We start from the raw sequence: 72089 nt of genomic DNA on the forward strand, positions 1-72089 counted from the left end.
ACCCGCTCTCTTTTCTGCACTACTTGTGATCATGAAGGATTTCTGCAGAAAAGGAGTCGCAGAAAGGGTCAATTTAGAATTGTGCTGAGAAACACCGATTTATGGTCCCCATGTATCTAAGAGAATTTTAATTCAGCAGTGACTGACTCGATGAACTAGAACTAAGGTGGTCTCTGTGACCAAGAATTATTCATTTCAGTTATATTTCCATTTGGCTTTCTTAAGGGATTGACACCCCTCTGTGTTATTAAATTCATTCATGCTAACCTAAGAGATAATGGAGCTGAACTTCACAGATAGGCGCCTGGAAAGTCTTTTGACTATTTATTTATTTAGGTACCAGGGATTGAACCAGGGGCACTCAACCACTAAGCCACATCCCCAGCCCTATTTTGTATTTTCTTTAGAGACAGGGTCTCATTGAGTTGCTTAGTGCCTTGCTTTTGCCGAGGCTGGCTTTGAACTTGTGATCTTCCTGCCTCAGCCTCCTGAGTCATTGGGATTACAGGTGTGCACCACTCCATGTCCGGCTCTTTTGGCTTTTTGTTATTGCAGGATGGTCAAGTGCCATGACATCGTTTCCAGTAGTAACTGAACTTATAGGTCATCCAGCTGCCACCCCAAAGTCCTCGTCTGTCAGGGAGTCAGCTGTGAAGTCTGGTTGAGCCTTCAGGGGTGTGTCTGTCATCACACAGCTTCTGCTGAAGGCTTGGGTAACTGGCAGATGGGCCAAGAGAATGGGCAGAGCCTACTTGGTGGTGGCAGGATATGCTCCCAGGATAGGAGGCTGCCCAGCCCACATCCATGCCTAGTTCTAAAGCAGGAGACTGGAAGCAAGCTTTCCTTTATGCCAGAACTTCCCCCTCTCTCCCTTGCCAGAGTGTTTTCCAAAGCCCATGGCTACCTCACTCATTCTCAAACCTGTAAATGTAAATGACAGGGAGATGCTAGAGCCCAGGGGACAGTGCCTTAGATGTTGTCACCTTCTGTTACTCAGGTACAGGGCCTGGATTTCCTTCAATGCTCCAAGTTTGTGGCACATTCAGAAATTCTGTGTAGCCTGTTGGGCTGAGCTGGCTTCCTGCTGTGTGGGCAGGATATTTCCACTGCCCGAGGTAGCCAATGACCCCTCGTTATGGCTTGAGATGCCCTTTTGTACATTACCATGCAGGGAAACAATTGTCCTCGGACAGGCTTTTCATACACAGTAGTGTTTTATGAAGCTCTTGCCAGAGAAATAATAGCGGGGCTTAAGGAGCGCCCCTCTATGATGCTCACAGAGGGGCAGTCAGTAACCGTGAGTTGAGTAGTTGGATGGATGGAACAGCTTCAAGACCACTTACCCACTTTTAAAGTTGTTGGTAGAGTGCCTGCCTAGAATGTATGAGGCCCTGGGTTTGAGCCTTAGCACTCAAACAAAACAAAACAAACAACAAAACAAAACAAAACCAAAAACAAACCAAAAAAAAAAAAAAAAAGCAAAACCCCAACTTTATAGGGTTGTAAGTCTGACTTAAATAGAAGATACACTGAAATTGTAGGGCAAAACAGATATATACCTCTTTGTTGTAGCATTACAGTGGATGATGGTTTAGAAGGTTGGATGGGTCAGGCAGAGTACTGGTAGTTGGGTGGAAACTGGAAAAGTTGGCAGGTTCAACAGTTGCTATGTGCCAGACTCTGAACTAGACATTTCATATACACTATTTCACTTTATGTGCACAATAGCCTTTTATAGGAAATACTGTCTTACTTTAATGATGAAGAAGTTGAGGCTCAGAGAGGGGAAGTTACCTGCTTGAGATCACACAGTTAGTATATGATAGAGCTAAAGTTACAAGTTACATTAAACCTTCCCTCTTCCTATCACCCCACAACTGGCCAGACATTGGGCTCAAGAGGACACCAGGATGAGCCAGTTCCTCTGAGATGCCTGATTCTGAAGTCTTCAAGAAAAGAATGAATTCATAATACCTTATCTTTGTATAGCACTCAAACATTTACAGAACGATTTTCCATTCACTACTTTATTTGCCTCCCACCATGACTTATTGAGTCATTAGGAAAATATCACCAAGGAAAAACTGAAGTGAAGAGATACAGAGCATTTCATCTAGCACTCATGGCATCTAATTGTTAATATGGAGCTCTTTGCATTTTTTCAGAGAAAATAACAATTTTATTAAGAATCATGCAGAAAGTTCAATACAGCATTGTGTTAAAACAAAATGCTAGTCTGGAAGTTCCCAGATTAAGAGCTCTATATAATTTACCTTTATGAGCTTTATATTTTGCACAGTGTGGGGCTTATCAAAAGCGATCACGTTATACAGAAAGGATGGATATCTGCTGGTAATCATGATTCATTCATGTATGAAGCAAAGGACCCAACATTTATTCATCCACAGTATCTCAGAATATCTCCCTTATTAGTCACCAAAACAGTATTTGAAAAATATTTGAGTGAGCTGGGTGTGGTAGTGCATGCCTGTAATCCCAGGAACTTTCAGGGCTGAGGCAAAAGGATTGATTGTAAGTTCAAGGCCAGCCTTAGCAACTTAGTGAGACTCTCAGCAACTTTAGGGAACCCTGTCTGAAATGAAAAGAAAGGACTAGGATAGAGCTCAAAGTGTCCTTGGGTTCAATCCTCAGTCCAAAAAAAAAAAAAATAGTGATATAATTCTCTTCATAGCACAATTCACAATAGCTAAACTGTGGAACCAACCTAGATGCCCTTTAGTAGATGAATCAATAAAAAAAATGTGGCATATATACACAGTGAAATTTTACTCAGCAATAAGAGAGAATAAAATCATGGCATTTGCAAGTAGATGGATGGAGTTAGAGAAGATAACGCTAAGTGAAGTTAGCCAATCCCAAAAAACCAAATGCTGAATGTTTTCTCTGATATAAGGAGGCTGATTCATAGTGGGGTAGGGAGGCGGAGCATGGGAGGAATAGACGAACTCTAGATAGGGCAGAGGGGTGGGAGAGGAAGGGAGGAGCAAGGGGTTAGTAAGGACGGTGGAATGTAATGGACATCATCCAAAGTACATGTATGAAGACATTAATTGGTGTGAGCATACTTTATATACAAGCAGAGATATGAAAAATTGTGCTGTGTATGTGTAAGAAGAATTGTAATGCAAAAAAAAAAAAAAGAGAGAGAAAGAAAGAAAAAAGATTCTACTGCAAAAAAAAAAAAAAAAAAAGAAAAAGAAAAAAAAAAAAGAAAACCTTAGAATCTCAACATGGTAGGTAGTTTTAGCAGATGGTCTTCCAGGCAATGTATATTAATTATCAGCAGTTGATGTAGAAGACTTCAGTCTTTTACTCCAGCACCTGCCATGGCTGTCCTGGGTTTCCAACGTACACATTCAGAGACCACTAGGTGAAATCATTGCATGGACCAGAGCACTGTTCATTTCCTCACCTAGCACATCAAGGTACCATGTGAGAAGGGATGAGGAAAAGAACAGGTGAGGGAAGAATGGGAGTGTCTTCCTTCTCGATGTCAGAGTCACATGCATCAGGGATGGAAAGAGTTAGTTAGAACTCAGAGCTCAGTGACAAATAGGATGTTTCTTGGCCAGAATTCTTAGATGCAGGCAGTAGAATCTACTCTATCTAGTTCAATCACTGAGAGATTTTTTAAGGAGTGCATATAGCTCAAAGAATTATTGAGCAGGATGGTAAGCAGGTTTTAGTCTCGACAGAAATTCCAGGAACATCTCCTAAAACAACACTGCAGAGCTGAGCTGCCAAGGGAGCTGCTTTCTCTACATAATGAGACAGTGGTTAGTCCAGAACCACTTCGCTTTGATTTATAGGGAGTTTCCAGATCAAGAAGCCAATCAGAAAGCCATTCCTGTAGCTGTAGAGCCTAGAACTACACCTATCTACCCTGGTCCATATCAGAAAAAGTAATGCCTTGCACTCTGCTTTTTCTTCCCAGATAACTCAATTCACAGTTGGATACAAATACAAGTTCAACTGAATAGTAGGTCCTAAATCATATACAGAATCTTCCCTATTAGTCTGAGAAGTTTGGCATACACATCCCAGAGAGGGTTGGGTGAGAAATGAGCAAGATAATTCTTAGGAGTGCAACAAACCACCACTTTTATGTTCAACATCCATGCACACCTTTTCTTAGATTTAAATTTCCTTTTTAATAATATTGATTGATTGATTGATTGATTGATTGTGGTGCTGAGGATAGAACCCAATGCCTCACATGTACTAGGCAAGCTCTCTACCACTGAGCCACAACTCCAACCTTAGACTTAAATTTCTAAACACAATAGCAACAACCAATGTTTCTACCTATATTCATCAGGGTTCTCCAGACAAACAGAACTGATAGTATATATTTATTGGAAAGATTAACTCATGGGATCATGAAGGCTGATATATCCTAAGATTTGCAGTTAGCAAGCTGAAGACCTAGGAGAACTGATGGTTTGGTTTCAGCCCAATAACAACAGTCTCGAGACTCATAAAGTTTATACTTCAGTTCCAGTCTGAAGGCAGGATAAAACCCAGTGTCTCAGCTCATAAGAAGTCAGGAAGTGCCTCTTACTCACAGGAGGGTCAATCTTTTTGTTCTGTTCAGGACTTCAACTGAAGGAAGACATTAATGTGAATGGAACCCATTCACATTAGAGAATGTTTTAGATAGCGTCAAATCAAAGGTTAATCTTATCTAGAAACATCCTCTCAGACACATTTAGAATAATGTTTAACCAAATATCTGGGCATCCCAAGGCCCATTCAGGTTGGTACACCAACTAACCACTGTGCTGCCTAACCAAAGCTATTAGCTTGGAAGTTATAAAATTGCTGATATTGTACCTTTTGACCTAATAATATCAAGTTTGTATGATTTAATAGTTCCTATGGCTAAAGTACTGTGTCAAGTATCTACCCACACTTACCCCCTCCAGAAGTCTTACTGGTGAGAGCATCCATCTCTCAGTAATAGTTATTCCTCCTCTAGTTCATTAACAATCCAACTTTATTATCCTCTGAACTATTAAATAAATTAGGAAGAGAACATCAACTACAATAGTAAAACAAAGAGCAAGAAGGATAAAAAAAATTGTATACATATGATAGCACAGTTATAGATAAAGGCAGAGGAGAGAGAGGAAAACATGGGAAACTCTTACAACCTTCATTTCTGTAAAGACTCAACCAAGGTTACATTTAGTATTTACAGTTTCTTCCCTCTATAATAAATTCCTTTGCCCTAAACCACAACTTCATTTGCTCAAGATTCTTCTCTTAGTGGGTTCCCTGAATAGTTGTTCCTGAGGATTGTAGTCCTGGATCTTCTTGCCTCTGCAAGAAGATTATATTAGACTTTACTAGTTATTGTCATAGATAAGCTCATTTTAAGAGGTGCCCCTCAGGCATCTATTTCTTTCTGCCCTCATTGTATAATAATCTTTTTTTACCTTGATCATCAAGACCAATTGCCCAGGTACAAGACAACTCCTTTTTTTTGGCCCATTGTTACAATGGCACGAAGAACCCAAAGCCACCTCAACTTCTAGTTCAATGCAATCATTATTATTACATCCCCTGGAGAATCAATACTTTTTTTTTTTTTTTTTTTTTGTACCAGGGATTGAATTCAGGGGCTCTCAACCACTGCCACATCCCCAGCCCTATTTTGTATTTTATTTAGAGACAGGGTCTCACTGAGTTGCTCAGCACCTGGCTTTTGCTGAGGCTGGCTTTGAACTCATGATCCTCCTGTCTCAGCTTCCCAAGCTGCTGGGATTACAGGTATGTGCCACCGTGCCCGGCTAGAATCAATCCTTTTAAAGCTTCAGAATTTAAAGTTTCAGGAACGGGATACAAATACTTAGCAAATGGGCAATCATATATGAGATGGAGCAAGAGTTTACTGCTTGGTTCCTGTGGTTTAGTATTCTGACTGGCTATGGGAGAACTGTCACCACTAATTTGCTGTTGACTCAGATCATATGCTACAACCCAGGTAGATATTTTCTCCTGGCTCGTGCTGTCATTGGATTTTAGTGGTCATTTCTCCGTTCCATGAAGCCATCTGTTTCTGGATGAAGGACATTTGGTAAGATCAGTGAATCCTGTGAGCCTGAGCACTTGACCTTACTTCTTTTCCTGTATACCAAGTTCCTTTGAAAGGAGCAATATAGTGTGGGGTACAGTGATGGAGAAGAAGGCATTCAGTAAACCCAGAAAGGGTTCTGCCAGTGGAAGAATGACAGGCAGGGAAAACAATTTCATATCTTGTGCTTTTAGCTTCTGTCACAGCGAGAACAAATTCTGCTCTACTACTGCTATGGATTGAATGTGGTATGAGTCTGTTCCCCCAAGTTTCGTGTGCTGGGAGCTTGGTTCCCAGTGTGATAACGTGGAGGTGATGGAATATTTAAGAGGTGTGGCCTAGTGGAAAGTGAATAGGTCATTGGAGATACCACCCTCAGCAAGGATCACAGTTTTTTGTGGGATTCCTTGTTACTTCCCTCAAGAGGGCCCCTTCTCTGTCACGTTGTGAAGCAGCTAGGGGACAGTGTTGTTTGGACCCTCAAGCTACTATAATCATGAACCAAATAATCTTCTCTAATTTAGAAAGTACTCAGCTTCAGGTCTTTTGTCCTAGCAGCAGAAAATGAACTAATACAATAACCCAATAAACAAACTCCTCGCCTGGAGTTCAATTTTATAATCTGTTTCTCTACTCATAAATATGGAGAATAGAAGTTGCAGTTACCAAATAGAATAGAGAGCTGTTACAAAAATTTTAAGACAACTATGCATACAGATGCACTGTCTCAGCTGGCCTTAAACTACGGACCAACAATTCTGTCCCCAGTCACCCCTTCCTCTCATCCATTTCTGCTTTTTCAAACTATGACCACTTTTTTTCCCCAAACTTAGTACTAAGTCCTTTCTCATTCACTCTTAGAAGATGATGAGCTTTCCTCCTTCTTTAGGGAAGAAACCGAAGTCCTTAAGCCACATTCCCATATGTCAAATAATTTCTTTTAGAATCAGAGAACTAATTTAAGGCTAAAATCTTCACCTGAATTCTAACTCTCATCTCTTTCATATTCTTGCTTCATCAACTATCCTCTTTGGAATGCTCAACCTTGTGGTATCCATATGCTTCATGTTCTAGATTGTTCATAGGTACAGGTTTAACCCATCTGAAAGTAATTGCCACAATTAAAAAATTAAGGAAATCCCTTCATCCTACATTGCCCTGTAGCTACTACCTGACTCCTTTTCTTCAGTTAAAGCTTTTCAAAAGAGAAGTCTGTAATCAGCATCTCACTTTTCTTCTATTCCTCAACCTGTATAATTTGGTTCTTTATTATCTGAAACTGTTTAGGGTATGATTTTTGGACCCGCTATGCACTGGCCAAACTCAATAGCCCATTTCATCTTTGTCATATTTGCCATCTTTATGGTGGCCAACAGTGTTTATGACTGTCTTCTCTCTCTTTCCATTACTTTTTTTCAAGGATCACCAGTTTTGGACTTCTTTTCTTTTTGTACTCTGTGCAATGTCCTTCTACTCTAGAGTTGTGCCTTCTGCTCTCTTGTTTTAACTACCCTAACAAGTTGATGACTCTCAAATCTTATGCCTTTGGTATTGTCTTCATCATGGATTTCAGATCCACTTATCCAGTTGCACGTGAGACATTGCTGGATTAACACAAACACCCTCACATCAGGTTTTGAAGTGAAATCATCTCCCTCGCCTACCAGTGACCATTGATGTCATCAGGGGAAGCCAAGTTTCAGTGTACAGTGATGTGGTGGAATGTTTGTAGGGGAAAAGGCAATGTGAGGGAGGTGTCGCAATGATCTAGAGAACGTGGTCTGGTGGAAACAGACGAGAAGACACAAGCTCAAAGACACAGTCTAGAAGAAGCAGAGTGGAGGACACAGTCTGGAAGACAGCCTAGAGGGCACTGATTCAAGGACACAGTCTAGAAGGCACAGATTCAATGTATGGCCCAGAAGCCAGAAGAATTGCCACAGGAATTGTAAGACAAGAAGAATTGTAAGACAAGAAGCGCTTGAAGAGGAGACAGAGGTCTAGGCTGTAACTGAAGATATGAATCTAGGGAAAGGAGAAGAGTTAGAGGCTTCACACCTAGAGTGGTCATCATTGGCTTGATGAACTAAAGGACCACTTCCCTATAGGTCATCTGGCAGGACAAGGTGAGGAACATTAGGGGTAGGTGCTGTCCAGTATTAGGAAAGTAAAATTTGAAAATTACGTAAATGTATAACATTTATCTCCCCAGTATCCTAAATTGGGATCAATGGTAGAAATACCAAAGCCTCAGGATATGAAACTCTTTTCACAGAAACTCTATGAGAGATGTCAGGCCAGTAGAAATTGCTACTGGTACTCATCAGATAATGCAATTGTTTTTTGTATGGGAGCCTTCAATCACCAATGAGTATGTGGCTGTTTGAAGGCTGGGATCATGGCACTTGCATTTATTGCAACTGCTTCAGCACCCAATAGTGTGATGGATACATTGAGGGTCCTCAACAGAGAATATCTGAGTAGAACTGACCAAATGGTTATGCCTATTGTATACATAATTCCTGTTATCATCTCTTTCTTCTTTTTATTGAACCAATTACATTTTGTCATCTGAATTGGGAAATGACTGGGTTGGGGACCTGGTAAAGAAGGGGAGAAAAGAAGAGACAATATCCTATTAAATACTTTAGAATTCTTCTCTTCCTACTTTCCTTCCTTCCCTCCATGAAACCAGTTAAAAAGGATTCCTTTAAGATAGATAGATTTTACTGGAAAATGCATAAAAATAGAAAAGCATGTATAACGATTCTGTGTTGTGTTTGCAGTGTTAGATCACAGAGCAGATAAAGGTGTCAGTGAAGTTCTCAGCACCTGCACTTGGTGTCAGGTTATCACCCCATGATCCCCATCAATGGACTTCACTGCGCTTGTGGAGAAGCTATAATATTCTGAATCGCCCCTTGAGTGATGCATCCGTCTCCCTGGAGCACCCATGGCATTTGGCTCTACGTGAAGAGTGTGGAATTTCATTTTTCTCTGTCCTTTTTACTAGGTTGGCTTCTCTTTATCACTGGTGTGTCCTGTCCTGCCCAAAGCAATCAGCATAATTCTGTCAAAGGTGAGATCGGTTTCTGATTTTCATCTCTAAATTGTGTAAGGAGAGTTGGCATTAACAAGCCTTAAGTCTCTCCTGTGGATATGTGTTAAATGCACTGTAAGGTGAGAAGAGCTATAATCTGATAAATTGCAGGGCAGTGGACTTGAACCACGGAGCTGGTGTGAGGGTGGTGGTGATGATGGCGTAAAATGAATTAGAAATTAGTTGCACTGTGAAGTGTTCTCTTTCTCTTCCCTGTATTCCATTTTCTTCTTCCAGTGTTTTTCCCTGATTGACCTGTCTACACCTGGGTTCCCTTCTTGACTGTCTAGGCTTCTGGAGAACCATGGTTTGGGGGCTGATTCCCTGAATAAACTGCTAGCAGGCACAGGGCTGTTGCCCCAGAACATCTGGACGTTGGGAGTCATGACCCTCCATGGTTCCTGGGATAGGGCAGCTTTAAATTGAACCCCATCCCAGGAGACCCAAATGACACATCCAAAGCCTCAAAGACTAAAGAGACAAAGCCCTTCTGGTGCAATTTCCTGCTCTGACCAGAGGTTAAGAAAAAATTTGGTGGGGGAAAGGAAAGATCTTTCAGAATCCTAAAGTCACACTTTGTAATTCTGACCTTGTTTATTTGGGCTTTTTGTCTGTGAAATCTCTTCAGTTAAGGTCAAGAAGGCTTTCTTTTCTTCTTCTTCTTCTTCTTCTTCTTCTTCTTTTTTTTCCTTAGACTTAATATTTTCCAGACACTAGGCAAGAAACTAGAAATATAAAGATGAGTAATATCAAAGTCTCAGCCTTTTCAGTGAAAGACAGATTTGTAACGAAAGAATGACGATATATTGTTAACGCACACTTGGAGGCTTCATGCTAAAACATGAATAAAATAAATGAATCTCATTTGAAATGGTCAGAAGATGTGAAGCTCCAAAAACTACCCAGGGGTCCTGGAGCAATGCTGTGTAATAATGCTGACCATATGAACATCAGTGCAGGTTCCCAAAAGAAGAACCTGAAGAGGAAGCATCAAGTAATAGTTTTAAAAAAATCTCATAGGGCTATGAGGACAGAGGGACATTGGCTACCTTGGCTTGGAGTGTCTTGGTCACAGAGGCAGTGACCTTTATGAGATGAATAGGGTTTTCTTAAACTGGGAGGGGAAGCTGTCATTCAAACAATGGGAGCAACAAAGCATAAAGTATCTGTGCTCAGGAGTTTGCACGCGTGTACCTGTGTGCACACACACTTATTCTAAAAAGCAGAAAATGGTCCCTAGGTGAGCTGAATATGAGACCCAGGCACATGATTCCTGTCATCAAAAAAGGACAGCATTTCAAGGGATGCCTGAGGCTATGGAGGCAGAATACCATCTGTCCACTGTGAGGAGTGCTTTGAGAGTTGGGGAGCACAGTGAGGGGTGTGGGTACACCTGATATACAGAAGTTCTCTTTGAGCAGGGCATTGAAGGATAAGCAAGCTTTCAAAAGTCAGAGGATAAAGGACATTATTCTTTCTTCTGTTCTCACCAGGGGCACTTTGTCTCAGTGGAGTCATTCTGTGCCTCTGTACTCAACAGTAATATGAATATCCTACCATAAATAAGAGCGTATTTTAAGGAAATATGAGAGAATGTGCCTCCTGAGCCCCCTCCTTCAAACTTTCAGAGGCCTCTTCAGGTCTCTTACATAGCTGGGCTCCTACTAGTTTCCTGGGATGTTCAAATTCACCAAATCACCTTGAAAATGGCCAGAGGATGTCAGGCTTGATGGCACACGCCTATAGTCCCAGCAGCTCAGGAGGTTGAGGCAGGAGGATCACAAGTTCAAAGCCAGCCTCAGCAATGATGAGGTGCTAAGCAACTCAGTGAGACCCTGTCTCTAAATAAAATACAAAATAAGGCTGGGGATGTGGCTCAGTGGTTGAGTGCCCCTGAGTTCAATCCCTGGTACCCCCCTCACCCCCCATCAAAAAAAAAAAAAAGAAAAAGAAAAAGAAAATAGCCAGAGGACACAAAGCTTCAAATAATAAGCAAGGTCTCCAGAATAAGATTGCTGAGTAATGCTGTCTATATAAATATCAAATGCAGTTCCCAAGTGATGAACTCTAGGAAGCATAAAGTAGTAGAATAAGACGACTCAGGCAGTAAGCCCTAGAGTTTATGAACTGCCATCAGACCAATGGTATTGGAATCAAGTACTTATTGTGTGTCATGAACTACAACAAGGACAGCAATCTCCAGAAACTTATGAGGAGGTTTGAAAGAAAAGATGTAAATACACAAAAAAGGAAATATCAGTGTAAGCCTAAACAGAGATCTCTCAAGACATAACTGATTGAGGATCAAGTTAGTGGTAGAATCTCTTTGGAAATGGAAGGGGGCAGTTTACATTAGAGGATTTTTCTGGCACCTGTTTTTAGATCCATCATTCCATGCTTCTGCCAATAAGTATTTTGAGATCAGAATTTTATCATCTAAATAGATTTTTCTTCTCTTCCTCTGGTTACTTTAAGATCAGAAAATAATTACAAAGAAAAACACTTGTGTGGAATTAAAGATCAGGTATCTAGAATAGTAACTGCATGATTACCTGCAACCTCTGTGCAGGGCACATTATGATGTGCCTAGAACTAACTGCTATATATCTGGAGCTCCTTGACTTATAAACAGGTTAGGTTCTTAAGGTTGTTCTTAAATCTGGTTGTTTGCAAGTTCAGAATGTCTCTGAAAAAGCACCACTGGGCTTTTTCTTACCTCTGTTAATTTTCTTTCTAATTTCTATGTTGGAATCCATAGTATACCTGTCTTTTGTTACTGGTACCTTCAACACTTTTCATTTTTTAAATTATGTCGGCTGTTATGAAGCTAAAAATAAGATGTCTTCCACCCTCCATTGACAGAGGTCAAGTGGGCTTTGGTCTTGGGTAGCACTTGGCTTTCCCTATATACAAGGCTCAAGGAGGACCCTTGAAACTCACAGTCACTTATAGACGTTAGGATTAATCCCTGTGCTCAGGAATTAAGAACTGAGTTGGCTTCCTAAGCCAACTATGTCCCCATTCTTTGGGGTTCCACATGGGTCCTGAAGTACCCACCCCTCTCTACCTTTTAATCCTTACAGCTTTGTCACCAGTATGTGGCCAAGGTCCAGCAGGACTATTTGTACCATGCCTTCTAGTTAGTTACCACAGGAAGTCCAGTCTCATAGATCACTTCTGATTTCCTGAATCTGGCTTTGAACTTGTGATCCTCCATCCTCTTGCCTCAGCCTCTAGAGCTGCTGGGATTACAAGTGTGTGCTACCATGCCCAGTATAAATCCCAATATTCTTATTTTTTAATTTTTAGTTGCAGATGGAGAAAATACATTTATTTATTTATTTATAGGTGGTGCTGAGAATTGAACCCAGTGCCTCACATGTGCTAGGCAAGCAGTCTACCACTAAGCCACAACCCCAGCCCCATAAATCCCAATATTCTTGGTGTCTTCTTTTTACCTAAGTCTCCCCTGAGAATGGTTCCTCCTCTGCAGTCTCTCAAGGGCTGGCCCTCTTTCTCCCATAGCCTTTGCACCACTGGGCCTGCGTGGCAGAGAGCTGGGTGTTGTGATTCCCATTGCCTTTTAAGACCTTTTCCCAACTCTCCTCCCTAAACTTTGCCAAATTGGAATCTCATATTAGATTATTGCACATTATTTCACTCTACGCCCTTCATTGTTGCTGTCATGCCTTAAGTGGTCATTTCCTCTTTATTTTTCTGGAGATTTTTTAGCTCGTGGTTTGCTGTTGCTCTCTAATTTTTCCCTTAATATCTGGGGATTCTGATAGATGATCTTTCCAATGCTGTGGGTTCTTCATTGCTTAACTTCCACTCTTCCAATGTTTTTGTCCGCTATTCTACTCTGCCACTCACTCTGATGACATTTCCAGATCATCCATCACCAATAACTGCAATTCCTCTTTATTTCAAGCTTATGCATGTTAGTCTCAGTCCACCACCTCTTATCTGCCCAATTCCATCTCTATAGGAGCCTGACTCCAAGAGTTCAGAACCCGCTGGAATTGCCCATTCACCTCATCCTGCCTCTGTTCTCTGTCTCCCCTTTGGTGTCCCCTTTCCCTCCTTACCCGACTCACACCCCATGGCTGATCATCATAATCACTACTCTGCATAGGTGCCCAGATCTCCTGGTCTCTCTGACACAGTCCCGGTTTGACAAAGTCCAAGTTTGACAAAATCACAGCCGTGGTTAGACCCACTGTCCACCTGCCCACATCCGCACCTGTGCAGCCAGACCTGGCTGGAGAAAAGCACAGCCTATTCACAGGGTTCACGTTCAAGTCATGACTATAATCCTCGGCTACACCTTTAATGCTGTCACTGAAATAGTATGTAGCACATTCCCAGTCACCCTCCCACAATCCTAAGTAATTAGTCTATAATTTCTCTTTTCTCGTCGTCAAACTCTCCTATCTCATCTCTCCCTCAGCGGATGGCCTTGCTTCGTACTTCCTGAGAAAGCCTAAGCAGTCAGAAGAGAATCTCTGCAGACTGCACCGTCCCATCTGCTGCCTTCCCACGTCTGCACCTGCATCCCCCGCCTTCCCAGCCACAGATGGACTCTGTGCTCCCTTCTGAAGTCACGCTCGCAGTTTGTTGACTAGATCTTATCCCTGCTTTGCTTTCTGAAGGCTGTGGCTCCAGGTCTTTCCACCTCACCCTTGGACACCACTACTTTTCCCTTATAAAAAGACAACACTACTTTTCCCTTATAAAAAGAGCCACCTTCCTCAGCAGCTGTGGCTCTCTTTTTGCTGCTCTTGCAAGAGAATTCATTGAAAGAGCTGGTCATACTTACACATCCATATTCTGCCCTCCCATTCTCTCTCTAAATGCCTTTCCTACCCATTACTCATCACAAAGGGCTTCTGTTATGGCTGCATCATGGCAGCTGGGAACAGCCAATGTTCCTCCTCATCTTAGTTGACTTGTCAACAGCATCAGACACAGTGGGTCACTCCCTCTCCTAGGGAACAGCCTCAGTGGACTCCAGACACACATGCTGTCACCTTTCCTCCTATATCATGGATGCTCCTTCTTTGTCTCTTGACAGGCTACTCCCTGTCTTCTCGACAGTGGCTCACCTCCTTTTGCTCCACTATTTTCCATCCATGTTCTTTCCCTTCACCATCTCACTGACTACCAAAGCTTAAATATCATCTGTGTACTGAAGTCTCCCAAACTTATAACTCCATCCCGGACTTTGCTCCAGCACTCAAAAAACACAACAAAACCCCCAAACCAACAGCCTTCTTGACATCTCCACTTGGAATTTTGTCAAGTGTGTTCTAAGGTGGCGTCCTTGACCCTTCTCTCCAAGCTGGTACTCATCCCAGGCTCACCACTTTCAGCTGGCAGCAACCCCGTCTTTCCACTTGCTCCGGCCAAAAGCCTTCAAATATTTACTGCAATACCTTCCCATGAGGCCTACCTTGAAACAATAATATTTTAAAATTGCCTGTTATTATACTCCAGCTCACTCCAGCCTCCTTCCTTGTTCTACTTTGTTCCATAAGCCTTACCTCCTTTTATCATATTATATCATTGTGCTTCATATCATGTCAATTGATCATTATCTGTCTCCCTGTTTTCACCCTGATAGATTGCCACCACTAGAAGGGCAGGGGTTTCATTTGGGTTGCTCATTGATTTATCCTATGCGTCTAGAATAGGGTCTGCCACATAGTGTGTGCTTAATGTGTCATTGCTGAATGAGTGAAATAAACAAGTTAAGTTACAGTGGCCAAACCCAGATCATTTTACATGGCCAGCAATGTCATCTCCTGGTAGTACACAGAGAGAGATGAAGTCACTGAGTATGGTGCTTTGTACATGAGTATGAATGGGATGCTTGTAAGTAGGGGAGCTTCTGTGATTCCTTTAGGTGCGGTAGGATGAACTCAAACTTGAGTTCAGTAGCAGAGGAGAGCTTAGTTCTCTTACTTTGTTTTCACCGAAAGTAACAAATGAGCTTTTGTTATTGAGCCTTATAATGTTCTCAGGCATTTATGAGATTACTACCGCATACTGAGTAGAGTGCTGAGCATTGTACTATGGGGTTATTGCTCTGCTGGTAGCCTGGGGCAAGGGCTGATGGTGACTCCCTTCCTCCCTGTCCTTTTCCACCAGAGAATGCATAGATGTTACAATGGTGTCTGAGAAGTAACTTCAGATATGGCTGACTCGGGTTGTGGGCTGGTGAAGAAGTGACAGAATGGAGCTGGTTGGCTCCTTCCCACACAGCTGTTTATGTTCTTTTCCAGGCTACAGATCTGAGCTGGCAACGGAACTTGTTTGGGTGTCCTGAATGCATGCACCTTGGAGAACTTCAGGAAAAATGATTTACCTTGTTTTCTTGGGGCTCTTTCAGCCATCCCTGTTTGTTTGACTGCATTGACTGATGGAAGTGAGTCAAAATGGTGATCTAGCTAGATGGACCCACAGAATTCTGTAGGTTACAGTGGTCAGTCTTGGGGGGGGCAGGGAAAAATATTTTGGGAAAATGGGGATTGGATGGAAAAAAAAAGGAAGGGAATTGTTTATGGAACTAAATGAAAATTCCTGGTATAAATAACTGTGGATAGGAAGTAGGGTGTTGGGCACCCAGAGCTAGGGGGCCTGTAGGGAAAGGGCAGCCTGGAGAGAAAGAGGTGGTGGCTTCACCTGTGGGGGCTTACACTCAGCACAGCAGCCAAGGCAGAGTAGGGAAGTGGGTGAGGGACTTGGCCTACACACTGATTGCTCTCTTGACTCCCACACCCACGGACCAAAGTTTCTCAAATTGTAGCCTTCAGACTATCTGCAAAACAATCACTTGGAGAACTTGTTAAAAATGTTGTCTTGAACCTTAAACCCCAATGCAGTATGGAGTAAGACTTAGACACTCCCATTTATGCACACACCCCAGATGGTTCTTTCCTGTGGTCCAGTTTGCAGACCATGGTTGAGGCTTTGGACTACCTGTCCCTAGGGAAAGTGACTTTTCCAGATTGCCACAGAATTGTTCCAGGGGATGACTCCAGATGTCCTAAGCAGCTCTGACTCTCCTGGGGCCCATACATTTAGCCCCACTGGAGGCCCCCAAACTACTTAAATTCAGGGCATTAGAAATGAAATACTTCACCCAGTTTTCCAAATTCAACTTATCTGACACCCCCAACCCCTTTTTCATTCTATTCTTTTCTTCTCTCTCTCTCTCTCTCTCTCTCTCTCTTTCTTTTGCAACTGGATTTAAAAACTCTGAACATTTTACCTCCTCCTCTCCATCAGTCTTTTCTCCACCTAACCGGTTCCCATGTGAGTAGATTGTTCCTTCATAGTGTCTCCAGTTTTCATGGAATTCCCTCCAATTTCCTGTATCTGGGCTTAGGGCCTCCTTTCCTCAGGCTGACCGGGTTTTCCTGTGACTGTGGGATGCAGGACTTTCCATGCTAACACTAGAAAGGTCCTGGGCAAGCTCGGATGAGTCGGACACCCTGCGCCTGGACCACTACAGCGAGTTCTCCTGGCTCCCCCAGCTTATGGTCTTTCCTCTCCACAGGCCATTCCCTTACCATCTCCACTTGAATTTTATAATTTTGAATAAGTCATCATTTATTCTCCTAAAACCTTCAGCCTTCAAGGACTTAATTTGCTTTCTAATTAGTTTAAATTAATTCCCGAAGCATTCAAGTCCCTAGTAATCTGACCCCAAAATGCCTGTCAGAGTCGGCTTGGGCTAACATCACCAAACACCACTGACTGGGGAGTTGAGACATTTATTCCTTTCTATTTTTCTTGAGGGCTGGAAGTTCAAAGTCAACAGTTTCAGTTCCTGGTGAGGGCTGCTTCCTGGCTAGTAGCTGGCTACCTGCTCACTTCATGCCCACATGATAGCAAGCAAGAGCTCGGGTCGCACCTCCTCTTCTTATAAGGACACCAATTCCATTATTCTTGAGGCCCCATCCTCAAGACCACGTCTATTCTTAGTTATCTCTCAAAGGTCCTGCAGCCAGTACCATCACATTAGGGTTTCAGCCTATTAATTTTGGGGGGGCTCCAAACATTCAGTCCATGCCCCTACCTCACTGGACTCATCTTCCAGAACTCTGCCACACAGATTTTGTCCAGCACTTCCCATAGAGCATTCTCATTTCTAGACCACTGTCTGTGTTGTTGCTTGGTTCCTACTACCTTCTTGGCCCTATCTGAACATTTTGAAATCTTACTCATTGCTCGGATTTGAACGTGTTCCTCAAAAGATCATCTATTCGAGACTTAGTGCCCAGATTCACGTTCATAGTATTTGTAGTAGACTCTTTGGAAAGTAATGAGGGTTTGCTGAGGTCATGGGGGTGAATCCCCCATGATAGCACTAGTGGTCTTGCAATAAGAGGAAGAGGGATATAAACTAGCTGGCTTCTCTATGTCACCATAGGATACCATCCACCATGTTTTAATGCAAAAAGAAGGTCCCACCAGGGGCTGAGCAGAGGCAGGTGCTGTACTCTTGGATTTCCCAGCCTTAAGAATTATGAACTAAAAAAGCTTCTATTTTTGAAATTCTTGAATCAATTATTTTGTCATTACAACAGAAGATGGACTGAGACATGTGACTTACACATTTATGGTACATCTAAGTCTAGTTCAAATGGTCCCACCTTTTAGACACCACCCTCCTGATCACCCACCCCAAATCAAGGTCCAGCCTCTCAAATCTTAACAATGTCTCCCTTAGGCCACTGTCACACACTGTCTTGGTGTGTGTACTTACTTGCTACCTATCTTCTCCCCCTATTCAACACTAAGTCCTCAAAACAGAGGGATCTTCCTTATTTATTATTATCACTATTATTATTTTTCCTTCAAATCTTGTCTGATAGATGATTAGAAAACACTCAGGTTGAAAGAAGAGATGGATACCTTTCCATTATGTTTTGTTAGACTACAAACGTTGGCTAATGAAGAGGGAAACATCAGAGTCACATATCACTATGGGGCTGGACCTGCTATCGGGAGCATTAGCTTGATACACGATGATTATCAAGTATACGCGTGCCATTTTGAGTTCCCCAAACAAAGACTAATGATTACTAAAACTAAGTGCATATGTGCTCTTTCCAGGCACTGTTCTAAATACCTCCTGGGTGCTAACTCCTTTATCCTCATAGTAACGCCATGAGATAGTCCAGCACAGTCAGCTTTACCATTTTCTAACGAGTATCCTTGGACCTGTTTACCTTAGTTTTCTAATTTGTAAACGAAGGATAAAACTAGTACCTAATCCTGTGGCAATATTCGCAAGGGTTGTTGTAATTATTAAATCCATGGCATTATCTATTACTTTATATGTCACTAAGGAAGAAAAATTCCTGCCAATTAAACGTCAAATACCATAGGTTGTTACATGTGACCTGATTTTACAGATGTTAAAAAATGCAAAATAACCTGTGTTTTAGAATTAGTGGAATGTGGTAAGTTGTAATAATGAATGATAATACTGTTATGGTCTGAATTGTGTTTCCCCTGCCAAATTCATATGTTGGGAGTTCTAACCTCTTGTACCTTTGAATATAACTGTATTTGGATGTAGGGTCCAAAGAGGTCATTCAGGTAAAATGAGTTCACATAGGTGGGCCATAATCCAATATAACTGGCATCCTTATAAGATGAGGAGATTTAGACATAGACATTCACAGAGGGAAGACCATGGGAAAATACAAGAAGGAGGAGGCCATCTGCAAAGCTGAGGAGAGCGGCCTCAGGAGAGACCAACTCTATTTAAATCTTGATCTCAAACTTCTTTCAGAACTGTGAGGAAATAAATTCTTGTTTAAGACAACCAGTTTGAGGTTCTTTGTTATGACAGTACTAGCCTACTAATATAGCTATCTTAATAAAATTTTCTAAGTTCTCAGGGCAAGGCACTGAGCTATGGAATAATTTTATTTTAGAAGGACACCTACCAGCTCAGCCTCAGCAGGTTAGACCTTCAGACAGGTTGGACCTTCTCTTCCACTGGGGACCCTGAGCAGTGTGTGGAAGTCCACTGTTGCTTTGGGGCTTGAGAGTTAAACGTGAGCTATTGCCATTAGCCCTTGACCCCTGTCCCCACTTTTTTTTTAAAAAAAACAGTTTCATTTATAAGGGCATGAGGGGAGAGTGTCGGGAGTTTCTGAGTGACAATACACTGTCAGAAGACTCTGACGACAACACAATGCCAAGCTTAGCCCAGACCATCTTTAGCAAAAACGACAGTGGGTCCTTGACATGAAAAGGGTTTGTAACAGCAGAATGTCTAGATTAATGAAACCTGAACATGGGATGGGCAGCCCCTCCTGTCTGTGTTTTCTAGAGTGGTTTGACATTTGTGCATAGTATGAAGAAAGATCCCTAGGACTGAAATGTGTCTGCTGAGAGGCTTCGGCCCCTGTTTGCTAATCTCCTGTATGGTGAAACACTGGCACCCAGACAAGCCCTTATTCACATCGGAACAAAGCACTGGTTATGTGTGTCGAAATTCCTTGGAGAAAAGTCTTGCAGGCTGCTGGGGAGTGCATGAATGCTGGAAATACTTGACCAAGTGTTGCTCAATGTCCTGGGAAGAGAGTCTGCTAGTTTCTGGAGGCTTACTCCAGAGAAGAGCTGCTGTACTCGAGGGCACGTGGGGCTGGTGAGGACAGAAGGAGTGTGGGCAGAGGGGTGGGTGGAGATGGGTTGGATGTTTTCTCTGTGAGTGTCCTGGCCAAGCTGGAGCTGGCTCCACACTACCCACTCTGTTAGTCCATTGAGAGCGTCTAAAGTCAGGCTTCTCACCAGGGCTGCCATCTCCTTTTCCTGAAACTAGATTTTTTGGTTTTCTGAGAGCTTCTAGGTAAGCTTTTGTTTCCTCAGCTCTGACCTCGAGAAGTCAGAAGGTGGAGCAAGGGAGGAAAGGTTCCTTTTCTCTGATTTCTTAGAGGCATTTGCATCAGCAACAAAGGAAATGACTTTGTTGAGATCCACCTGCAGGTCCTGATGTGGCCCATGGGTTAACTTTTTGCTCTACCAGGGTTAAAGGGTGGCCCCTGGAAAGACATTTCCCCATCCGAACCCTCAGAGTCAATGGATATAATCTTATTTGAAAAAGGGTCTTTCAGAGGTGATCAGATTAAAGATATTGAGATGAGATTATCCTGGATCGTTTCTCTGGAGACCTAGATACAATGTCAATCCTTCTTACAAAGAGAAGAGGAGAAAGACAACAGAAAAAAAGGTGATGTGAAGGAAGAAGCAGAGACCAAAGCTACATGACCATAGTTCAAGGAATACATCAAACCTCCAGAAACTAGAAGAGCAAGGAGGGACTTTCCATTAGAGCCTTCAGAGGAAGCATTGCCCTGTGACACTGTGACTTCTGGCTTCTAGAACTGTGAAAGAATAAAGTTCTTTTGCTTGAAGCCACCAAATTGATGGCCATTTGCTGAGGGAGTTCTGGGAAATTAGCACACTTAAGAGAAAAGACCAATGGACTTGGAATCAGAACTGAGTCTTAAATTGTTGGATTTTATTTTCTTGGATGGAGTCACACTAGTCTCCATCTGGCTTGAATCACTCCCTACTTACCTGCCTCCCATGAGCTTCTTAGTTGGAGTCCTCTGGGGGAGATCATCTCTAAAGTCTCCTCCATTTTTGACATCTTAGCATCCTGGAAAGGGGATGGAGAGGGCATGTTGTTAGTCTGGCTGATTTCCTATGGAGAATGAAGGAAATTTCTTCCCTAGATGTCCTCTTTCGAATTGTGCATTCCAGTGATTTAATAAAAAAAAAAAATTAAAAGGATTGTGTCCTGGCTGCATTTCTGTCATTCTTTCTAGTTGGTGTGAGGGTGTGACACTGAAAGATGAGTGTTGGATGATGGTGGGTAAGAAGGCCCTTTCCTGCAACGTAGAATAAAGAGTGTGCAGTGGGAATGTTAGATCACCTGGTCACTATTACCTGTGTGTGAGGCAGAGGTGGTTGTTTGGAATGTTCTCAAGTTCTACACCACATTAAAAATGATCAAACAAACAAACCCTGAAGCCAGGCTCCCTCCAAGGATGTGTGCTTCTTAAGGATACCCCCAGCATTAGCCATCCTAGCAGAGAATTCTGTTAGATGTATTGGTATTGTGTCCATCCAAGGGGATTTATTTCTTGAGAAAAAGAAAAGACCCCGTTTAACTGCATGTTATGTTAATAAGACTCCAAGATGTACTTCCATCCTCCAATGCACAAGCAGTCTGCTTTCACTCCCCAGTGCTGGGTAAATGTGATGAAATTACACTGTGTGACGTTTTCAATCAGTTTGCCATTCCCTCTGACAAATATCAGTGAGAGGGAATGGTGATGTAGATGCTTTTTAGGTAGAGTAGTTAGCTTTCTGTTACTGTAACAAAATACCTGGGACAATCAGCTTATAAAGAAAAAACCAGATTTCTTTTGGCTCACAGATTTGGAGGTGATCAATGGCCTCTGCTGTTTTATGCCTCTGGGAAGGCAGCACATTATGTGGGAGCATGTGACAAAAGTTTTTTTTTCCCTTCAAGGGCTCCCTCCTACCTAAAGACCTCCCAGAGACCCTACCTCCCCACATGCCAAGCTGAAGACTGACTAAGGCTTTAGCGCAAGGGCCTTTGGGGATCTAGATCTTAAATGTATGTAAATGTCCTCTTTGGCTTAGTGACTGGAGTGAGGAGAGCAGATTCCAACTAGGACAAGCCAAACTCTGAGAAGCAAAGTTTGTCTTTGGTGGCCTCCTCCGGCTTCCCTTACCCCAGAAACCTAATTCCCATCTGGTTTCACTTCTGTTGTGACACTCAGAATTCACACTTTCATCTTCTTCTTATCTATTTTCTCTATCAAAGCACAGCTACCTTTTGCCTCAACCCCTTACAGTTTGGCTCTGTTGCTGGACAAAGGTTTTAACAACTATTTTAGCATGCCACTCTTTTCAGGTAAGCATTTGCGTTTTAGTGCCTTCTCTAGGATGCCCGGAGGAGCAAATCTAACGGTGAGAACTTCAGACCTGTGGTGGAGCAGGGCAGTGGAGAAGTGCTTCTTAGATTCCTTCCAATCACAGGACATGTGAGACTCTTCTGCACCACTGGACCCCACACACTTTGGACCTATGTGGAAAAAAACCCCAAATTTACTGAGACCAACTGAGGTTTTTCAGGCTCACCTCCAAAGCCAGCACTAGGAGACAAATATTTATGGAGTTCTCTCCAAGGAGACTTCCCTGGAAGGGCAGCTAGGATAACAAGTGGGCATTGAGGGATACTGAAACATGAAGGGGCCCCTTCTGGGGATGGCTTGGCCACTGGCCTTGAGTGGAATGCATGACCCTGGTCTCTTCCCTTGACTCTTCTGAGTTGCTTTTGTCACTTATAAAATACGGTGGTAAATCTGGTGATTTGGGGGTGAGTGTCTGGGACAATAGTAAAAATCCAGCTCTGTGGCCTCCCATCAGATGTCACTAATCAGCTTTTCCATGAAGGGACCAGGTATCTCTGTCTTCAGTCAGCACTGCTAGGATCTAAGGATCAGGTCAGTGTGGGAAACAGGCGGAGATGATCTCAGGGTGTCCTCAGCCTGGCTCTCCTGGGAGAGTCTCAGAAGAGCCCCAGGGTGACAATTCCCAGCAGGGGCCTGGGAACCCGAATTCAAATCCTGGCACTGACCTTGCCTGTGTCTCCGTTTCCTCATCTTTAGAAGGATGGAATAGGTGATTCAAAGAACCCAAATAAGTGAAGATTGTAGAACCAGGTCTGGCACAAGTGAGGGCTCCAAAAATATGGCCGTTGTGTGAAAACTGCAAAGGTTGAGAGGGCAAGAGGCATGTGACAGCCTCAGGACTCAGCTCTGCTCGGAGCCTTCCTGTGCTCTCAGCAGCCAGGCTCAGCCACATCCTGCTCCTCCTTCACCGTCCTTGGCTTGCTTAGCACAAATCATTGGTTTGATTTTATTATCTGTCTAGATCCTCACTAGGTTCCAAATGCCCCGAGGGCAAGACAGGGGCACCTTCACCTTTCCCCCTCGGTGCAGAGCGCAGAGCTTGCCCATGGGCAGAATCTGGGCCATCATGGCTGGGGGAGGCCATCTCCTGGGCCCTCAGCTCTCTCTTCCTCCCCGGTCACTCTGTCTGTCTCCTCTCTGTCCCTCTCTGCCTCTCTGGATTGGAAGGCTGCAGTGTTCTACAGGGACTTCAAGCTGGCCTACAACGAGGAACCACTTCTTCCTCTCCCCTCTCTTTGGGGGAAGATGCCCACGGTGAGAACACAGGATCAGAGCATGGGCAGCACCCTTCTTAGGCAAGCAGGAGTCTTGGAAGCAAAGGTGAGGTGGGAGGACCTGGCTCCAGGGTAGCAGCTTCCCTGCCAGAGGGCACATGTCACTGAGCAGTAGCAAAAATGGCAGCCTTGTCCCAGAAGAAGGCCCATTTCCCACATGACGAGCACTGGGCACCTTAGAACTTCTGGGCAGGCGGCCTGGAGGTTGACCAAACCGCCCATGGGGGTAGAGACCAGGCTATGGGAGGTGAGAATCTGCCAGGATGGGCCCTGTCCATCTTCTTAGGGACAAAGTTCATGCTGAGATGCAGAAGCAGCATCCTGGTTCCTGTCCTGGAACTTTAGATTTAGAACTTCTCTGTGCACCACCCGTGAAGATAATGGCCATACAAGACAAGCAAGCAGAAACTGTAGCACCTCTGTGACCTCCCCCCGACAGTCCTGGCGTGTTCTTCCTGTCACATCCACAAGCCCATCCAGGTTCAGAGGGAGGAAACGGGCCCCCTCTCTTGAAGGAGAACTGCCAAAGTCAGCTCTTGAGCCTGGACGGGTAGGAGATGCTGCTGCAGCCATCTTTGAAAACCTCCATCCCCTCCATTCTCCGAGGAAGAGAGCACTAGCCCTCTGGCCCCGAGGCAAGCTCAGAACCTCCCTGGCTCTCCTAAAGATGTTGCTGCTGGTAGAAATGGGAGCAGGATTCAGGGAAAGACACCACTTCCCCAGGGTCTCTGTCCCTTTCTCCATTAGTTCTTTTAAGTAAAGATGCCCAGAGATGGGAAAGGAGACGTTTGGCATTCACAGAAGACCCGGGTCAGAACAGTGCCATTTCAGAGGGAAACCCATCTCAGACTCTCTGGGCACTTTGTGACTGGGCTGACTCACAAGTGGGCCTTGTACAGGGCACACTGGTGATGGAGTAAAGAGCAAGCACAGCCTGGTGGTGATGTCTGGGAGCCAGACCTCTAGTGTGACTTGCAAAGGCACATTCTGTTTTGACCTTGTGGTTAAAAAAAAAAAAAAATAGAGCAGATTTGAGATGAGTGAAATAAAGAAATGAGTATGTATTGAGCTCCATTTATATGCCACATTTATGTATTGTCATTTGTGTGCTGGTTATTTAAGTCACGAGACTTCTGAGAGGTGTGTTATTATCCATTTCAATTTGTAAGTAAAGACACGGAGACAGATTAAGTGACTTCCTTCTGATGGTACAGCCCGTCATTGATGTCTTTTGGATTCAAATAATGTCTCTCTGACTGCAATAGCTCATTCCACGGGGGGGGGGGGCTCACTGCAGTTCCTCTAACTGGGGGAGGTGGTGGAGAACAGGGAAGTAAGGTTGGTATCATGAGAAGCACCGAGGAGGAAGTTAGGGATATGGAAATGGAGCCACCAGATTTCCTTCCTGCATTTCTTAGTGGTCACATTTAAAAGACAAATATGAGGGGGAGGCTGCCTGATTCTAAGGACATGAATGCATTTCAGTAGAAGATGGTCTCGCAGAGGACACAGTCTTGCTTTTGTCCTATGAGAAACAAGGACAGTTGGCCTCTCCTGATGGGGAGGGTCAACCTGCACTGGCGTGGGGGTCGCAGCACAGTGGCTATACAGTTTCTCTCTCCTGGCCTCAATTTTGAGGTTTTCTGGCTAACATGTTTTCTTGATTATGAAATAATTTCCTGGTAGAAGGTGATCAGGGGATCATGAAGAGAAACAGGAAGAAGGAGGCCTTCTTCAGGATCAATGGCTGCTTGTTAGTGTTCTAGACAAATTACTCCTTCAGGCCCCAGGGGACTAGAGGGTCACCGGGTTTCCTTCCAGCTCTGAAGCATGTGACTCTCCACTCTAGCCCCGAGCGTGGAGCGTGATATGTGCTCAAACTTGCTGAATGATCGACTGTATTGAGCCGAATCTCCGTTGGCTTCATTTTAAAGCAAGGGTTTTGTTTCAGGAAGAGGCCAAGCAATCCCCAGCCTGGGTGAACTGCAGCCTTTCTCTTTCACATTCTAGCCTAGGGTGTGAGTTTATGCTCAGGTGACTAACCTCCTCCATGGGGCAGGTCACACCAGATCCCTGGTAGCCTGTAGGTCTCTCACGTAACCATGACTCCTAAGTCACCTTTATGTGACTTCTGCAGCCAAGGCCTCCTACAGGGCTGCACTTGAACATTCTCGCTTTAGTTTTCCCTGTGTTCCAGCCCTTCTCAAAGCCACCATGGGAATGTGCATGATGAATCACGGAGCTGAGCCTACCAGGGAGTTGTGGGTGTCCTGGAGAGGCCCTCCTGGGATCAAAAAAGGTTCCTAACATCTCATGCGCTCAGGGTTTAGTCAGGCTGCAGCAGCCCCCTTGATTGGGTCTTCTTAATCTCTCCCCCTTGGGGACCACTCCTACTCCCCAGGGCTGCTCATCATGCCTGGGGCGGGGGCGGGGGCCTTGCTTCTTTTCACGGAGTGTTTGGCTGTGGGATCCATCACTCTTGGGAAGTTGTCTTGTCTTCCCTGGAAGACATCCCCTCTGCTCCTCACTCCAGCCCAGTCAGTCTTTGGGGATTGAGGAGGTAGGAGTTGGGGCAGAGCAAACTGCAGGTGAGTCATCTCCCCAGGTTGACGTGGGGAGCAAAGAATGGGTGGATGTGCTGTTAGGAAAAAATGACATTCGAGCTGAGAGTACAGCTCAATCCAACATTAGTCATTGAACCCAGGGGAGAAGGATGCCCTCTGTAAGAGGGGTCGTGTGCACATAGGGACAGGTGCAGGTGGGGACTTTGTTAGAGAGAAGAGGTTTGGGAGACCAATGGGACCGACCACCTGATGGTTCCATTTATTAAGTATAGTTCAAGAGTAAACTGTGGTTTTTGAAAAAGATCCATGGGAAGACACTGACATTTCCCACTGAAGGTGGTGTATTCGACTTCATGGTGGAAGGAGGACCTCTTTCCCTGGAATATTTTTTAAAAGTAACTATGGGTTTCTTTGTGTTCAATATGGTCAGGGGCCAATTCAAAGGTGAAGTTGGCACCAATTCATCTGGTATAGTTCTCTGAGAGCTCTGCACCTATGGCCTCTTAATTTATCACCTGAGGACAATCCTAGGTGTTGAGGTCTCAATCTCTATAGGAAAGTTGAGACAACTTAGCATGAATCTCTTTCATCAAAATTCTCTTACTGCTTTTCAGTATGGAGATTCCTTAGAAAACTTGGAATGGAACCACCATTTGACTCAGTTATCCCACTCCTTGGCATATATCCAAAGGACTTAAAATTAGCACACTACAGTGACACAGTCACATCAATGTTTATAGCAGCTCAGTTCACAATGCCAAGTTATGGAACCAACCTAGGTGTCCTTCAACAGATGAATTGATAAAGATAATGCGCTATGTATGCATCATGGAATCTTACTCAGCCATAAAGAAGAATGAAATTATGGCATTTGCTGGTAAATGGATGGAACTGGAGAATATCATGCTACGTGAAATAAACCAGTCCCCCCAAAAACCAAAGTCTGAATGTTCTCTTTGATATGTGGATGTTAACCCACAACAAGGGAGGGAGGAGAGGGAAAGAACATAAATTCATTGGATTAGACAAAGGGGAATGAAGGGAAGGGAGGAGGAATGAGAATAAGAAAGACATAACTTTGGAATTAATTAAACAAAACTTTCCTAAGCTTATATATGAATATATAACCCGTGTAACTCTGCATAATGTACGATACCAAGAATGATATCCTAATTAGAATAAGTTATACTCATGTATGTATAATATGTCCAAATACATTCTACTGTCATGTATATCTACAAAGAACAAGTTAAGAGAGAGAGAGAGAGAGAGAGAGAGAGAGAGAGAGAGAGAGATTCTCTCACTGTTTTTGTGAACACTTGGTCCCTTACCTCATCAATCCTTTGCTCTCAGACTGGTTCAGTCTAGTGTCAACTATCAACATTTCTATCACAGACCCTGCAATCTCCTTAGATTTAGTCAATTCACTGAGTATTCTTATGTTCAGTTCCAAAAATCAACTCTTCCCCCCATTCCACTGTTCTCTTCTCAACCCCCTTTTCTTCTTCATTCAACTGCCATCAGCCAGCTTTGGATAATCTTCACATCCACCATCTCCAAGCTGTCTATTTGCATCTGATATTTCTCTTCTCCAAACCACCCTGAGTCATGCTGGGATGCTGAGGCGATGAGCTGAGTGTTAAGAACTGCAGTAGCAGCTCCTTAGGGATTTTCATATATATGCAGCAGATTTTGCTACTTGTGCACTGAAAATCCATGTCTTCTTCCCTGGCACAGGTCTAGCCTGCATTTCCTGGTTTTCCATGTATTGCCATGTAGCAAATGACTGAGTTCAGGCAGTGGAATGTCAGCAAAATGACCAAGAAGAACACCCACTGTCTTCAGGCAACAACAGGGTAAGGAGTTGGCAGCTTTGGAAACAAAAGCCACTTTGCACCCTGAATTACCGTGAGGAGGAAAGCCACCCACCAATGAGATGGGACAACTATCTACATCATGAAGACATGAACTCGGACTGTGTTTGAGACTTTTGGGTTCTGTTTATTACCTTAGCCTCACGTAGCCTAACAAACCCATTTCCAACCCATACTCTTCTGATTTTTAAGGTTTTTGTTAAGTGGTCTCTTCCCCTACTTGGCTTCCACCTTGGTCATCCTGGCCTCTCTCTAGCCTCAAGCATGACCACTCCTGCCTTCCTGATTCTGTCAACTATTTCTCTAGCCTTTTGCTGCCCTTCCTTTTCCCATCTGTAGCTCTTCCAGGAAGAGCCTCAGACAATTCCATTCCATATCCCTCTCTGTGTTCCCAAAGTTAATATGCCAGTACTGGAATTTGTGCTAGTTTTCTCTTCCTCTTCCAGGGCATGAACTAACACCCTATATATTCCTCAATGCTGCATTTAAAGTAGGAACGTTGTGCGTGTGCGCGCGCGCGTGTGTGTGTGTGTGTGTGTGTGTGTGTGTAAATAATAGACTGTGCTCCCTAATAGATGATTTGTTCACTCAATGAGAGATTTCCTGGATGTCATTGTCATAGTGGAAGCTAGAGGGAACACCTGAAGAAGTAACGCACCTCTGGCACACATGTCGGAATATGGAACTCTGTCACTTGGTTTGTCTCTCTCCTGGTTATTTGCTGAGGTTGCTGATGGAGTTGAACTTTCCTTTTAAATCTTTTGTTCTCTACTAACATTATACCTCCAACACTGAACAGACAGAATGTGCCCAAAGCAGGGCCTCTAGAACAAAGGGTCACCGCTTTCCCACTTGGAGTCACAAAGTTGACTTTCTTTGCCTGTTTATTGGAACAAAAGTCTTGAGAATCAGGCTTTTTCGGGAGAGAGGGAATTCTGCATCTCCAATATTTCCCTTTAGCATGTTAAGAACAGAGTCCTACCCTGCTGTGCCTCTATCAGAGACTCAGACAAAGCAGATATCCTAGAAGGGACAGAGGGAGTCCTTGTGAAAGAGGATTACAGGACCTCTGAGATGTGGGAAGGGGAACTGTACCAGAAACAGTATGCATGTGCTGACTCCCTGCTCCAGGAGAGGGGACATACTGTTGGGAGAGGGGAGCCAAGGATGAGGGCTTTTGTCCTGCTTCTTGCTGGGATTCTAAGAGGAAACCACCTCAACGGGTGCTCCTCCACTGTCATGAGGTTGCTGGAGTGTCAGCTTCACTAGGGAAAAGGTCTTTGTTTTGCTCCCCAATCCCAAGCACCTGAACTGTCTGGGGAGCATAGTAGGTGCTCTAAAAATATCTCCAGGATCAGTGAATCAGAGTGGAAATGATAGGATGCTGCCTTTGGGCAGAGCTCCCCCATGTGGCTTGGAAGGCATCCAAGAGTCCCTCCGTAGGAGACATGCGCGAGAGGAAGAGGCAAGATGAGGGAGCCGATGCTGGATGTCACCATGGTGGAGGCTGCAGGAGGACCCTGTGGGCTAGAGTGCAGTAGTGTTCTCAGGCAGCCTTGAGGGAGACACTCTAAGCTCATGAGAGCCATGTGGGGCCAAGTCAGCCAGGGAAATGCTGGGCCACCACAGCCTCGTTGCCACTGATGGCAGGGTCCAGAGACATCATGCCCTACAGTGCCCCACAGGACCGAGAGTAGCTCAAGGGTGCATGAGGTTGGGAGGCCCCTCTGCTAGGACACTGTGAATTCCCCCAAATGCTCTCCAGAGGCCATCTTGGGCAGGTGGATGGGGCAGAACACTGGACATTTTCTTGAAGACTGTTTTACACTGAGGAGAAACTGTTGGAGTAGGAAGAAACTCTGATGTTGCTAACTAACATATTTGAGTTTCTTCCCTTTAAATTGAAGATTATATTACCATCTGCCTCATAGGGTTGCTATAAGGATTCGATAAATGTATAAGCATTTAGAATCTCCCCTGACAGGCTGTAATCAATGTTGTTGTGACCCAAGAGGTGGGATCTGGAGAAGTCTAGGTAAGTTATGAAAAACAAGATGTTCCGTTTATTTTGCACATCTGAGCATAGTGTGAAGAGGAAAAAAAAATAAATACCAGAACACTTAATAACAACATGATTTGAACAGGGGTTTGTGGTTTACAAATCATTTTCAAAAATTATCCCCTTGAAACCTATCGACATTGTGTCACGGGGAAGATAATTCCTACCCTTATTTGACAGATCTAGGAAATTAAACCTCAGTGAGTTTGAAGAGTTTGTCCAAAGTCGTACTTACAGCAAAGGCAGAGCCAGCTCTCAAATCCAGGACTTGAATCTCTCCACTCTGTCACCCTGCACCATGGAACCAGTTCCACCAGAGGGAGCCGGACCCTCCGCCTACTTCTGGGGTCATGAGACTTCCCTTGACAAGGAAGCTTTGTTTAGCTGGGCCAGGGTGCTGAGAAAGCAGAACAGATTCTATGGCAGCTTAGTAAGTCTTGGGTTCATTTGTACCACAGTCTGCCTTATGGGAAATCCATTTTAATATTCCTGCGGTCTTAAGAAGCATTCCCACCCTCATTGTGTAACCATGAGCTATCTGCAGTTTTATAGAGAAGACACAGAGGCCAGAAGTGACTCAGGGATGAGAAACGCCCATCAACAAAAGGTGGGGGTGGCCAACTACATAGAAAAGGGAAATGGAGCCTGGCTTTAGATGCAGGCCTAGTGAGAGCGTTAGTGATGTTCAGCTTTGTCTCATGTCATGTTCTACCAGCCAAAAAGTCCAGAACAGCAGATCTTCAAGTTGTCCCCTCCCAAGAGAACTACCCAGAGGAGGTTTGAGCACTTCCTGAGAGCACCTTACAATGTTCTTCTTTGTGGCCTCACGGTCTTTGCTCCTTCCAACCCCAGTTACTATGTGGTTTGGGTCTCCCCTCTGGTCATCCCGCATGAGGTTCCACCCCTCTGCTCTGAGGCTATCCTTGTGACCTGGTCCAGGCCTCTTCTCTGCTGCATTGATCAAAGCATAGGGAAGACACCAAAAAGAACTTTGTCCTTCCCTTTTGGGGCTAAAATTCCATGATTCAGACCCTAACATGACACGCAGCACCCCTAGTGCTTCTTTAAGTGACGATAGTCTTTGAATTAGTGAAGGCTTCCCCTCATAATTATAAAAATTACTTGGAAGATGGGGCCAATGTCTGTGATTCTTGCTAAAGTTCATGTCATCTCACGGAGGAGTACTTTTCACTGTTACCATCGTAAACAGGTCAAAGCCTGATGTAGCCATTGCCTGACCCAAAGCATGTTCTTTTCCCAGTTCAGCCATTTATCTCTGGTGTCATTCTTGGAGAGAAAATCTACCCCAGAACCATCTGGGAAACACAAAGATGGGATTTAGAATTGTTCCACTGCTGCAGAGGACTTGAGTTGCCCATAGTCTATGTCTTGTTAGGTACCAATGGACAGGCCCAAACCCAACAGGAAATTTCTATTATTCTTTATTATTATAGAATTACCCTAGACAGCCCCAGCCTCACTGCCACAGTTTGAAATTCTAGAAACTCCAAGGGAGCAAATTACACATATGAACAGATCCTCAGTGGCCCAGCGTTTTCCCAAAATATCTCTGTATCCACAGCATAAGAAACACAGCAAGAAGAGGGCAAGTGCACAGCATTTCTGCACCTAGTACTAGCCTAGGAGTTTGGTGGGTATCACTGGGTGGAGTTCATACCTGTCTTGTGAGGTGAAGTTCAGGATCTCCACTATAGACCCGAAGACCTCCAGGCTCACACTGGTGAGGGACAGACCAGGCTAGCCACTGTGCTCCTTCCTCTGGGATACCATCAGAGTGGTGAACTTCCTCCAAGGTTCATAAGGTTCTAGGGCCTGGGGAAGGATAGGATGGCCTCAGGTAAAATTGTGAAATGAGTGAGGTTTTCATCTGACTCCTTCTGCAACCTTCTGCCTACTCCTAACACCCAGCAAGTGCAATGTGCCTCTCCCCTCTAGGGCAACTGTTTGCTAATCTCTGAAAGCCCAAATGGTTAAAGGCATTAACTTGTGTGCAGGACAAATAACAGAAAGGCTCAGAGCTTAAGTTGCCAAATTTGAGGCTCCCAGAGAGGCAGTGTGAACCTGTCCCTTAAATCTCACTCTCAGCCCCGCACCTTTCCCAACCAGGCAGGAAAAAAAAAGAAAAAAAAAAAAATACTAGAAGAGCTGCAGGTATGGGGCTCTACTGCAGTGACTGAACTAACCTGGTTCTCTATGGCAGTTTGAGGCTTTAAGGTCAGCTTTTGCCCCCAGCCGGTGTGTTCGCTCCACGGAAACTAGGCTCTCCAGTTTCATTTGCAAAATGCAACCGCATTGTACCTGCTGCCACATTTCTGTCAGTTCATTGTGGCCCCTAGAAATCATGTTGTATGATGGGTAAAGATTGGGAATTCTGTGCATTCAAGTAAGAAACAAAACAACATCCCATAGGTTGGAAAAGTGGCTCAGTGGGTAGAGCACTTGCCTCCCATGCATTGGGTCTTGGGTTCAGTCCCCACCAAAAAAAAAAAAAAAAAAAAAATCAATGTTCTAGGCATCATGACATTTTTAGAACATTGTTCTGAAAGTGTTAGGTCATGATTAGACAAAAGAATGAAGATGTTTAATAAAAGTATTCTAAAATAGGGAGGAAAATTTAAAAATAAAAATAAATCGTATGGTAAAATAAAATAAAATAGGGAGGAAGCTCTCATTATTTGCAGATGAGCCCATCTCATAATAGAAATACTGAAAAAAGAGGAAATATTATATTCAATAAGGTGGCTAGATTTTTAAAGTGCAAAATCAAAGTTCTTAGATGCAAATAATCATCAATTATAAAATATAATGTCTCATTCAAAAAAGAAACAATACAACAAATAATAAAAATTTTAAAAATACCTAGTATGAACTTCCAAATTATGAACATGATTGTTGAAGAGAATAGTAAAACCCAATCCAGAGAAATAAAAGAACATCTTAAAAAAATAATGAGTATCTTGTTCTCAAAGGAGCAATTTAATATTGTTTGATTTTCAATTATTTGGGGATTTCAAGATATGTTCTGAATTTGACTTCTAATTCAATTCCACAATAGTCAGAAGCATAATTGGTATGCTTTAAGTTTGTTAAGATTTATTTCTTGGTGCAGAAATGGGTCAATCTGAATGTTCCATGTATAATTTAAAAATTAAATATTTGATGCTCTCATTGGATAGAATGGTCCATGAATGTTATTCAGATCAAAGTGTTCAAGTGTCTATATCTTCACTGACTTTCTTTCTGCTTGCTCTATCAGTCATTGAGAAAGGAATGTTGAAATCTCCAGTTTTAATTGTAGAGGTATTTATTTCTCCCTTCAACTCTATCATGTGTGTGTATCCAGATACACATTCTGAAGCTCTGTTATCAGCACATACACATGAGGATTGCCCTACCTTCAGGCTGAATGCATCAAACAATGAGGCTTCCAAATATCTTCCTGGTGAATTACCTCTGTATCATCTGTTAAAAATCCCTCTTTATCCCTAGGCTGAAGTGTACTTTGTGATCATGGTATTATCTATTCCAGCTTTCTTAATTAATATATTCAGAGAATATCTTTTTTCATCCTTTTGCTTTAAACTTATGTCTTTATGTTTAATATTAGTTTCCTTTGGAAAGAATATGCTTGGATCTTTCTTTTCCCATCCATCTCTTTTAACTCTTACATTTTGTCTCTTTGCAATTCAGGTTATTCTTGATAGGGTTGAATTTACATTGACCATCCTGCTACTTTTTTCGTAGCTGTCCCTCTGTTCTTTGTTCCTTTGTTCCTGTTTCTTTTTTTTCTTTTGTGTTAATTGGGCTTCTTTCTTTTTTTATGATTATATTTTATCCCAATTATTAGCTTATTAGTTACACTTCTCTAAAAAAAATATTATGGTGGTTGCCCTAGGGTTTATAATGCCCCAGGGCCTTGTTACATAAAACAGTCTACCTTCCAATAACCACTTCTAGGATTGTGAAAGAATCTGAAAAAAAAAAAAAGTTTATTTCCAATCCATTGCTTTCATTCTGTGTACTGTTGTCATCATACAACCTAAGTTACATATGTTATAAGCCCACAACACATAGTATTTCTATTTTTACTATAGCCAGTGAATTTGCTTTTAGAGAATTTACAAAAAAGAATTTACAAATATATATATATATATATATATATTTAAATGTAAATATAAAAATATATATATATATAGAGAGAGAGAGAGAGAGAGAGAGTGTGTGTGTGTGTGTGTGTGAGTGTGTGATGCTGAAGATCAAAGCCAGGGCCTTGTGTGTGCTAGGCAAGTGTTCTACCACTTAATGCCGCCCCCAGCCCAAGGAAGAATGTATTTTACACTTATTTTCATCTTTACCTTTTTCTTGCACTTTTTTTTTTGTGTGTGTGTGTGTGTGTGTAGATCCAAGTTTCTACCTGATATTGTCCTCCTTCTCCCTGAAAAAAAAAAAATCCCTTTAGCGTTTCTTATACTGCCAGTCTGCTGGCAGTGAACATTCTTAGCTTTTATTTGCCTTTACTTACCCTCCATTTTTGCAAAATATCTTTGCTAAGGATGGAATTCCAGGTTAGAAATTTTTATATTTCTCTTTCAATATTTGAAGATGTCTCTCCACTGTCTTTTCATCTGTGATTTTTTGGTTACTTTATATACAGAATTTCTCCTCCCTTCCCTCTGTCTTCATAACCTTTATTTAGATATGTATTAGCTGATACTGGGTCATCAAGTCGCAGCTTTATAGTAGAATAAAAGTAGTTCTTTGCTTTATTCCGCAAATCAAGGTAAATTTTAGATGTATCAAATATTTAAATGAAGAAAAGTATGAAAGTATAAATACACTAGAAAGATGGGAAATGTCTTTTTAAAATTTGAGATGGTAAAAGTCCTTACAAGCATGACATAAAAATCTATAAATTATATTAATATGGATTTTTTTTTAACACATATAGGATTTAAACTTCTGTGGAGCAATCTCAAAAAAGACCATAAACAAGATTATAAGGACAATATTAGGGGGAAATTTTCCACTTATATACTAAACAAAAGATTTGTTTCTATAATAACCTGTTCTGAAATATCAGTAAATAAATGGTGAACGATGTAATCAAACATGGACAGAATATATGAAAAGTGTATATGGCAGTAAAAGCAACTTAAGCATTCATCAATGGTTAGTTGCTTAAATAAAACCATATGATGGAATGCATAATTATTAACACTATTGCTAAGAAGCTACATTTTCCAAAATGAAAATATTCCCACACCATTGGATTTGCTTCATTTGCTTACATTTATAGTGTGATGATGCATTTGTTTTCTTTATAGCATTTATTTGCATTTTAATGATATATTTTCTGTTGGTTTGTTTTCTTTCACCTTCACTAACATAAAGTTAGGGAATTTAAGTTTACTGCTGTATTTTAGAATCCTGATCACATAGCTAACTTTAAGTTTTGGTTGAATAAATAAGTGAATAAATACCAGTTCTGTACACTATGTATCTCTATTTCTATATATAACAGAGAGGGAAAGATAATTCATTCAAAGATTGTCACTGGTTGTGTGTGATGGAGCTCTGACTCTCCTCCTCTATATATCCATAAATACAAAAATAACATGAATACATTCTCAATGCATAAACTTCCAACAATATTAAAATAAAACACAGATTAAAAAAAAAAAAAAAAACAGAAGTTCCATTTCATCGCTCTTCTGTTCACCCCACCAAATCCTTCCCTCCTTTTCAGAGATAATACTTTTTTTTTTTCAATTTTATTTGTGTCTTTCCAAACTCTTAAGGATATACACATACATAGAGACAAAGTTTGTTTGTGTGTATTTTTTTAACAAAATGAGACGAGTCTAAATATGTTGTTCTTTTCTTTTCATGTAATTTTCTTTTCACTCGACAAAACATGTCAAAGTTCTTTCCTTGTATACAAATGACTCTTTCTTGTTCCTATTTAGTCACTGGCCAATAATTTATAATAAGCAGGTTTCACCAAGTCTGGATGTTTTCTGGCTCATTTTTATCATTCCCACATCATTCAGTCCAGGTCTGGTTTTTGCTATCACAAACCACAATGCTGCACTGCACACCTTGTTTGGTTCCTTTTATAAACACTGTGGATATTATGTGGATAAATTATTTAAAGGGGAACTGCCAGATGGAAGGATGCATTCATTTTAAACATTGATAGTTTCCGCCACGCTTTCACCAAATTGACACTAACTTACTTTTCAACTAATGTTAGGCAAGAATGTCATCTCTCTACCCTCTTGTCAACGCGGAATCATATTACTAATCTTCTAATGTTTTCTGACTTGACAGAGCAGGAAATTTATCTTGATATAGTTTAATTTGCATTTCTCAGCTGACAAGATTGAGCCCTCTAACCTATGTCTGTTAGACATTTCTTCTGGGAAATTCCTCATTATCGATTTTCTTGTGTTATCTTTCAGTTAATGACTTGTAAGATTTTTTAACCATAAATACTCTGATTATTGATCTTTTTTTAAGTAGCTAAGAACTTCCCTTCCCTAAGATCAGAAACGTAGGTCCCTATGTATTCTCCTAATGATTCTTTTAGGTTTGTTTTTAATATTTAGCACTGCTAAATATTATTTTATTGGTGTTCATGGTAAAAGATAAAGATTTAACTGTAAAGCTTCCCAAATGATTAGGCAGTTTTTCTAACACTATTAATTGAATACATTATCCTTTTCCCTTTTTTTAAATAAAGTCATTCTTTGATATCCATGCAGGATTGGTTCCAGGACACCCGTCAGATACCAAATCTGTGGATGCTCAAGTCTCTTAAATATTGGCATAGTTTTTGTATATAACATATGCACTCCCTCCCACATAGTTTAGATCATCTCTAGATTTACTTATAATACCCAATAGAATGTAAATGCTATGAAAATAGCTGTTATGCAGGTTATGCTATGTTGTTTAGGGAATAGTGACCAGAAAAAAATTCTGTACATCTTCAGTACAGATGCAAATTCCCCTGAATATTTTAATATTCGTATTTTTGAATTGTTTTTAGAAAGAAGCATTTTTTTTATGTTGGAAAAAAGCTGTTATTTCCCATTTGAACACATACTATAAGATAGATAATAATGAACATCACTCACAATTAGCAATGATATATTAATTGAAAAATTCAAGTGATGACATTTTGAGTGTAACAATCCCAATTGTGTAAATACACATGTGTGCATACATACAGAAAAAGAAAAACGAGTAAAATACTAGTAAGTACTTCTTGATATTATAAGTTAAGGACAATTTTTATTTTCTTTTTGTGCTCCTCCCTCTTTTAAATAGCAAACAATTGTTATCTGTTAAGTATTTCTGAAATAACTTAGTGTTTCTCTATTTTAGGAGATTTTAAGAGTATTTCAGAAATACTTAACAATTGCTATGAGTTTTTCTTGGTCCTCAAAATCAGAGATGTAGAATTTTTTTTTTTTCCTCCTAAGAGCAGTTAAGAAACAGCAGAAAACCAAAATGTAGGTTTTGCAGTTTTTATTTTTCTTGTGCTAATATGTTGTTTTGTTTTAGGCCTCAAATTTTCTGTTTTCAGTCCCCAGGTTCCAAGCTAATTTGCTTTACCTTTAATTATTTCTATTCCTTAAGCCCTGAAAATGTGTTTGTGGTCCAAGTGTACCTAGAGTGGGGTTTCCTTGACCTGAACTTTCAATGTGCTTCTTTCTTTGGCTAAATATTCAATGAAGTCACACTTCCCCCTAAGTCATGAAGCCTTCTCAGCAGTTCTTACAGCCCAGGACTCCTAACCTGGTATTCCCCATAAGCATCTCCGTCACTATTCAAATCCACAGAGCTCTTAAAACTCGTGGGAAAACCAGTAGTTTCAACTTCTGCAAGTGCTTGATCAACAAATGAATTAGAGAGCTGAGATGCCCTGCAGTGGTGTTTTTTGCAAGGCAAAGAAGATGCTTAGTGAGTTCCCCGCCCCTTTAGGAATGGAGCTTAGGTGTCTGGGGACAGTGACAGCCAGCTGTAGATCCAGCTTCAGAACTTTCTCACAGTTTCTTGGAGGGAGTGACTGTTAGCCCAGCCACCTCCGCTTTCGTGCTTCATCCTCTGAAGGTGCACCTGAGACCACAGAGGAGGCTGCAGCAGCAGCAATTCTTTTTGGACTGATGTAAGCAGATCCTTCAAGAAGTTGATAAGAGGTGGCGGCCTGGGGCGGCTTTTTTCCCCACATGTAACCAATTCTGGACCTTCTTTTTTTTTCCCCCAAATGTGGGTTTTTCTATAGTCAGATCCTCTCCTGCTGAGACAGGTGACTTCTTCTTCCCCTTGACTGAGGCTTGATGAGGGAGGTGGACAGTTGAGAGTTCACATCTGAAGACCTATTAAGGTCTGTGTTGGTCAGCAGTGTAAGTGGCTACTTCAGTAAAAAGCAATGCCCAAAACATGATTTCAGGAGACCTGAATATTTTTCAACCTCGTGACATCTTTTAATCTTAATTACTATTTCCTATTAAAGCCACCAGCAGGTTCCAATATCAGTTCTACATTCAGGACTTAGCCCTGGTTCTTTTCCCCTGTGCAAGAGTTGAGTCTCTGATTTTCAGGGTTGCCTCCTTGATGAAACAAATTGATTATGAGACTGTGTACTTAGAATTTGTGATGCTACATGGATGCGAACTGCCCTAATACAGATTTGCTTTTATCCAATCCTCACCTTCTTTTCAAGTCAACTATTCAGCTAAAGATTGGGATAGAAAGAATTAATGGAAATTGTGGAATTTGAAGTTGGAAAGGCTAGGTTCTCAACCATTATTTGTCCCTCACACTTGACCTTTCATTCAGGCTCTATGAATTGACTGACAGTTATTCTTTCTGAACTTGCACTTGTGCTAAGGCTGTAGGACTATTGTTGGCTCACTAGGAAACAATTGCCCCAAGCATGCTGGCCTCCCAGCTTCCCTCGCATAGTTTATTTTGCCTGGAATGTGCTTCCTTCCGGGTCGGCACATGCAAATACCATCCATCCTCCTCCTTGAGGCTCTGTGTAAATATCCCCGCCTTCATAAAAACTTCCTTGGGTCCCTCCAGCTGCCATGTACAAAACAGCAGGGTGGTGGCAGGCAGCAAGAATTCTGGAACCAGACTGCCACAGTTCATATCTCAGCTCTGCCATGGGAATTTGAGCACGTTTCTTATTATGTCTCTTCGTTTCCCATCTGTAGAATGAGAATAGCAATAGTAACTACTTGTAGGTGTTAGAAGGATTAAATGAGCTACATATTAAGTGCTTAGAACACTACTTGGCAATTAGTGTTTGTTAAATAAAGTAAGTGATACTTCCTCTGCTGAACTGTATTCATGGCACTTCAATCATTATCTTCTACAATATAGTAGAAAATACCAGTTTCGACTTTACATTTTATAAATTATTTTCTTTCCTTTCATAGACGGATAGTTCTGGAAGGAAATTTGTGCCTGTTTCATCACCATATCCCTCACACTAACTGGCATGTGGTAGGCCTGCACAGGTTAACTGCTGAATGATTTCCATAGTAATTATTGTGGCTTGATCCTCTCATTGAAAATGTTCTACAACTTGGAAAACACATCATGTGTGTATTGTCTTACCTATCCTTGAGGAGTTTAGTTCTTCCTCAATGATTCCTTGGATAATGGTCTAGAAAAATGTACTTCCTCTTAGAGAAAATATACTGAGATGCACATCCTGCCAAGCGTTCCTTCATCTTAGAAGCTCAGCTTTGCAGTAAGAAAGTATGTCAAGGTCAGCTTCCCAGGATGCCTGCTTCCTCGTGACATAGCCACAAGACTCAGAAACTTTTGTCAGCTTATCAGGCATGATTCATTTGCTCAAGGAGGCCAGGTTCATTTGTGCCCAATTTATAAGATATTGCTTCCCAGACCAAAATGGTAAATCATCAATCTTCATTGAGAAATAGATCTCCAAAGGAGATATTTAAAAACTCTTATTGTCAGATTAACACATTTTCTCCCTAATATGGAAATTTACTTGAGTTTTGCCAAATGAATATCAGAATGCTGTCTGATGGGTTTGGAGTTGAAGAAAGAAATTAGATATTCAAGTTGCGATTGCTTAATATACACATTTTCACTAGAGGGAATGCAGATCAGAAAGGCGAAGGGTTCTGCTTTCAACTGCACTAGAGTCACTGACAAATTCTGGAGAATTCCTCTCTCCCTTTCCAGGATTCTTTGCCACTCCTTGAAACATCTCTTGTGGCATTGTTTCTTGATGATAGACGTGTTTCAATTTCTAAGATTACACTTGTCTTTCATTTTGCTTTCTCAATGAAGGCCTTCCTTTTGGAGAGGCAGTGTTAAGTCCTTTGCTAATATTTACAAATGTTCTGGTTTTATTAACAACACATTTACATCAGTCTTTGTTGTATAATTTTGGGGGTGAGGAAGGTGACAAATATCATCTAAGTTCTAATTTCATGCCCTATTCTGCAGACACTCATTGGTATATCACAGCTTCAGAAGCTCTGAATATAGCTGGCAACTTAAATTCACTGGGAGGCAAGTTCAACAAGTAGTTTTAATCTATTTGATTGGTTTCTAATTTAAAACATCAGGAAGCTTTATAGCTAAAGAGGTCATTTGTATAGTTTTAGAACACGCATCTGCAATTTCCACAGTAAATTGAAGAAGACACTATGCAATTATTTTGCAATGTTTTGTTTTGTTTGCCACTTTTGTTTTAAATATACATGGGGTCGTTGGGCCATATCAAAATTCAAAGGATGTGCCTTGGGTCTGAGCTTGCTGGTAGGCTATAGTGCCTGACTCAGTACCATATTTTTGTGTTCCTTAAGGTCCCAGGAGCAGAACAGCACAACCACAGATGTCCTCCTGATATCAGCTAAACAACATAGTTCCATCAGCTCTGTCCTTTCTACGTCTTCGTCTGTTTCTTCTGTTCCTTGAGAGTGAGTTCTGGGTTCTCAAGGAGAATTGTACTTAGTAGGAAACTTTTATGTACAAAGCAAAAAGAAAACTTATGTTTCAGGGAGGTGTTTCAAAAGAGAAGATTCCAGAAGTGCTAGTGATTGAACATGCTCTCAGCTGCATTAAATTCTGTATGCAGACAAACCTTAGGTTTCAGTAAATATGTAAAGAGACATGGGTGAGGATGGGAATGAGTGTTCCACACGATCCTCAAATCCCCTCATTTTGCAGAGGAGGAAAATGAATTACAGAGAAGGTTGCAGAACTTCTGGTGACAGCGATAGGATTTGCTCCTGGAATTGAGATTCGAGATCTCTCATTTTTTTAATATTTAGATCTCATATACTGAAAATTGCAAATGCTTGATAACTTGGTTTGCATTATTAACTCCAATGGCACATTGTAGAATGTTTCCCTCTACTTATACTAGAAACTTATACAATGCAATTTTGGTAGAAATGTTGGTTTAATCATTCAAAAGATATTTCTTGAGAGCTTACTACATGCCATGTCCTATGTGCCTATGTGCACAGTTCTAGGGCTAAAACTCTGAACAAAACAAACATCAGTTTATCTTTTACAGAACTTACAAGCAGGACAGACCAACAAATAGGCAGGAGTCCTGGGAGTGGGACTGTGATTAGGAAGGAGGTTCCAAGGGGTGAGGAGGGAACGGTTGGGAGGATGCCCTTTAAACTGTAGTCATCTTTTTATTCTGGAGACAAATTTTACCCTTTCTGAAGCTCTCCTCAAAACAAGAGATCTTTATTCCATACTCCTGTAGGTTTTATTTTAAAGTGATGGACAGCTCACACAAGGGGTAACCCTGCAGCTCTCTTGGTGCTTCTAAACCACATTTTCTTCCTCAAATTATATTTTCAGCCCCTCATTTCTAAGAGTCAGTATTAGTGAAAACTTTAGAGTTGCCTTTCAAGAGAATGAGAAAGCAAACCGGGCCAGGAGAGCAGACATTCCCTACCAGTGTAGGCATGGGGCTGCCGCACAGAAGCCTGGGACCATGGCGTCCCCTGGGCCTCCCTTTACTCCCAAGAGCAGGTGAAGAACAGAAGCTGCACCCTGCCTCCAGCAAATCCCAATGCCCACAGCCTCCCTGTGCCAAAGGCTGACCACCCCCACGCTGTGTCCTAGGGGGACAGATGGACAGCAAGAAACAGCTTTCCTTGCACTTCTCTTAGTGATTTATCTCGGACTGAAGACCTCAGCAGGAAAACTATGGGTCAAAATGAGAACATATTTGAAAAGTCTGGAGCCACACAAGCATCTGTGGGTAGAAAGAGAAGGAAAAAGATGAAGAGTCTGTGTGGGAGCAAAGAACGTACTGTGCCTGAGGTTGTTTGGGGGGGCTGTGATGGTGATGGTGGCAGCCGCCATCTTTGGAAAGATAGGATGTGCCTGGGGAGCTTTTTGTGCTCTTGATTAGACTGTTCTATTAGTTAAATCACCAGGATGCATTTTTTTTAAAGCTCATTTTAAATAATGTAATGGGTACATTAGAATTAGTAGTTTTATTCTTCAAGAGATTTTATGAACTCCCTCATAGGCCATAGCCAGCTGCATTGTCGTTGGTGGAATAGATCAATGTCTCTACTCTTTTGTTTCTTACACGAAAAGAGTTATCATTTCCATTTGAAAAATATCTGCATTCATAGTGACTGTTCAGGATTGATAAACTCCAGGGGCAGAGAGAGTATCTGAGCAGAAATTTTCCTAAATGATTCTAGGTTGTTAATGTGCTCCCAATGGTAATCTGCTTTTGTCTACCACATTCTATCTGTGGTACAGGGACAGGAGTCTCACCTCCCTCTGGGCCAGTCTTTTCTCTGTGATAGATAGTTTTTTATAGAGCTCCACCTAGATGTTCAGTCACTTCAGTAAACCTGTTCATTATGAATGCTCCTATCATGTTCAGAAAATCTAGATACAGCAAATCTAGAGTTGCAAAGCATGTGAACCCGAGGTGAATGATTTTGTCAAACATTGCAAATACATTTTCTTTCCTTACTAGTCTTGGGTCTGTTTCTTCATCTACCAAATAAAAACACTGAGGAAGGAAATATTGGAATTATTTTCAGACTCTGATGTTTTTGAGTCTAAGTGTGGTATCTTCATGGACAGTACTGTTGGAAGAATGGGTATAGTTCTTGCTGTGGAGACCCACACAGCAGGGAAGGAACTAAAAGTTCTCTAGGGCACACAGGCTTTGTTGTTTATATATATAATAGGATTTGTTGTTATGTACTCATACGTGCACACAATACAACAATATAATTTGACCAGTATCACTCCCCATCACTTCCCTACCAGCTTCCCTGCATCCCAAACCTTGGTCCCTTTCTTCTACTGATCTTCCTTTGGAAAAAGAGCTCTCTTGACTGAGATTCAGGAAATGGATCACACAAACTGAGGCCCAGAGGACATGTCCTACTAAACCAGGATGGGGGTCCATTGCAAGATAAATGGGGAAGGGGCTGGGGCTCTTCTTGTACCTGCGCATCAGAAATTCTGCCCACTCCTGATGGCCAATGACCACCATTAGAAAATGAGCTTCCGTCACACCTGCCAATTCCCTTATAGAAAATTCTCCTGAATGGGGATTGGGTCTTGCTTTGTAGAGCCAGAAAGAATCTTTTCCAAGCAGAAAGGAGGTTAGGCAAGGGAAAATCAAGCAGAACTCTCCTCTGGGTGCTCTTGACATGGAAATAGTTGGTGGACCTGAGGAAAGGAATATTTAGTGACTGAGACCCAGACTAGAAGTAGAAGACAGGACTGACTTTGGGGTTTGGGGACATTACTCAGTGAGAGCTTGTACTGAATGTAGAGAGAGAGATGGGTTCTCATGAATCTTTGTCTTCTCTGCTATAATGGTGGTGAGGGGTAATTTCAGGGCAAGTGGACTACTCCACACTTATGTTCCATGAAAACCAAGATTCCAGAAAGGCAAATGGACTCAGCCAAAGGTTTGTGTATGGCTTCCAGTTCATTGTTGTGCCTCTTTCTCTACCTGTGTCAGCTACCTCAGCCATAGCAGGAGCTGCTCAGCCTCTGAGAGTCATAGGCTCATCTGGTTTAAAAGAGGTAAAAATAAGATAATTGAGCAGAATGCTTGTGGTGGTGATAAGATGTTTTAGTCAGCCTTTTGTCTTTGTGATCAAAAAGCACAACAAGAAAAATGTAAAAGGAAGTTTATTTTGGCTCACAGTTTCAGGTCCATGGATGGCTGACTCCATAGCTCTGGGCCCAGAATGAAGTAGAACATCATGGTGGAAGGACATGGCAGAAGGAAGCAGTTCAGAACATGATGGCCAGGAAGGGGAGGGGGAGAGAGAGAGAGAGAGAGAGAGAGAGAGAGAGAGAGAGAGAGCTCTCTACTCACTCGCGACAAAAATATAAACCCCAAAGGTAGGAACCCAGTGACCTATTTCCCCTAGCCACACCCTACCTGCCTATAGTTACCACACAGTTAATCCATATCAGTGGATTAATCCACTGATTAGGTTATAAATCTTATAATCTAAGATTTTACCTGTGGGAAATCCTTGCATTATCTCACACTTGAGCTTTCAGAGAATACCTTATATCTACACCATAATGTGGGGTTTATTATATTTACAGAATCACTAGAAGTGGAGGTGTTTTAGCAATGATCATTGCTAAAAGAATCTGCTGTTCAACAATGAGAACGAATTCTTAAACATCTTTATTTAGTGCCTACAAAAAATCAGAAAATCAATCAAGATGATTATTTAAAAAAGCTTTTCTGTGAGCCTTTAAGCATGTTCTCTAGCTCTGTCTCCCTGATCTAAGTTCATTAAAATTCCAAATGTCAGAAGGCTGCACTCCATCCTATGATTTAAGCCCCACCTTGGTTAGTTCAAAGCAACCTTCCCTGTTTTGATGCAGAAGTGCCAGGTTCATGCCCTTCACTGCTCTTCACTTTGCTGGGGAAGGATGCCAGGTGGGTCTTTCTTCAGAGCATGGTGATTTTTCTTAAGACAAAGGATTCTTTGGAATACATGGGCCCCTAGTGTATGAGATCCCAGAGTAATTTAAAAAGAAAAAAAGAAAAGAAAGAAGAGGAGAATAGATGAGATAAAAGTTCCTCTGATGACTTAGAGCTCAGGGACTGGGTGGGGTCGTTCCCTGACATTCTCTGCACAGCCATACCTTCCACCCACTTTCCCAATAGCAGGAAACTGTCCAGCCCCCTCCTGAGTCCTCAGTCATTTGCAGGCTCTTTCTCAGCCACATACTTGTTCGTTTCTGGGGAGAGAGAATGCTGGAAGAAGTAATCAGGAGAGGTTTTCCGCCAACACTTTCCCTTCTTGCATCACATGCATGTCCCAGAATGACTTCAAAGCGATGTCCGCAACAAATGCACCCCCACCCTCCACCCTCGGCCAGAACAAGGGGGCCCCTGTGTCCTGGCCAGCCATTGTGCAAGCATAAAAATACCTCTCAGCTCAGCTCCTGGAGCCAAGGGAAGTCACTGCCCTGTCTCTAAAGAGGTGAGGACCCCTCCGTGGGCTGAGGAAGTGGGGGTGGGTGTGAAGCCTGCCATTGCCATATCACTGTAGAAGTAATATCAAGTTCTGTGAAGGGCGTATCACCTTTCTGCTCTTAATTCTAGCCTTTTTCCTGTTTTCGTAAAACTCCAAAACCCATTGATTTTCTTTGACCACTGATGGATGTGCTTGCTAACTTGCTAATAATATTGCCTTCCACAGACAGGAAGGAACTTGTATTTGGTTACTTGATTTTGTTTCAGTTGCCAGCCCAGTGGGAGGTGGGGTGCCCTGACATTGATGAATGGGATATTTTCTTGCCGAAGGGTGAGGCTCCTTCTCATTTATCTCTGGGCTTTTCCTTTCATTGGCTTGCTGCCTACCTCCTGAGACTTTCTCCCACGACCACTGTCTCCCTGGGTGTTTGGAGGCCCTCACCTGCTGTGCTGAGCCTAAGCCCCCAGGCTCACCTAAATGGAAAGATCTGGACCATTCCATAAGACTTAATGTTATAACCTTTAGGGGAAAAGCAAGGAAAAAGGCAAGTTCTCTTTAGATATATGCTCACCCTCCTGGATTTAAATTGCAGTTGATTAGACACAGGATGGTGTTAAAAATTGATATGTGGAAATAGGTAGATTGTGAAGCTGGGGGTCCCTTTTTGGCAGAATAAACATTTGTAATTTGATCTTCAAATAGGTTGTATAATTTTCAGCTCCTACTACCAGGGCCTGATGATGACTTTCTCAACACTCTGCTAACCCAGAGTGTTTGGAAATTTTGATCATTGCCAATGTTTGGGTGAAAAAATGTTATTTTTGTGAAGTTTTATTTTCAATTATTTTATTGAGTAAAATTGAACATCTCTTCTTAAGTTTAAGAGAGATTTTGTATCCATTTCTATGATTTCTTACAACACAACTTAACCATTTTTCTATTGAGTACTTAGTCATTTTTTAGGAACTTTAATACACTTTGCCTGTGTTTTTAAGAAAGTAGATAATAGCATTAAGTCATGAGGGTCACAAGGATGGATAAAATAGGAAGGAGTGAAGGAGACAGGAATGAGGAGGGAGAGTCATTTCTAGGTTAGAAACTATGGAATTGGTAACTGATTTAATGTGTCAGGTTAGGAGAGAAAGGAATTAAGTATGAGTTTGGAAAATGTAGCTTTGGACAGCAAGCAGGCAGTGATTTTATAAACTGAGATCTAGAAAACCACTGAAGAAGCATCGAGAATAGGAAAGGGATTTGCAAATAATTATTACTATACTGTTGTGTATATATACATATTGTGTACATATATAGGTATGTACATATGCAGATATTGTGTGTATCCTCTCCAAGAGATAAAGGATTTGAGGTAGTATTTTATAAAACACGCATACTACAAAAGAATAAAAACCATTGAAGAAACTTGGTTGAAGGAAAAATAAGGATAACAAATAACAAACCCACTGGTGGGCTTAGCATACTGCAATGGGCACTGTACAGTCCTTTACAGTTGCTAGACTTGGGCTGTAAATTTGTCCCAAAGTTTCCTCAAGGCCTAAGCTAAGATGCAAACACTAAGCTGTCAGTTAACTATTGAAACCATTTTTGCCCCATCAGATGGATTAGATTCCGTGAACATTCTCATTTTCATTCTGCTGTCTCTTTGCCCATGAGCTAGACTCACAGTCCCCTCCCCCACTGTGCCAGGAAGTATATCTGGACATCCCCAAGGCAGGTCATGTGAACCTAGGAGCAAAGCCATGCCAATGACCACTGCCACTCTCCAGTCTAGGCAAGCCTGCCTGGTTACTGACTTGCCCAGGATTATCTCCTAGGGACTGGGCAGAGTGGTCTTTCCTGCTGGATTTGATCTGGGTACCACACTCTCCTGGTTTTCCTGCCACCTCTGTGGCCATGCCATCTCAGTGCCCATGAGGGTTCCTTTTCCTCATCCTGCCCTCTACTGGGGATAATTTCTTGGCCCTCTTGTTTTCTCAACCCACACTCTTCCTGGCTCAAGGGCTGTCACACTTCTTAACAGGTCAGATCGTGTATATTTGAGGCTTTGCTGGCCAGTGGTCTCTGTTGCAATTACTCAGTTTTGCTGATATAGTGCAAAAGCAGTCATAGACAATAGGCCAACAAATGGGTGTGATTGTGTTTCAATAAAACTTTATTTCCAAAAGCAGACTGAGGTCCACCCATAACCACCACCCTCATCCCACACACTGGGGGAGATCCTGTATAGCTCATCCTAGGATGATGATGATGTGATGATGATGATGATGATGACGACGATGACAATGACTATGGTGATTTCGGATGCTGGGGATCCAACCCAGGGCTGTCTCACACATGCTCGGCAGGTGCTCTACCACTGACCCACATCCCTAACCCTCTAGCAGGGCTTTGAAACACCATTGTTATGCTAACAATTCCTGAATCCAGATCTCTAGTCCTGACCTCTTCCCCTAGCTCCCAACTCTGTTCCTAACAGCTACTTGTCACCTCCTCTTACATTGCCTGAAACAATGTCTAACTCTGGATTCTTCCTGTCCCTTTACTTCTCCTACCCTGTCTTTACCTTTTCAGTGATCACCATCATCATTCCCTTTCTTCTAGGCAACACCAGGATCATCTTTCACTCCTTCCTTTCCTTGCCCTGACCTCCGCAAATCCAATATGTTGGGAAGTCTTATTGACTCCACCTTCCAAAACATGCAGAATCCAATCACTTCTCACCACCTCTATCCCCAGCATTGCTTTTGGACTACACCCACTGCTGTGCCTTCTCACTGAGGTCTTTGCTTCTATTCTTGTCCCCCTAGGATCAATAGATCATTTCCCTACATAAAAGCCACAGCAATCCTTTTAGGACAGAAATCAGATAGCATCAATTCAATACTTTCCCCCACTTAAGAATAACATCCAATCTCCTTGTGGTGGCTTCTGTGGCTTACATGACTCCATCCTGGCTTTTTTTTTTTTTTTTTTTTTTTTTTGTGGTGCTGGGGATTGAACCCAGGGCCTTGTGCATGCTGGGCAAGTACTCTTCCAGCTGAACTATATCCCTAGCCCTTGTCCTGGCTTTCTTGAAGTTCCTTGAGCCCAGCTCTTGCAGGGTCTCGGCACGTGCCATCCCTTCTGCCTGCAATACTTTTCTTCCTAATCATCACAGTCCCTTCCCCCCATATTATTTAGGTCTTGGTTCAAATGATGTTCCTTCTCCTAGAGGCTCCACATGACCACTTGATCATCATTCTATTACCGCTTGTCCTGGTTTTCTTCTCTTCATAGCACTAATCACTATCTGACAATACCTCTCACATGTCTCTATTTGTCTATTGCTTGTCTCCCTGCTAGAATGTCATCTTAATGAGGTCAAGGGCTTTGTCTTGTTTGTTTCTGATACTCGGCATATGAGCGAATCAATGAAAAACAAATGATTGCAAACTGGAAATCCAAGGCAGCATCGTGTGTGCATCTGCCTAACTGTTCTAGCCCCACATGTGTTCAGACCAGTTGTCTGTAAGACTCAGATCAAGTCTATAGGGTTGGGAAGGAGACCAGGTGCTATATGTTCCCTTTCTTCCTATTTCTGGGCCTCAGATCTTCCTGCAGGAAACCAGTGCCTGAGGCTCAAGGGGCTGCCTTTCACACAGGCTTTCAACTCAAGCTCTGTGGGATCCTTAGGCCCCTGTTGTGTTTCTTAGGAAGGTCTGGGGGTCCTATGGGATCTGTCTCTTTGATTGTTCAGGTTAGCAAGGAATGTCTCAGGCTGAGGCTAAATATCTAATATGTAGGATCTTCTATGATCAGAGGAGAGGGTGGCCTGGGCAGTTCAGGGGCCTGTAAGTCATGGTCAAGGCAGTGGCATTCTATGCAGTGTACACTAGAGGACAAGCCACTTAGCTAATTCAACCTGGAGGGGTCCCACCTCTTTTTGGAACTGCATTCAGAGGACAAATGAAGTCAATGGAAGGACAAGAAAGGAGGGAGACAACTCTTATTGTGTCCTTACTACCTACAAGAAACTTTGAAGATACTGTTTTATTTAATCTGGGATGTAGCTCAGCAGTAGAGTGCTTTCCTAGCACGTGCGAGGCCCTGGGTTCCATCCTCAGCACCACATAAAAATAGATAAATAAAATAAAGTATTTAAAAAAATGATTACGGGCTTGCAGATTTTATGCCCCATTTTCCTGATGAGTAAGAAACTAAGATACAGAGGTTACAAACTTGCCTAAGGCCACATGACTAGAAATCAATTGAACCAGGGTGACCCAAACAGTCTGTCTCTAAAGGCTCTTTCTGGTCTGTTGACCACTTTAACCAACAGCAGACACTTTGCATAGATGGGGTATTGCTTAGGGAGTCAGGGCAGAGTGCTGATGAAGGTGAGCACTGAGGGGCGTGGGCCATGGAGGTTTGCAGCTGGAGGGAGCCTAAAGTACAGGTGGGGAAGAGCAAGAGCTTCTCCCAGGCTGTTGGTCCAGGAACTGTGAAGCACATTCACTAGCTACCAGTTTGAGTCTCATGACATAGAAGCTACGCACAACAAGTTATATATGAGGCATGCCACTTACTTTCAGATAGATAGCAAAGGACAACAGAGGCCTAGGATTTATTGTAAGCCAGTCCCCTAGTGCTTAGGAAAGCTGTCCAGGGTGGAAGAAGTTTCATTAGTATATGTTCCTTTTGCACATAGTAGAGGGACTCCAGAAAGGAGTCCATCAGCTTATATATTTCAGGGATAACAAGGCTTGATGGGAGTAAAGTGTTGAAGAACATCCTGCTTTGAGGTAAAGAATAGGGCCCAGGGTGTAATAGCCATTTCACCCCTGTGTTAGTAAGATTTTAATTGCTGTTGACAAAACACCCGAGCAAAACAATTTAAAAAGAGGAAATATTTATTTTGGCTCATAGTTTCAGAGTTTCAGTTCCTTGTCTGCTGGACCCATTTACTATGGAGTGGTGAGGCAGAACCTCATGGCAAGAGGGTGTGATAGAGCAAAGCTACTTACCTCATGGCAGTCAGGAAGCAGAGGAGAGGGAGAGAGAGAGAGAGGGAGAGAGGGAGAGAAGGAGGGAGAGAGGGAGAGAGGGAGAGAGAGAGAGAGAGAGAGAGAGAGAGAGAGAGAGAGAGAGAGAGAACTAAGGATGGGATTTTAAATTCTCAAGTCATACTTCCAAGAACCCACTCCAATCATTTCTCCAAAATCCTTACCTCTGGAAATCACTGCATTGGGAACCAAGCCTTCCACATGTGAGATTTTAGGGGATACTTCATATCTAAACCATAATACTGTCTCTTAGGAGGTTGCATTCTCAGCACATTCTATATTTATTCTTGAGAAATGTAAGTGAGAAAGGAGGTAGGAAAGGAACTGTGTCTGTCCAAGGCCACCTGGTCTTGGTATCATAAGGAATGACAGAAACTTTGAAGGCTGCTTTTAGAGCTTAGATAATTTCTGTCAAACTGATTAGTCCTAGGACTTCCACCCAGAGAAGAGAGGCATGGAGACCTAGAACTTTCAGGCATTGTGACAGCTGCTGGTGGGAGTGCTATCTTCATGAATCCATTGATTGAAACCTTGTATTTATGATATCAGGGCCATGTAGCCATTCATGGACCACCAACTTCTTGACCACTCTTCAAGAGTGAATCACTTGGTATTGCTGCATAACAAGCCATATCAACACTTAGTGGTTTAAAGTAAAAACCGTTTGATATTTCTCCTGGGGAAATCTGATGATCTGATTGGATTCAGATGATCTTGACTGGGCTGGTTGATACAACTGTAGTCAACTGGCAGATCAGCTGGGGTTTATTTTCATCTAAGATACCCTTGGCTGAAATGATAAGACCCTACCCCAAAATGATCTCTTAGTCTTCCAACAGGCTAATCTGTGTTGGGTCTCCTAGCTCAGAGAAACAAGAGGAAGGAGAAGCATTCAAGTCCTCTTGGGGTCATACTTCTGTTGGCTGAAACAAGTCTTGGAGCTAACTCAGACTCAAAATTTGGAAAAATAGACTCCACCTCTTAAAAATGAATCCTCAAAGTCACTTTGGAGATAGACATAGGTAGAAGATTGAGACTAGTATTACAATTAGTATATCATAGTCCACCCTCTGGCTACAGTGCTATATATACTCAGAGTCCTCAGTGTCCTCCAAAAGTTGTATTTAATAAATTGCATGGGATTGTGCATTAGATATTGCTTAAAAGTCCAGGATTTTATGACTGACACAGATCACAGGTCTGCTGATCACCAATTTGGGTTGAGCTCAGCTGGGTGGTTGTTTTGTTCTTGGCTGGTCTCATTCATCTGTCTACTCAGTTGTGGACTGGCTGTGTGGCTCCCCTTCTGGAGATTATCTGACTATTAGCTGGGGGCCTTGGCTCTCCATCACATGTTTTATTCTCTGCTTCACATCCCTTCAGCATGCTAACTGAGTTTGTATTTATGGTAAGGCCAAGGTTCAAGTACAAATAAGCTCTATTGTTCAAGTGAGTGTTTACAAGGCCTCTTAAGGCCCAGGCTTGAGACATTCTGCCACTTCTTCTGTTTAATGAACAGGAAAAGTCAAAAGCTGACCTGTTTAGGATGGATGAAACTATAAAGTTACAAGGTAAAAGCACAAGAGACCATAAAATAGGGCCATCAGTGCAGTTAGTCAAACACAGAGATAGAAATAGTTTCTCATGTAAGCCACTGTGCTTTATTACAGTGGCATGCTTTGTTATTTAACACACTACGTGTCCACCAATGTATTTGTGAACTTGCTTGTATTTCCAAAATAAAAATGGAGAAGCATTGTCCTCAGGAAAACATGTACCCACCTTTGTCAAGCCACTCCCTTCTACTTAACTTTTCTCAATCCTGGCCCAGGCCCTTTGTGGAGAAGGACCCTGGCAAGCACGAATCTCAGTCATAGTATACATAAAGAGAACAGCCTGCAGCCCTAGGGAAATATGGCACTTCAGAGCCTCCAAAATAAAAATTAACCAATAAGCTAAAAGCCATCATAGTCAATATTGACATCATTTTTGAAAAAGAAACAGTTTGTCTCCAGAGATTCTAAAATGAGCTTTCCACTCAAAGCCAAGTGAAAAATAAGTGGACATGCCTTCAACTAGCTCAGTGGTACCTAACTACCACATGCAATGCCCTGGGTTTGATTACCAGCACCGAAAGAAAAAAAAATCAACTGAGAAGATATAAAATGCAGAATATTTCTAGGAAAACATTTGCTGAGATCTCTTGTTATTTGAATTCAAAATTCATGTTGTTGCTTAATCTCTGATATCTTCAAATGTGACTGTATTCAGAGATGAGGTATTAAAAACATAATTAAGTTAAAATGAGTTCACTACTGTGACTCACAATCCAATATGACTGGTGCTCTTCTAACAAAAGGTAATTTAGATACAGTCATGTAGGAAGGGAAGATCATGTGAGGACATGGGGAGAATACAACCTTGAACTCAGACTTCTGGACTCCAGAGCTGTGAGAACATAAATTTCTTTTGTTTAAACCCCTAGTCTGTAGAAATTTTTCTGGAGACACTGGTGAACTAATACACTCTCTAAGATGTTGATGAGCTTGGGTTCCTCATTGGCTAGAATAGCTCCCTTTTAATGCATACAAGTTTCCTTGTTGAAGTAGAGAGCAGAAATTACTGATCTCAAAAACACATTTTTATTGTGCATTTACTATTTGTACTGTGCCAAGAGCTTTATGTGTATTTTCTCATTTTGTCCTCAAAATAATTTTATAAGATAATATTGCATTTTATGCCTATTTTTTAGATGAAAAAATGGAGGCTGAAATGACTAAGGGATTAAGCAATGTGTCCTGCATCCCCCAATTGGTAGAACTGGGATTTCACTAGGAAAGACCTTTGACTAGGAAAGGCTCTGACTGGAAAGGCCTAGGCTTTGAAGTCTAGTCAATTTGAGGTCAAATCCTCATTCTGCAAATTATTATGATAACTTAAGTGTTTTACAAACTATTATAAGTCTCACTGTCCCATTTATAAAGTGGTTAAAATAATTCATAGGTTATTGTAATGTTGAAAAATGTAACTCATGACTATCAAATTATCTTAAGAAGGTGCACATGATTCTTATTTCCTATCAAGGGCGCAGAGGATGTTAGCCTTTGTATTTTATGACAACATTAGGCCTGGTTGCCTTACAAGCATCTCTAATCCAGTCAGTCTGTGTGTCAGGGTCAGAGGTCAAGGCTGTTTCCTACATTATATTTTTTTCCAGTTCCTTGTCCCATCTGCTCTTATGTTTCCTCAAAGGATATGACCTTTACTCATGACCTCCCATTGTAGATGGGGAGGTCACAGAAGGTCTCACGCAGACAGAAGTTTGAAATGCGACACAACCATTGCACAAAGAAAATGAAATTCCACAGTGTTCATCTTCTGAGTCCGCAGGCATAATAAGAAGAGAGAGTGATTTGAATAACAGGTTATTTTCTTTCCTTTTTTTTTTTTTTTTTTTTTTTTGAGTACTGAAGATTGAACTCAGGAGCACTCGACCTCTGAGCCACATCCCCAGCCCTATTTTGTGTTTTATTTAGAGACAGGGGCCTCTCTGATTTGTTTAGTGCCTTGCTTTTGCTGAGGTTGGCTTTGAACTTGCAGTCTTCCTGCCTCAGCCTCCAGAGCCTGGGAATATAGGCGTGCACCACCGTGCCCAGCTAGAACAGGTTATTTTTAATGTCACGATGTTCTGATTATTACTTTCATTGGATGAGGTTTTGTTGAGTGTGATTGTGAGGATGGTATTGCGCTGGGCATATCAGGGCAGAAAAATACTGCAAATGCCCAGCTCCAGGCTGCAGGTGATAAGTGCCTTAAAAAGAATAAGTCTGAGCATCCCATTTGGGGGATAGAGAAGTAACTTTTGGTTTGGAAAAGTGCAAAGAGTCCTAGAGAAGATCTCAAAGAAAGAGAGGAGGAAGCTAAGAGAAAAAAGATGGCTTTTTTTATCCAGGTACTCTACCCTCAGCCTAACTGTGTTAAGATATAGAGGTCTGCGGGGCTGGGGTTGTGGCTCAGTGGTAGAGCGCATGCCTAGCAGGCATGAAGCACAGGGTTCCGATTCTCAGCACCACATAAAAGTAAAATAAAGATATTGTGTCCACCTACAACTAAAAAATAAATATTAAAAAAAAAAAGATATAGAGGTCTGCATTTAACTGATGGCCCAGATGAGCTGAATTCCAAGTGTTTGTATGGAAGTACAGTTTGTAACTGATCCTTAACTAATATGCTCCAAACTTGGCAGAAAGAGGCTATCCTGGTTTAAACTGTTTGAAGGACAGACAGTTCTTCTGTTTTTTGTCTTTTTAAGATCTACCCCAGGATTAGGCCCATGGATCTAGAGCTACTTTCAGACTTTTTTTTTTGGAAGGAGATGTGGTAGAGCAACATATTCACCTCTTTGCTGTGAAAATAAGAGAGGAAGAGACTGAGGTTCTGCAGTCTCCTTTGAGGGCACACTCGCAATGACCCAGGCTCTCCTACTGGGTTCCACCTCCCAAGTCTCCACCACCTCCCAAAGGTGCCAAGCTTAGGACAAAGCCTTCAACACAGGGAACCTTCAGAAGACATTCCAAACTTTTATAGTCACTGTTTTTGCTATGTCTCTGGCCTTGTCTACATTATATATTTTCTTCCTAGAGATAAACTGGAATCTACTCTAAGAATAATTTGATTCATAGTGAATTAAAATGTGCTAAGTTAATCCCTTGTGAGTGGACTCTTTCATATGTGGTAGGCTCTGTGCTGGAACTTTACACAAATCATTTCCTTCGATCCTCACAATGATCTTACATACTAACTCATGTCTTTTTGATATATCAGAAAACAGGGCCATCTGCCATGATGTGCCACCACAGGTTCAAAGCAGTGGAGCCAGGTTGGATCGAAATCTTCAAATCTGTGAGCCAACATAAAATGTTTCTCTTAAAAGCTGATTATCTTAGGTATTAGTTCCAAAGGAAAACTAACTGACACAGTGACAAAAGGGGACTTCTTATGGAGGTAAGATATTATGGGAACATTCACATTTCAGATGCTAGTCTTGGAGAGGGGTGATGGGAGGTATGGGGCCAGGATTCCTCACTTTATATTTCTAGGCCACTACTTTGAGGCAGTCTTGAGAGGACTTCTCAGCCTACTGGAAGTTTGGCTCAGCATTTATAGTATCTAGGAATATTCAGTTGTTTCATGAGTGCATGAAGTTGGGGTTCAGCATAGATATCTCTCGTGGGCTTTCCTGAATGCTGTGAGTTCTTCTGCACATCTTACTGTTCTTTGTGGTTCCATGTTATGGTTTGGATGTCAGGTGTCCCCCAAAAGCTCATGCATGAGACAATGCAAGAAGTTTCAGAGGAGAAATGATTAGGTTGTAAGAATCTTAACACAATCAGTGAATTAATCCCCTCATGGGGATTAACTGAGTGGGTAGAGTATGGCTGGAAGAGGTGGGGCATTGGGGCTGTGACTTTGAGGTATATATTTGTATCTGGCGAGTGGACTGACTCCCTCTCTTTCTCTCCCTGTTTCTGATCATCATGTGAGCTGTTTCCCTCCACCACACTCTTCCACCATGACATTGCTATGCTGCCTCACCTTGAGCCCTGAGGAATGGAACCTACTCTCTGTGGACTGAGATCCTAGAAACCCTGAGACCCTAAATAAAATTTCCCTCCTCTAAAATTGTTCTAGTTGGGTCTTTTAGTCAAAGAGGCAAAAAAAGCTGAGTAAGACATTCCAGAGTCTAACACATTTTTCTGCTCTAATGCCTGTTGAATACAGTTCTCTAAGCTACTTCTCCCCTGGCCTTACTTTTGGCCAATACCCTGTTCTATTGTGGCTCCAAATGCCTTTTCTCTCCTGAGGCTGTCATGGCAACAGAGTTTCCAGAGAAGATATAGTCATCTGCATCTGTATCTCTGAAGTGGCTGCATGGTGGGTAAGAGAAACAACGCCACTCTATTTCATGGAGGTATCATTTCATCCACAAAAGTAGATTGGACCCCCAAGAAGTGGTAGACACTAGGGATGAGGTACTCAAAGACGGGTGATGTGAGCCATTATCTATCTCCATGCCAGCAGATGATCTATAGAAGCTGGTCTCAACCTCTTTAATTTTACCAAAAGTCACCTCAAACAAATTTTTCCAGTGCACACCAGTTGCTCACTATGCAAGAGAAGCTTCAAATCACATTTTTCTTGATAACCTTCATAGTCTCTCCTACAGGGAAATTTCAGACCTGCTGTTTGAGAGATCTGAGATGAGAAAGCAAGCCATCCAGTCTCAGAAGAGCACAGGGTGGGTCTTCATCCTTTTCCTGGAATCTCACTATTCCCATATGCCAAGAGAAGCCAGAATAAGGAATAGGGGAGTAAGCATCTTTGCCTTTCTGCCTCTTTATAATAAAATGGAGAGCTAAGTGTAGTGTGTGTGTGTGTGTGTATGTGTGTGTTTCTAGATATATCTAGTTTAAGTAGAAAACATACTATTTCAATATAGCCCTAGCTCAGGACTATAGACACAGGAAGGCCATTCAAAATGCTGCTGTTTTCTTGATTGTAAGTTCTTGCTTCTCTGGGATCAAATATGAAGAGGACTAGAATCCACAGGTGTTTCTTGTTTTGTAAGGAATAGAAAGACACAGTCTCTGATCAGCAACTCCAATAAGAAAGCAAACTCTCAATTAAGGCCAAAGTGAACCAGAAAATAGCACCCGGAGGCCATTCTTTCAGTCCTGATGTCCAAGATCTGAGTTTTCCATATTGAAAATGGAGAATATGAAAATACCAAAATATTACACCACCAATTCACCACCCAGCATGGTACAGGCTGGAAAACTCCTACCCCATTTATTAAAACAACAGTTCCTCAGGACACTATAGAATTTCACTAATAACTGGCTGAATGTATGTTTAAGCCCAGTAATAATGGCTAGCAAACTAAGAGGTACTTATGCTTAATTATACCTTCAGCATGTAGGTTGTCTCAGAGGGAGGCCTTAATTATCAATGTGCTATGCTCCTGCTTTGCATATAACAAATGGCTTTAATGTGGCTATTCATGTTATAGTTTAAACATCTTGGTAATTAGAAAGTGGAAAATAGGCGTAGCAGAGGGAGTTGCCAGTTTCCTGTTCTCTGTTATGTGACCTTTCATACTCTATACTTCTGTGAGCTATGACTCTTGGCTGAGGGAGGTAGGACCAGCTTTGGGCCAGAGGAGAGCATAGCATGGACTTCCTGGGCATATGACAAATGTCCTAGAACATGTGGCTGAAGATAGAGCCACTCATAGAATTGCAGTCATTTATTTAGCAATCCTTTGTGCTGAGCCCTAAGCATGTAGGATGTCAGTACACAGCACGTAAAGATTCCTGCTTCTATGCAGCACCTATTTGAAGCTGGTTCCATTATTTACTTCAAAGAGTAGATTAGCTGGCTCAGGAGTGGGGCTGTTCTGGACTTCACCAGCTCAGCAGTGGGACTGTTCTGGACTCTGCCCTGTCCTGTGCCTGTTTCAACAATTCAGATGAAGGTATAAGTAAGGTATCTTTATAGATAGGGCACGTGACCAAATCTGCAGGGAGCAAGGAAGCACCTGGTAAGTACTGAACAGTCTCCTGATTGGATTTCTCTCTCTCACCATGGTCTTGCAAGGAAGGCATTACCATCTCTTGCATTCAAGAACACTGAAGACTGTAGGTAGTATTCAGACTTCACATTCAAGTTGGCTTCCTTCCTCTGAAGATGCAAACCTGGAGATGGCATAATTATTACCTGATGATGGAATGAGGATTTAAAAGTCTTTATCATCTTAATAAATGAGCTCAAATGAACGTTTGCATTGGGGTTGTAATATAAAGCGGTAGGGTCTAAGATACAACTTTTAGAGACTTGAATTCTTCTGACACTGTTTTTTGATACATTATCTATTTCTGGGACTACTTCCTGCAGTTTAGGAGATGTCTGCTTTTCCCTGGTATGCTGGAGGAAGTTGTCATTTCAATACAAGATAATAAATTTAATACCCATGTTTAAGGAGCAAAGGAATTTAGTGTTAATGTTACTCTTGGGCAGAAGTGGCCATGGTCAATTTGATTTAGGGGTTGATCTCCATTCTAGGTTTCTCTTGTGTAATAAATCAACCCCAAACTCAATGGTGCAAAATAGCAATCATTTTGTTTTACTGATGGCTTTGGGATCAGGAATTTGGATAAGACACAACAGGTAGGATTTGTCTTTATTTATGTAGAGTTTCATTTGGTAGGACTAGAATGTCTGGGATTGACTCAGATTTCTGAGGCTGGAATTATCTGGAGGCTTCTTCATTCACATATCTAGTACCTGGGCTGGGATGACCTGAAGGCTGAATTCTGTTGGGATTGCCTACCAGAGCTTTTCCAGTGGCTTGGGCTTCCTTATAGAATGGCAGCCAAAGAATTTAATTTCTTATGTGACAGTTTGAAGTTCCAAGAGCAAGTGTTCTATCCAACAATTTTGAAGGGACAGGGTTTCACATATCATTATTTATTGGTCAAAGAAGTCACATACCATCCAAATTTAAGGGGAGAAAACACAGGCCCCATCTTGTCTGAGATATATCAAAGAATTTGTGGCCATATTTTTAAAACATCATATTCTAATGGATATAGACTTCCTGTGGGTCTTTAGCTGAATACTCTGCCAGAGAAACTCTCAGTTTATAAAGATAAAACTGTCGTCCTCTGCTCTCTGAAAAATAGTCATATATAAGACAGGACAGATTTCACCCATAAGACTTTAAGAACGGAACTAAGAACCAGGTATGAGTAAATGGAATAAGAGAACTTAGTAATTTTTAGGAATATCTGTCAATGGGTTGGTCTGGTTAGCAAGATGGTGAATTCTCTGATTTTTGAGCTATTGATTAAATACATATCAGGAATATTCTAGAAGGGCTTCAGGCACTTCTGGGGAGATTAGATTGAATGACGTTTTTGGAAAAGCAAGGAATATAAGTAAGTGCATGTCAGAAACATCATAGCAGATGCTGGGTGTCATGATTAATAGTCCAAGGCTTCAGTTCTCTTTTTCTCAGACACTTCCTAAGTATAGATGATTTCAAGGATTTTGAGAAGACCTAATGGCCCCTCCCTTTTAATGTTCTTCTCCCATAGTGATGGCTGAAATCCCTTCAATGTGAGATTAATTCTTTTAATGCAAGCCTTTGATCTTTGTTACAATGTAATACCAGGGACAAGAGAGAGCCAGAGCCTTTTCAGTAATTTTTAATTTAACATGAACATGTTTCAAGTTGTATTCTGTGAGCATAATTGGACGAGGGAAAAGGGGGCAATGAGAATCTGAGAAGGATGAAGGTGAAATGCTTCAAAAGGAAAGAAAGGATGACACAGGGTGGGGAAGATAAATGAAGCAGAAGAGCTGAAAGCTTTTCTGGTAAAGAGCTGATTTCTATTTTTTATTTTTTTTTAAATTTTAATTCAGTGTAAAATGATAGGAAGTCACAGTTTCCTGAACAACTGATAGACAGTAGGTCCCGTATCCATGACCTTTCCTGCCCTTGAGAATTGCAACTATAGGCCCAGTGCAGAGGAGACCTCAGAGCCCTCTCTCCTGCTTGGACCTGCGGGGGGAGGGTCACCTTTGCTCATTTATTCCCAGCCCTACACTCCTTTAAAACAAGGGTGGTTCTAGATCTAACCCACTTCCTGGAAAGTCCTGCCAGCCACTGTATAAACAAAGTAAAAATCTTAATCATCAATCCCCAAAGTGGAATGCCAGAGGAAGAAGAAAATGGTGTGGGAGGCAGAGACACAATCTCAGGAGATGTCAGGTCGTGCACCCGAGATCTAGGCATTTACAGATGAATTCTTTGGAAGGCCAAAGAGAGCACAGATTCAAAAAGAGGCTATGAACTCAACGTCTGATATGGGGAAGAATAAATAAGCAATAGACTCCCACATTCTCCCTCTCTCAGCACTGTCCACCCCCCACCCCCCGCCGAATTTCTGAAGAGAACATCATTCAATGTTTCAAACTCCTTCTCCACTGAGGACTTCAATATCCATTTTTGCCTTTTCCTTACCTCTCTAGGGCCAGAGCACAGCATAACCCTTAAAACCAGCTGTCAGGGAAACATTTCATTTGCATCATAATGTGAACCAAAGACAATGAACCATCTCTATCAGCATATTTCAATTTTAACCTTATTTCTAAAAGAAAAGGGAAAGACTCCTTAGTGATTTTTAGGAAGTCTTGGGAGTTGTGGGACAAGAAGGAAAGTGGGGCATTGGGGTAGAGATTTGACCAGGCAGTCACTTCTTCCCTTTTCATCAAAAGTAGCAAGTGGGCCTCAGGGTCAGGTACTGGTTCCAGCTAATCTCAGGAAGCAAGAGGGTCTGGACTTTGGTCTGGATGCTGCACTCCTGGGAAGCACGTAGCAGGTGAGAGCTCAGGCCCTGGTCCAGGGTGAGTTGATATGTTCTCCTATCTCAGTCTTTTTTCCTGTGGTCCCTGGAGGAGCCAGCCCCCTGGGGCTCTGCATTACATCAGCAGCTGGCCTTGGGGAGCTAGGCACTGCAGGCCTTTTCCCCAGCTAAAGGAATTTTAATTGGGTTGTAAATAGACAACCATGAGACCAAGGGAAAAATATTCCAAATGGAGATTTTTGTATAGTCTTAGTATTCCAAATCCATGGAAATGTGGAGATTAAAAAGTCCCAAGTAACACCAAGTACTATTTATTTCCACCAACAGAATATAAAACTGAGCCCTGACTCTGTTATGCATTGCCAATAATCAACTTTACAGGATCACAGACACATCAACTGTCCCTAAGGCCCTATAAGGCTATTTTCCTAGCATTACACATTCTTCAAATCATAGATGTCATTGGCGCTGTTCTGGTGAGATTGAGTACTATTCCATTATTAGAAGATGAAAAGTAAATTCAATATAGAAGACCAAATGGAGACTTTTTCTCCCTCTCTTTAAAAAAATTATTTTTGACAGTTAGTGATCTAATAGATCTTGGTTATGAGGGGCTTTTAAACTCTCACAAGTACAAACATTGTAATGTAATGCTCAACAAATCCATTTTAAAAGGACCACTTGGTAGAATTAGGGAAAAGAACCAGTGGTTCGAAAGATTTATTTAGCATAGATCTTGTCGAAAGAAATTAAAAATCTTGGAACTCAATATGAATAAAATTTAAATGTGAATGGGTAGGAAGAGAGAGAGAGTGTGTATTCACACACACACACACACACACACACACATGCACACACACACATGAGTTTGAGCTATGTGAAGCTAGCAGCAATAAATAGGACTTATAATACTATTGATGGTCAATAAACAAGAATGAAAGTCTAAAACAATATCACACACTAGGAATCAACTCAGCCAATATCCCACTCAGTGAGATAATAAGTCTTTATTGGTCCACATGCATAAGAATTCAAAATGGCTAGATACGGTACAATTGTGGAATTCTGCAAGGGCATATCAGTGTGCATTTATTTCCCTGACATGGAGAAAAGATTAAATTACTTACTCATTCTTGAAGAAAAGACTCAGAGCCTCTCACATTTGCATCAGTTAATCATAAAGAATCTTAGCCAGGCAATTTCCCCTGAAGATGTGTCACAAATTTTTGCATACAAAATAGAGCCACAATTCCAGCCGGAGTTATATACTAAGAATTTTTAATGTATCAGTAATCTCGGTTTTTTTGTTGTGAACTCCGGATGGAGAAGTCTCTCATACCCTGAATTTTGTCTTTTCTTATAGTAATTGGAGCAGAGGTTGATCAATCTGGCAAGGGGAAAGCCATGACAAATTTGGCTTGCTAAAGAGGAAGGCCCTGGTGCCCTAGTGAATAGAAATGGTGTTCAAGGGGTATATGTGTGTGCGTATGTGTACACACACACACACACACACACACACGCACACACATAGGTTTATGGGATACACACATATATATATATATATATATATATATATATATATCCTTTTAAAAAGTACCTATATACACGTATACTTTTTTTCAGTACAGGGGATTGAGTCCAGGGTGTCATGCATGTTAGGTCAGCACTGAGCTACATTCCCAGCCTGGAAATACATTCATCATTGAAAATTTTTCTTGATGCAGTGGTACCCTGCAATGAGTACACTACCAGATAAGGTATTCCAGAGGTCCTGAAAAGAGGGCTCAAACCAAATTAATACGCTTAAAACATAGTTTATTAGATTTAGAAGCAAGAGAGGACAGAAGTAGGGACACCCAGGTGCAGGCAGGGTGCTGGGACCACAAGACCTCATTCTTAGTTGCATGATGTTCATGATTCCGTCTCTCTCCCTGCTGCAGCTGCATCCCCCCACCCCCCATGGTAGGTCATGTAGGTGAGAGATGAGGTTTAATCAAGAGGGGTTAGCATTTAGAAAGTGTCTGGAGCCACCGCAAGCCTGTCCTATCAAAGAGACACGGGGGTGAGTCCCCTGGTCTACAGCTGTGGTTTGTCAGCCTGATGAGAAGCAATGACTTTTTGTTAAATTTCTTGGGCAGAGGGCACAAAATACCAGAAGGGTTATTGATGACTAACCCATTTAGGAACTCATGAATATTGAACACCTTATATTCCTCATGTATATTTAGAAGTTCATCCATATATGTTGCCCCTTGGTCCTTTTGTCCCTATCTGTGTTCAGCTATCTTTATTTTCTATACTTAATACATTTTATGAATTCTGTGTATGTCTCATGAACCATTTGCTCATTCATTATCTATATCTCATGTATCTTGTGATTTTAATCTACTTTGTTTTATTGTCTTCTAGAGCAGAACTGAATATTCTCAAAGAATTCAGCAAATATGCTTGACAGTATTCATGTCTTATATGTTGATTCCTTTAAGTTCTAGAAGGTTTCCTTCCATATATCCATCTGTCCAGCCACTCATTCATGCAATGCTATTTGTTGAGCACCTACTGATTGCCAGGCACCATTATGGGCTGTGGGAAGATGGAGTTGTTAAGTGAAGAATTAAAAGGGCCTATAGTTTAGGATTAAAGGGAGAGAGAAAAAGAAATACCTACAATGAAGTGTCATAGGTTTTGTAATAAACCTTTGTGTGGGGAACAGTGAGACAAAGAACCACAAGGTCAATTTTACAGTGGGGTGTGTGTGTGTGTGTGCAGGGGGAACAGTGGTTTGGTTTCTTAGAGGATGAGGTGCCACAGCATTGATGATGACTAACTTCCTAGGCAGGAGAGGGATCAATGTGACTATAGCCATGGAGCTTTGGCAGACATATCAGAGTGTGCCATGACAGGAAGGGTGACAGAGTGAGGAGACCTGATGGTGGGGAACCTTGAAGGCTAAGAGAAAGTGAAAACATCTGTTCTTATAAGTGTTTAATACCAAACCCTTCATAGTATGAATGTAAACTCCCGTCTTGTTCCTGTAAGAATGGTGTGACTTATTTGGGAGACCCTCGTTTCTCATAACCTCCTCTCCCTCTTCTGTGAAATGGGAATGATAACCCAGAAAAGCTTGCAAGTGGTTATGGGGTTGGGCAGATCGCCAAGAGAAGTGCTCAACACTATTCCTGGCACCCAGAAAGCCTCCAGCCAACAGTAACTATCCTGAATATAATCGTCTTTGATGGTGACAATTGAGACACAGTGAACAGTGTTTTGATTTATCAGACAAGATCATTTTACAGAACACCAGTGACATTCAGAGAAACATTCAAATGGTAGCATGTGTCACCACTGGGACACTCCTTTACCCAAACAGGTTGTCATCTGTAAGCTCACCTCGAAATGTCCTGAAAGTGATAAAGATGATAAAGGCCTGTGATTTCAAAGGCCTGTTTAAAATGTGGAAACGTGCTGTCTATGTAATTTTATGGTATTTGGGATAGCAGGAAAATTTGAAGTCTATATATTTCTAAGTTAACAGGTAATACTGGAAATGCTTATCTTGAAAAGCTCTGCGTGTGACAAGGCACCCCTGGACTGATGCCCCAAGGTCTCAGCTGCCCGTCTAGGGTCTAGGCTGGGGAGACAGTGAGTTGCCTTTGTTTGGGGCCCACAGAGGGACAATGGGAAATGTCTGGGAATGATTTGTGCTGCCAGAATCTTCAAAACTGAGAGAGGATGGAGGGAAACATATGACCCTGGGCAGGGCTGGTGGCGGGAGGAAATGATGATTCAGTTCATCGCTTTGACCCATGCGGTGCTTTGTTTAAAATTGTGCTGGGCAATTCCTTCAGCATCGGGAACAGAAGCAACTCTTGTCAATAAATTATGGCGGATGTGAGGAAATCACTCCCGGGGTGAGGTCTGGAACTGAATGAGTCCCACAAGGCCAGTGCCCACAAAAGCGGCTGCCAAAATTTACATTTTCCTATTTGCCCTCTGGTTCAGAGTGGATATAAATCCACATAGTGCAGCCATAGAGCCCCTGCTCTGCCTGCCTGCTGGCTATGTGGTGGGATTGGGGTAGAGGGAGGATACGTAGCCCTGGGGACCTGGGCATCCTCCACGGGTACAGACTCCAGCCTCATCTTAACAGGGCCACCCTGGCCATCTTTTCTAGACTTCTGGAACCAGCCTGGAAAAATATCAGTTACATCATTAAAATCAGTCCCATCTTTAAAATAATTACTAACGAATGCCTAAACTATACTGAAGACAAAAGATAGTTAAATATATATGTACTTTTAAATTAGAAAAAAAATATTTGCACACTGTAAAAATTTCAAAAGTATCTAGGAATGGGCAAAATAAAGGAAACATCTTTCCCTTTGTATTTCCCACTCAAATTCAGTTTCCTTAAGATAATTGCTAACAATTTCTGGTGTATTCCTTCAAACCTCCTTACTGTGCATAGAAATGTAGCATGAGTTCTGAAATGAGATTGCCTGGGTTTAACATGGTCTCTGTCACTTAGTAGCTATGTTACCTCATACAGTTTCATAAACTTTCTGTGCCTCAGTCTTGTCATCTTTAAAATGGGGTTAACAAAAGTATCTACCTCATAGATAGTCATGAGGATTTATTAGATTTACACACACACACACACACACACACACACACGAGTTTATGCCTGATATGTCATAAACATTCAATAAATGTTTGTAAAAATAGGTCGAAATTGAAGATGATTTTTGAAAGAAAATATCCCTACGGACTTTGTTTCTAAAGAGCAATAGAGAAGAAGGTTAATTTTTAGGGGAATGATAGATTGAGCCCTCAGAAATTCTCTGTTCAGAGTTGATCTCTCTGAAGTGAGGTAGTTCTTATTCTTTCCCAGTAATGATAAAAACCTCACGATGGTTAAGAACATAGGCTCTGGGGTCAGACAAACAAAGACTGACCTTTGTTTGACCCTTACTAGTGTTGTGATAATGGCACCTTACCAAACTTCTCGGAGTATCAGTAACTACTTATATAACCCGGAGAACAGTTTTGTTCTGAGGATTATGTGAGATATTACACATGAATTATATTGTTTGGCTCAGAGTAAGCTCTCAGAGAAGGTAACTAAGGCATTTGGTGATAAATGAATGGAACTGCAGACTATCATGCTAAGTGAAATAAGCCAATACCCCCAAACCAAAGGCAGAATGTTCTCTCTGATAGGTGGATCCTAACCTAAAACATGGGAGGGTAGGGAGGGGAAGAACAGAAGTCCATTGGATCAGAAAAAGACCATTGGGGAGCAAAGGGAAGGGAGGAGGGAGGAGAATAGGAAGGACAGTGGGATTAATTGGACATAACTTTCCTAGCCTTGTATTTTTAAATTAATTAATTTATTAGTTCTAATGTGTTATACATGACAGCAGAATGCATTTCAATTCATAGTACACAAATGGAGCACTATTTTTCATTTCTCTGGTTGTACAAAAAGTAGAGTCACACCATTCTTGTCTTCATCCATGTACCTAGCCCAGCCTTATATCTGAACATGCGACCAGGGTAACTCTTCATCATGTACAACTATAAGAATAGGATTCTAGTCAGAATAAGTTACACTCTGTGTATGTAGGATTTGCCAAAATACATTCTACTGTCACGTATAGCTAAAAAGAACAAATTAAAAAATATATAATAAAGGTGGCTATGGTGGCAGGAAGTGAAGGGCTTAGTGCTTGCTTTTCCCTATTCTCCCAATAGGCAGGGAAGCCCAGGGCAGGCACCATTCTCTGAGGAGAGGAGAGAGACCTAGACTGAAGACTTGACTTTGTAGTTAGGGTGGCTGATTCACACACCAATTTTTTCCTATGACCTTTGGCAGTGCACCTTTCTTATGTTGGAATAGAATTTTTCCAGTCAGCAAAGCACTTTCAAATGCATTCTCTTGATTGTTGCCCTGCGAGTGGGAGGACAGGGAAGGTATCATTAGCACTGGATTAGTATTGGTTTTCAGATAAGAAAACAGAGGCTCAGAAAGCATACAGTCCTTGGCCAAGGTCACTCAGCACATGGCAAAGCCAGATGGGAACCTCCATTTTCTGTCAGACCTACCTACCCCTCCAGTTCCCTCACAAAGCCCATCAAAGCCCAGTGTGTAAGGGACTGCTGCAGGCTGCACAGATAAGGGTTCTGGGGCCAGGGTCTGGCTCTCAACAAACAAGTTGCCATTATTAACAGAGCATCTTTAGGTTCTATCACCTTACCTCCACCACCAAGACTCTTGTTTCAGGCTAGATTTATTTTTCTGGTTCTGATGAGGCTGATGAAGCTAATAATACTGACCTAAAATGATTGTGAAGACCAGGACCCAATTTTTATCTCCTTGCCAAGATGATTTGTATTTGGAGAAGTGTGGCTTTCCCCCTATAGCTCATGCATGTATTTTGGATCAGCAGTGATTTTTGCCTGAGAAACACGGTCAGACAATTTCATCTATAACTGCATTGGAAGGAAGAGGATAATGGAAATTTTAATGAAAACGCCAACGCAATGAGAATAGGAATCAGTTCTTTTGCAATAGGAAGCAGTTACTTTGCTCAATGGGCAACAAAACCTTTAGTTTGTGTTCATGAAAATTATGATCATCTCCGGCTCCACTGAGATTTAACCAAGAGGGAGAAGAAAAAAAAAGACTCTTAAAAGTTCAGAGGCAGTTCACTCGGAAGTTTGTCTCCAGACTCTAAGAACGTTTTGATTTTTCAAAAGGGCACACATACACACACAAAAAAGGCTGGATTCTAGTACCAAAGAACACAGATTCTCCAGATCATCAGAACTCATGAGACCGCGTGTTGCTAGTTGTCTGTGCTTGGTATCTCATGACTGTGAGACAGCAGGATTGAGACCACTACACTGAACTCACTGTATTCAGCCTCAGGAATAGAACTGAGTAGCAATGGTGGCTTATTCTTCCATGGAGGCCTAGTCTGTGTTCCTGGCAGAGACTATTTGGGGGAGCAGGAGGAAGAAGGGAGCTGTGGTTTATGTATTTGTGAGTCAGAGAGACCAAACTGTGGTGCCTGAACCAGTCTGGTTAACCAGCTACTAGAGGCCCAGAGGAGAGTTTGCCTGGTTACAAAGCTTTACCATTGACTGATTGGTAATAAGGGACTATGGGGTCTGTTCCTCACCCAATCTTCCATTAAAAAGGTAAAAATACAGTTTCACAAAAGTGACTCCATTTATAGCTTCTCAAACTAAATATGGCAGACACTACTAAAACCCAACCCAGTCCCTATTCCACCCCCACTCCACCCCCCACCAATACTCACAGAACTATAACTTTGTTCCATGAAGAGAAGCAACCCAGATTTAAAACAAAACAAAGCAAGCAAACTCACAAACGAAAAAATAATTGCAGCCTTCCTGGTTGTTAGGGGCGATCATAACACCAATTGCAGTTGTGACCAATGAGAAATAGAAATCTGCTAAGACTTTCTGGGGATGTTTTACCCTCTTTATTTGGTGCATGTTCACAGAAGCCTGCAAGAATGGACACAAGTCCTTCCCATTGCTGCACTTTTGGAATTGATTTTGTAACTTCTCCCATCCAGAGGCAGAAGCTTTCCAATACCCCGGACTCTGGCATTGGTTGTGTGATTAGCTTAACTAATGGCACAATAGCAAACAAGATGCAAACTGAAGCAAAAATCTGCTAGCATGACAGACCTGGCCACCTCTTGCTGTTTTCAGAAACCAGAAACTGCTATGCAAAGATATTAAGGCTACTCTCCTGTCGGGTGAGACACATAGTCCGAGTTTTCCTGTTGCTCTGGTCAACAGCATGCCAAAAACTAGACACATGAATGAGCCATAATAGACCATCCAATGTCCAGCCAACCTGTCAGTGCATGAATGAGCCCAAAACAACTTAGCTGAGCTAACCCAGAGATGAAGAACCACTCAGGAGACAGAAGATGGTTGCTTTAAGTCACTAGATTTTAGAGTTTTTTACCCAGCAAAAGTAATGAATTTATATTTCTACCACAGGTCACTTTCTTCTTCTTGCTTAGAGAATAGACATGAGGCTGAAGTTAGAGCAATGACTTTTGTGATGACCATGAAGACAAAGGCATTGCAGAAAGATAGGAGGGACCTGGAAAAAGGTGATATTATCAAATTGATAACCATCCCAAGATGATCTGCCTCCAGACTTTGTTTTGTGAGAAAAATAAAACCCCATTTTTTTTTTATCCATTTCTACTATCTAGTTCTTCATTTCAGATATCAGGATTTACTTCATGTAGTTTAAGGAGAGAGAAGTTTATTAAAATACATTAGTTAGCTTAGAGAACCTCTAGAGATCCAGAAAACCAGTCTAGAATTCAACTTACCCAGGAAAATGGCAGCCAGAATCAATAGAGCCATGAGAAAGCCCAAGACAGGCCCATGCTTTGGAAGTGTTGCTGCTTCCAGGACCCTGACCAACACCAGAATTTCCTCTATGATTGACCATGGATCCTCTATCTCTGTACTCTCACATAGCTTCTCCTGTGCCTCTTATCTCTGCCTCAAAATCTCATGTAGAAGCCCTGGTTGGTAGAACCATGTATTTGATTCATTTCCTCTTCACTCAGTTGGTGAGGTTGGGATTCCTGCTCTGAGGTTAGAGGGCTGGCCAAACACCACCGGGCAGAGGAGAGTCAGTGCAGTTTATGAATCCCACAGACTCACAGTGTGGGAAGGATACTGCCTGACTGTAGGAGGCCAAGTGAGGTGACCCCCAGTTCCCATCCTGAGAGAAAGTGATTAAAAAAAAATAATCCCATTAACTGGCACAGGACTAAAACCCAGTACTCAGGAATAAGTAGGCACTGGGCCTGGGCTTCATGATAAGAAGGGCTATTGGGCTAAAAGACCTCATCTACAAGAGCAGAGTGGGCAGGAGTTCTGACATTAGTCCATTGAAGCCTTCCCAATTTTACCAGATGTCAAGGTAGCGCATACTATTGAACCTTAATTTTAGGCCTTACAACTACACCACACCTCAAGCCCCATTCTGGTTAAAAGGGGACTTGGGAAATCTAATTTTAGCTTCCTGTTCTGTAGCTAAAGAAGGCAAACTCAGGGGGTTAAGATGGGTGTTGAGTGAGCAATATTCTACCTCTTTTATTATCCAACATTCATATAATTATAATTATATGAATAATTATAATTCTTTCTTATAATTAAACTTTTAAATAACAGCAACAGTATGCTTCTGCCTTATGTAATTCATGCTCCTCCCCTCTCCCCAAAAGGAAAAACTGAAATTCTAATTGGCCAGTGCTTCTAGCTCTGAGTGATGTTTATTCCTTTTTTTGTGGGATGTGTGTGTGTGTGTGTGTGTGTGTGTGTGTGTTGCTGGGAACTTAACCCAGTGATACTGTACTACTGAGCTATGTTCCAAGTTCTTTTATTTCTTTTATTTTTGAGACAGAATCATGCTAAGTTGCTCAAACTGGCTTTGGCCTTGAAATTGCAATCCTCTAGCTTCAGCCTCCTGAATTGCTGGGATTCCATGCATGTACCACCATGCTTGGCTTGTTTATTCCTTCTTTAATGCAGTCATAGTCCTACCTAGTAATCTAGTAGCTTTGGGAATAATAGGGGAAAAGGAAGGAGGGAATCAGAAATAAACACTTTTGTACACACAACAGAGAAAGGCAGAAACCATAGGTAGCTGCCATCACCCTTTTCTGCAGCTGGAAAGAGACAGTGACAACAGGGATTGATAACTAGGGTGCAGCCCAAGAGGTGGCTCTATGCCAGGCAGGTGCAGTGGTATCAAATGAACGTGGTTCTGTCTGAAGAGTCTTGGAGCAGAGTTAGAGAAGAGGCTAGTTAAGCACATTGTGAGGGGCGTACAAGAGACCATTCGGGGATTCTAGAAATATCAACGAAGGACTCTGCGTGGATCTAGGTTCCTGTATCATAGGTGGGAAAAGAGCAGAAAAACACATGGTGGGGCTGGGGATGTGGCTCAGTGGTAGAGCGCTTGTCTAGCATATGCGAGGCACTGGGTTCGATTCTCAGCATCACATATAAATAAGTAAATAAAATAAAGATCCATGAACAACTAATAAAAATATTTTAAAAAACACATGGTAAAAGGAAGTAAAAAGATACAGTCATGCTATCCCACCCCTAGCTAACATCCATTTGGGAAGATAGTCATTCAATGCACAAAATGCTTACACACACACACACACACACACACACACACACACACAGAAAAAAAAAAACAAAAACAAAAACAAAATAACACGAGTAAGGATATTTTGACTCCATAAGAAGAATCGAGACATGAAAGGAAAGAAGGGGCAAATTGAGGATAGGTCCATCTTAAGACCACAGATCACCACGGTATCCAGTGGTCTATGTTCTCAGAGGATACAAGATCTTCTAAGGCTAGAGAAGTTAGATGACTTGCTACAGGTCACACAGGTAGTGAGTGGCTCAGCAAGCATTCCTCAGTATAGCACACCATGACAAACTATAATAGAGAACCTTCTAGGAAATCAATCTTTCTTTCTTTCTTTCTTTCTTTCTTTCTTTCTTTCTTTCTTCTCTCTCTCTCTCTCTCTCTCTCTCTCTCTCTCTCTCTCTCTCTCTTTCTTTCTTTCTTTTACAGTAGAATGCATTTTGACACATTGTACACAAATGGAGCACAACTTCTGATTCCTCTGGCTAGACATGGTGCACCAGTGGTGTAATCATACATGTATATAGGGCAATAATGTCTGTCTCATTCTACTGCCCTCCCCATCCCCAAAGCCCCACCCCCCCTCTCCTCTACACAAACCAAAGTTCCTTCATTCTTCCCTATCCCCCCACTCTGCTGCACTGTGAATCAGCATCTGCTTATCAGAGAAAACATTTGGCTTTTGGTTTTTTGAGATTGGCTTATTTCACTTAGCATGATATTCTCTAGTTCTATCCATTTACCTGCAAATACCATAATTTCATTTTTCTTTAAGGCTGAGTATTATTCCATTGTGTATATGTACCACATTTTCTTTATCCATTCATCCA

At 41.9% G+C, this 72089-nt stretch overlaps 1 long non-coding RNA gene across 1 annotated transcript; it reads left to right on the forward strand.

Moving 5' to 3' along the window:
• Positions 1-7887: 7887 nt before the first annotated feature.
• Positions 7888-14730, forward strand: LOC143397585 (uncharacterized). Its single transcript, XR_013091179.1, has 3 exons — positions 7888-8223; positions 9111-9176; positions 13648-14730. It is a non-coding gene; the product is annotated as an uncharacterized LOC143397585 (long non-coding RNA).
• Positions 14731-72089: the final 57359 nt, after the last annotated feature.

Source organism: Callospermophilus lateralis, chromosome 4 (assembly GCF_048772815.1).
Source record: "Callospermophilus lateralis isolate mCalLat2 chromosome 4, mCalLat2.hap1, whole genome shotgun sequence".
In the NCBI taxonomy this organism is placed as follows: domain Eukaryota; kingdom Metazoa; phylum Chordata; class Mammalia; order Rodentia; family Sciuridae; genus Callospermophilus; species Callospermophilus lateralis.